At 42.6% G+C, this 72,089-nt stretch overlaps 4 protein-coding genes across 4 annotated transcripts; 1 reads left to right on the top strand and 3 right to left on the bottom strand.

Annotated features, from left to right (window-relative positions):
- Nucleotides 1-15,914: 15,914 nt before the first annotated feature.
- Nucleotides 15,915-17,090, bottom strand: LOC111375199 (myb-related protein A-like). Its single transcript, XM_022998001.1, has 5 exons — nt 17,016-17,090; nt 16,831-16,962; nt 16,625-16,764; nt 16,425-16,534; nt 15,915-16,330 (listed from the first exon to the last, which is right to left on the bottom strand). The coding sequence occupies exons 1-5, from the start codon at nt 17,088-17,090 to the stop codon at nt 15,915-15,917; spliced, it is 873 nt and encodes a 290-aa protein (XP_022853769.1).
- Nucleotides 17,091-32,554: 15,464 nt separating this feature from the next.
- On the bottom strand, nt 32,555-33,565 carry LOC111375198. The gene is made up of 2 exons (XM_022997999.1): nt 33,482-33,565; nt 32,555-33,175 (listed from the first exon to the last, which is right to left on the bottom strand). Exons 1-2 carry the CDS (start codon nt 33,563-33,565, stop codon nt 32,555-32,557), a joined length of 705 nt encoding a protein of 234 aa, XP_022853767.1.
- Nucleotides 33,566-33,666: 101 nt separating this feature from the next.
- Nucleotides 33,667-34,809, bottom strand: LOC111375197. Its single transcript, XM_022997998.1, has 2 exons — nt 34,663-34,809; nt 33,667-34,608 (listed from the first exon to the last, which is right to left on the bottom strand). The coding sequence occupies exons 1-2, from the start codon at nt 34,807-34,809 to the stop codon at nt 33,667-33,669; spliced, it is 1,089 nt and encodes a 362-aa protein (XP_022853766.1).
- Nucleotides 34,810-41,120: 6,311 nt separating this feature from the next.
- On the top strand, nt 41,121-41,759 carry LOC111375196 (early nodulin-like protein 3). Its single transcript, XM_022997997.1, has one exon. The coding sequence runs from the start codon at nt 41,121-41,123 to the stop codon at nt 41,757-41,759; it is 639 nt and encodes a 212-aa protein (XP_022853765.1).
- The last annotated feature ends 30,330 nt before the right edge of the window (nt 41,760-72,089 follow it).

The following is a 72,089-nucleotide window of genomic DNA, read 5'->3' as shown; positions in this document are numbered from 1 at the left end:
TGCGTCCCTACTGTGGCCATGACGCGTCCCGGACTTGACCTGCACACCAAGTCCCAGAAATTGCCTAGAAATGCCTGAAAATCAACCTGCGTCTCTGTCGCGGCCAGGATGCGTCGTGAACTTGGCCAACACACCATGTCCACAAACTGCCTAAAAATGCCCGAAAATCAGGCTGCATCCCTACCTGGCCAGGAGGCGTCCCGGACATAGCCTGTACACCGTCCCCAGAAACTACCCGAAATTACCTGAAAATCAAGCTCCGTCCCTGCCGTGGCCCTAATGCGTCCTTGACATGACCTGCACACCGTGACCCAGAAACTAACGAGAAATGCCTGAAAATCAGGCTATGTCTAGGACAAGGCTTGCACACCGTGCCCAAAAATTTCTCAAAAATGCTTGAAAATCGGGCTGCGACCCCGCCATGGTCCTGATGCATTCCGGACGTGGCCTGTACACCGTATCCCAAAAATTGCCTAGAAATGCTTGAAAATCAGGCTGCGTCCCTGCCACATCCTGGACATGACCTGCACATCGTGTCCTAGAAACTACCCACAAATGCCTGGAAATCAGGCTGCATCCCTGCAGTAGGCTTGACGCATCCTAAACATTGCCTGCACACCGTCTCCAAGAAAATTTGTAGAAATACGTGAAAATTAGGATGTGTCCCTGTAGCATCCTTGACATGGCTTGCACATCGTGCCCCCGAAATTGCCCAGAATTGCCTGGAAACCAGGTTGCATCCCTATCGCGGTCCAGACGTGGCCCTAACATGGACTGCATACCGAGTCCCAAAATTGCCTACAAATGCTTGAAAATTATGCTACGTCCCTATCGCATCTAGGACGCGTCCCTGACGTGGCTTGCACACCGTGCCCAAAAACTTCCCAGAAATGCCTGAAAATCAGGTTACATCCCTATCGCGACCCGTTCTGTCCTAATCATGGCCTTCACACCATGTCCCAAAAACTGCCTAGAAATACCTAAAAATCTAGTTGCGTCCCTGACTCATCCTAGACATGACCTGCACATCGTATCCCAAAAATAGCCTAGAAATGCTTGGAAATCAGGTTGCATCCCTACCGCGGCCCAGACGCGTCCCGGACATTGCCTGCACACCGTGTTAAAATTGCTTCACTCAAAAATATTTTCTCATTTTCGACCGTCATGTTTTTCCTATGTGTTCTTTCTAAAGCAAGAGAGTTCGTAGTGGGCTGTGAAAATAATTTATGGGCAGTTCCATCTTCTGTTGACGAGTTCAACAAATGGACTAAGAAAACTCATTTTCAAATTGGGGATTCTTTAGTTTTGAAGTATAATTCCAAGACTCATTTAGTGTTAGAAGTGAACGAGGAAGACTACAAAATCAGCAACAATGCCAATCTAATAAAATCACACAATGATAGAGAAAGTACAATTTCACTAGAAAAATCATGTCTATTTTTCTTCATCAGTGGAGCTGAAGAACATTGCCAAAAGGGTAAAAGGCTAGAGGTTATGGTTTTGTCCGAAAAAAATGGCTCCAGCCACCAACTATAGCGCAGGCTCCTTCTTCTCATCATCACCGTCACCACTACCATGCATCGACTCCAGCCCCGACTAACGGTAGTACTAGTTTGAAGGCGACGGTGGGGTTTATTTGTGGCACTACGATAGTGGAAATTCTGGTTTTATTGTGTAGAATAGTTTTATTACTCATGGGTTGTAACTTTGAGCTACATTTTATTTTTATTATTCTTTGTCACGTATATATTACTTGTTTTTCATTCAAAATTAATTAAAAAAGCCCTAAACCCCAAACCCTATGACCCAGAAACTATCTAGAATTGCCTGAAGATAAGGCTGCATCCTTGCCGTGGCTATGATGAGTCCCAAAAAATTGCCTAGAAATGCCTAAAAATCAGGCGATGTCCCTGCCACTATCAGGATGCATCCCGGACTTAGCCAGCACATCGTACCCACAAACTGCCTAGAAATGCCTGAAAATCAGGCTGCGTTCCTACCTGGCCAGGAGGCGTCCCGGACATGGCCGGTACATCGCGCCCAAAAATTGCCCGAAATTGCCTAAAAATCAGGCTCTGTCCTTGCCCTGGCTAGGATACGTCCCAAACATGGCCTGCATACCCTGACCCAAAAATTATTAAGAAATGCCTGAAAATAAGCTGCGTCTAGGACATGGTCTGCACACCATACCCAAAATCTCCCCAAAAATGCTTGAAAATCAGGTTGTATCCCTACTAGGCCAGGATGCGTCCCGAACATGGCCTTTTCACCATGCCCAGAAATTGCTCGAAATTACTTGAAAATCAGGCTCTGTCCCTGCCATGGCCCGGATGCGTCTTGAATATGACCTGCACACCATGACACAAAAACTAACGAGAAATGCATGAAAATCAAGCTACGTCTAGGACATGGCCTGCACACCGTGCCCAAAAACTTTCCAAAAATGCCTAAAAATCAGGCCCCATCCCTACCTGGCAAGGAGGCATCCTGGACATGGCCTGTAAACCGTGCCCAGAAACTGTCCAAAATTACCTGAAAGTAAGGCTTCGTCCCTACCGTGGCCCGAATGCATCTTGAACATGACCTACACACCGTGACCCAGAAACTGATAAGAAATACCTGAAAATTAGGCTGTGTCTAGGACATGGCCTGTACACTGTACCCAAAAACTTCCTAGAAATGCCTGAAAATCAGGCTGCGTCCCTATTGTGGCCCGAACGCGTCCAGAACTTGGCCTGCACATAGTGTCCCAGAAACTGCCTATAAATGCCTGAAAATCAGGCTACGTCCATGCCACTTCCTGGACATAGCCTACACACCGTGTCCCAAAAACTGCCTAGAAATGCCTGGAAACAAGGCCCTAGCCCTGTCGCTACCCAGACGCGACACGGACATTGCCTGCACACCGTGTTCCAGAAATTGTATAAAATAACTGAAAGTCAGGATACGTCCCTATCGTAACCTAGAGATGGCCTGCACACCATGTCCCAGAATTGCCAAAAATTGCCTAAAAATCAAGCTCCGTCCCTGTCGTGGTCATGACGTACACACCAAGTCCTAGAAATTGTCAAGAAATGCCAGAAAATCAGCCTGCATCTAGGACATGGCCTGCACACCGTGCCCAAAGACTTCCTAAAAATACCAAAAAATTAGGTCGCGTCCCTGCTGTGGCACGGCAGCGTCCCGAACATGGCCTGCACATCGTGTCCTAGAAACTGCCCAGAAATGCTAGAAAGTTAAGTTGCGTCCTTGTCGCATCCTGGACATGGCATGGACACCGTGTCCCAGAAACTACCTAGAAATGTCTCAAAATCAGGCTGCATCCCTGCAGTAGCCCTGTTACGTCCCAAACACTGCCTGCACATCGTGTCCAAGAAATTGTTTAGAAATGCGTGAAAATCAGGACGTATCCCTGTAGCATCCTAGACATGGCCTGGGGATTGTGTCCCGAAAATTGCCTAGAAATGCCTGGAAACCAGGCTGCATCCCTGCCGCCCTGTCGCATCCCGGACATTGCTTGCACATCGTGTTCTAGAAATTGCCAAAAAATACCTGAAATTTAGGATAAGTCCCTGTCGCATCCTGGAGATGGCTTGCACACCGTGTCTCAGAAACTGTAAAAAATGCCTGAAAATCAGTCTCCGTCCCTGTTGTGGCCATGACGCATCCCGAATATGGCCTGCAAATATAGTCCCAAAAATTGTCAAGAAATGCCTAAAAATCAGGTTGCGTCCCTACCGCGGCCAGGACACATCCCGAACATGGCCTGCACACCGTGTCCCAAAAACTACTTAGAAATGCCTGAAAATCAGGCTGCATCCCTGCAGCTGTCCCGACGCGTCCTGGACATTGCTTGTACAACGTGTCTAAGAAATTGACTAGAAAAACGTGAAAATCAGATGTGTCCCTGCAGCATCCTAGACATGGCCAGCACATAGTGTCCCAAAAACTGAATAGAAATGCCTGGAAACAAGGCCTTATCCCTATCGCAGCCCAGACGCAACCCAAACATTACTTACATACCGTGTTCTAGAAATTGCATAAAAATAACTGAAAGTCAGGATACGTCCCTATCGCAACCTAGAGAGGGCCTGCACACCGCGTCCCAGAATTGCCAAAAATTGCCTAAAAATCAGGCTTCGTCCCTGTCGTGGTCATGACGCATCTCGAACATGACCTGCACATCGAGTCCTAGAAATTGTCAAGAAATTCCAGAAAATCAGGCTGCGTCTAGGACATTGCCTGCACATCGTGCCCAAAAACTTCCTAGAAATGCCTGAAAATTAGGTTGCGTCCCTGCTGTGGCCCGGACGCGTCCCGAAATCCGGCTGCGTCTAGGACATTGCCTGCACATCGTGCCCAAAAACTTCCTAGAAATGCCTGAAAATTAGGTTGCGTCCCTGCTGTGGCCCGGACGCGTCCCGAAATCCGGCTGCGTCTAGGACATTGCCTGCACATCGTGCCCAAAAACTTCCTAGAAATGCCTGAAAATTAGGTTGCGTCCCTGCTGTGGCCCGGACGCGTCCCGGACATGGCCTACACATTGTGTTCGAGAAACAGCCCAGAAATGCTTGAAAATCAGGTTGCGTCCCTATCTCATCCTGGACATGGCATGCACATCGTGTCCCAAAAACTACCTAGAAATGTCTGAAAATCAAGCTGCATCCCTACAGTAGTCCTGATGCGTCTCGAACACTGCCTGTACATCTTGTCCAAGAAATTGACTAGAAATACGTGAAAATTAGGATGTATCCCTATAGCATCCTAGAAATGGCCTGCACATCGTGTCACGAAAATTGCCTAGAAATGCCTATAAACCAGGTTGCATCCCTGCCGCGGCCCTGATGCGTGCTGAACATTACTTGCACATCGTGTTCTAGAAATTGCCAAAAAATACCTAAAAGTCAGGATACGTCCCTGTCGCATCCTGGAGATGGCCTGCACACCGTGTCCCAGAAACTACAAAAATATGCCAGAAAATTAGTCTCCGTCCCTGTTGTGGCTTGCACATCAAGTCCCAGAAATTGTCAAGAAATACCAGAAAATCAAGCTGCATCCTTGCCACGGCCAGGACGCGTCCCGGACATGGCCTGCACACCGTACCCACAAATTGCCTACAAATGCCCGAAAATCAGGTTGTGCCCCCAACTACGACAAGGAGGCATCCGGGACGTGGCCTGCACACGGTGCCCAAAAACTTCCCAGAAATACCTGAAAATTAGGCTGCGTCCCTGCCGTAGGTCGGACGCGTCCCAGTCATGGCCTGCACACCGTGTCACAGAAACTGCCTAGAAATGCCTCAAAATCAAGCTGTGTCCCTTACGCTTCTAGACATGGCTTGCACACTATGCCCCAGAAAACTGCCTAGAAATGCCTGGAAATCAGGTTGCATCCCTGCCGCAGCCCAAATGCATCCTGGACAATGCCTGCACACCGTGCCCTAGAAAATTGCATAGAAATACATGAAAATAAGGATATATCCCTGCCGCATCCTGGTCATGGCTTGCACACTGTGACCCAGAAACTGCCAAAAAATGACTACAAATTAGGCTATGTCCCTGTCACAATCGGACGTGTCCGAGACATGGCGTGCACACAATGCCCAAAAACTGCCCATAAATGCCTGAAAATCAAGTAGCGTCCCTACCTTGGCCATGTCCCTTCCTGGACATGGCCTGCACACCGAGTCCTAGAAATTGCCTAGAAATGCCTAAAAATCAGGCTGCGTCCCTACCACGGCCAAGACACATCCCGGACATGGCCTGCACACTGTGCCCAAAAATTGCTATGAAATACCTGAAAATCAGGCTATGTCCCTACTGTGGCCAGGACGCATCCCTGACATGGCCTACACATCATGCCCAAAAGTACCTAAAAATTAGGCTACGTCCATGCTGTGTTTCGGACATGGCTTGTACAACGTGTCCCAGAAACTGCCTAGAAATGCCTGAAGATCAGGTTGGGTACTGTCGCAACCTGGACATGGCCTGCACACCGTGTCTCGTGAATTGCCTAGAAATGCCTGGAAATCAGGTTATGTCCCTGTCGTTACCCAGATGCATCCCGGACAGGGCCTACACACAACTTCCCAGAAACTACCTAGAAATACATGAAAATTAGGTGCTGTCCCAGCTGTATCGTGGACATTGCTTGCACAATGTGTCATAAAAACTGTCTAGACATGCTTAGAAATCAGGTTAGGCTCCTGCTGCTATCAGGATGCATCCCGAACATGGCCTATACACTGTGCCCAAAAACTTCCCTAAAATGCCTGAAAATCAGGCTCCATCCTTGCCATGGCTCGGACGCGTCCTGGACATGGCCTGCACACCATGACCCAGAAACTACCTTGAAATGCCTGAAAATCAGGCTGCGTCCCAGACATGGCCTGCACACAGTACCTAGAAACTGTTGAAAAATGCCTGAAAATCAGGCTGCGTCCCTATCGAGACCATGACTTATCCAGAATATGGCCTGCACACTGTGTCCCAAAAACTACCCAGAATACTTGGGAACGTGCATGCGCCCCTGACATGGCCTGCACACCGTGCTTCCTTCATTTGGTTGAAAATCTGCTTGCATCCCTAATGTGGCCAGGAAGCTTCCTGAACATTGCCTACATGCCGTGCCCACAAACTGCCTAGAAATGCTTGAAATTAAGGCTGCATCCCTATCACGACCAGGACGCATCCTGGACATGGCTTCCACACCGTGCCCACAAATTGCCTAGAAATGCCTGAAAATCAGGTCGTGTCCCTGCCGCAGCCAAGACAGGTCCCGAACATGGCCTGGACATTGTGTCCCAGAAACTGCCTAGGAATGCCTGAAAATAAGCCTACGTCCTGGACATGTCCTGTACACTGTGTACTAGAAACCCTAAACCCTAAACCCCAAATCTTAAGCCTTAAGTCCTAAGCCCTAAACCCTAAAATCAGGACCCTGGATCGTGAACCCTGAACCCTAGACCTGGGACCCTGAACCCTGGACCTAAAAATTCCTTTACAAAAAATGTTTTTTGGGGCCTTGGGGGACAACAGCCCAGCTCAGCCCCCCCAATCTACCCCTGCATGCACGGAGCGAGGTGGAGATTCTGTTGACGCATTTTTGTGGTCAACGGCTAGGTTTACTGGAGATGATGCTCCCAGGGCTGTATACCATTATTGGTCGGCCAAGTAACACAAGCATGATGGTTGTCATGGGGCAGAAATATGCATATGTTCAGGACGAGGCCCTGATATTTTATAGTACCCCATTGATCATGGTATTGTAAGTGGAATGAATGGAGAAGCTATGGCATCATACACTATAACGAACTCCTTGTTGCTCCAGAGAAACCTCTCTACTCAAAGCAAATCGTGATAAGATGACTCAAATTATGTTTGAAACCTTCAACTCCACTGCCATGGACGTTACTCTCCAGGTTGTTTAATCTCTGTAAGCCCGTGGTCGTACAACCGGTTAGTTTATTCAGTTAATGACTATTAGTTCTGACTTTCTAAGAAATTTTATAAGATTTCCATTAAATTGTTCAGTCACAAACAATTGATAAGATATGATGCAATTATATGTTAGCCATTTGTCATTTTAAGTTAGATTAATATATATGAAAAGAAAAATGACTGGTACCTTGAGATTAGTTTCTGACAGATGAAAACTAATTGTTTTTTCATTTGCATTCTTCATTAGAATTATGATATATTGATGGTTGGGAGATGAATATCGACCCTGAACCCTGGACCTTGAACTCGAAACCCTGAACCCAAAACCCTAATCCTTTCTACTCTATTGTCTACAAAATTACTCAAATTTTATTTAAAAATCTTTTGCTTTTTCGCTTAAAATGTCTACACTCAAAAATATTTTATTATTTTCGATCATCGTGTTTTTGCTGTGTGTTCTTTTTGAAGCAAGAGAGTTCGTAGTAGGTGGTGAAAATAATTTATGGGCAGTTCCATCTTCTGTTAACGAGTTCAACAAATGGGCTAAGAAAACTCGTTTTCAGATTGGGGATTCTTTAGTTCTGATGTATGATTTCAAGACTGATTTAGTGCCAGAAGTGACCCAGAAAGACTAAAAAATTTGTAACAACGCCAATCCAATAAAATAACACCATGATGGAGAAACTACAATTTCATTAGAAAAATTAGGTCCATTTTTCTTCATCAATGGAGCTAAAGAACATTGTCAGAAGGGTCAAAAGCTAGAGGTTATGGTTCTGTAAGATAAACATCGGTCCAGCCACCAATCTACAGCACTGGCATCTTCTCTTCATCATCACCATCACCACTACCATGCACCTGCGCCAACCCTGACTAATGACACCGTGCCCCAGAAACTACTTAGAAATGCCTGGAAACCAGGCTGCATCCGTGCCGTAGCCTAGATTTTCTCGAACATTGCCTGTACACCGTGTTATAGAAACTGCCTAAGAATACCTGAAAGTCAGTATGCATCCCTGTCGCATCTTGGACATGGCCTCCACACCAAGTCCTAGAAATTGCCAATAAATGCCTGAAAATCAGGCTCCATCCCTATCGTGTCCATGATGCATCCCGAACATGGCCTGCACATCGGGTGCCATAAATTGCCAATAAATACCTGAAAATCGGGCTACATCCCTTCAGCAGCTAGGACGCGTTCTGGACATAGCCCGCACACCGTGCCCACAAACTACCTACAAATGCTTGAAAACCAGGCAGCGTCCCCACCGTGATCAGGACACGTCCCAGACGTGGCCTGCACACCCTGTCCAAAAACTTCCCAAAAATACCTGAAAATCAGGCTGTCTCCCTGCTGTCGCCTAGAGGCGTCCCATTCATGGCCTACACATCGTGTCCCAGAAACTGCCAAGAAATACCTGAAAATCAGGCTATGTCCCTGATGCATCGTGGACGTGGCTTGCGAATTGTGTACCAAAAATTGCCTAGAAATGGTTGGAAATTAGGTTGCATCCCTGTCGCGGCCCAGACGCGTCCCGTAGATTGCCTGAGCACTGTGTACCAGAAAAGTATCTAGAAATACCCAAAAATCAGGATATGTCCCTGCCGTATCTTGGACATAGCTTACACACTGTGACCCAGAAACTATCTAGAAATGCCAGAAAATCAGGCAGTATCCCTACCGCGGTCAGGACATGGCTTGCACACTGTGTCCTAGAAACTACGTAGAAATGCCTAGAAATAAGGCTGCATCCCTATCGCGGCCTAAACAAGTCCCAAACATGGCCTGCACACCTCGTCATAGAAATTGCCTAGAATATCATGAAAATCAGGCTACGTCCCTGCCGCATCTTGGACATTGCCTGTACACCGTGTCTTAGAGATTCCCTAGAAATGCCTAGAAATTAGGTTGCATCCCTACCACGATCAGGATGCGTCCCGAACATGGTCTGCGCACTGTGCCCAAAAACTGCCCTGAAATAACTGAAAATCAGGCTCCATCCCTATCGTGGCTCGGTTACGTTTTGAACATGGCCTGCACACCATGACGTAGAAACTGCTTAGAAATGCCTGAAGATCAAGCTACATCCATGTCGCATCCGGGATGCGTCCCGGACATGGCCTGCACACAATGCCCAAAAACTGTCGAAAAATGCCTGAAAATGAGGCTGCATCCCTTCGGTGGCCATGACTTGTCCCGAATTTGGCCTACACACCATGTCCCAAAAACTACCCAAAATGCCCAGGAACATGCCTGCGCCCCTAACATTGCCTGCACACCGTGCTTCCTTCATTTGTTTAAAAATCTGATTGCACCCCGAACGTGGTCAAGACGCGTCCCGAACATTACCTGCACACCGTGCCCTCAAACTGCCTAGAAATGCCTAAAAATTAGATGACATCCATGGCCAGGACGCCTCTCGGACATGCCCTGCACATCGTGCCCATAAACTACCTAGAAATGCCTAAAAATCAAATTGTGTCCACGGCTAGGACGCATCTCGGACAAGGCCTGCACACCGTGTCCCATAAACTGATTAGAAATGCCTAAAAATAAGGCTACGTCCCGTACATGTCCTGCACACTGTGTCCCAGAAACCCTAAAGCCCAAGCCCTAAACCGTAAGCCCTAAGCCCTGGACCCTGAATCCTGGACCCTAAACCCTGAACCTTGGACCCTAAACCCTAGACCATTTTCCTTCTAATGAAGTAAATCAGTTTTCGAATTTTTCTTCAAATGGCACAACCAGTAATTACACGACCGGAGACCCAAGCTTCATGGAAGGACTTCAACATGAAAAACAAACTTCGAGTGAAATTCTTTCAGTAAATGTGATACCTACACCCATCAATCCTGATTGGAAGGAGAAGAGAGAGAATAGTTCTTCTTTCCAATATCAGATAAAAGGCCAGTGGATAGACGAAGAAAACAAGAGACTGATTAGCTTAGTATATCAATTTAGATTGAGGAAATGGGCTGTAATAGCTGAAGAAATGGTTGGTAGAGTGGGAAAATAGTGTCGCGAGCGATGGAATAATCATCTGCATCCTCATATCAAGAAGGACGTTTGGACTGAAGATGAAGAGAGGTGGTTAATTCAAGCACATGAAAGACTTGGAAATCGATGGCCAGAGATAGCTAAGTACATTCCTGGAAGAACTGAAAATTCAATAAAGAATCACTGGAATGCCACAAAAAGGAGGCAGATTTCGAGAAAGATAAAGAAAGAAAAAGGTGATAGAAGACAATTAACACTATTATAAGATTACATCATAAAAAAGTATTTCAGTAATGGTTCCACCTCTACTAACTCAAATTCTGGTACCACTACCACTGCAGCAAGTCCGTCTAACGTTGGCACACCACTCTCTAATGATGAAGACTCTACGCCATTTTTCAGTTTCGAATCATGCAATGACGAAATGGATTTCATGAAAACCCTATTTGAAAACAATCAGTCCATCGATTTAATTCCAGTCGATCATTGTCAACCAATGAATCCAGCTGAACGAACATCTGAGAATACTTATAGCTTCAACATTGATGAAAATTATGATCATCCTACCATTTTCTTCACTTCCCCAAAGATTTTACAGATAACTAATTCTCAACTGCCTGCTGTAGAATATGTGGAAAATGACTTATTCCATTCTACTCCAAACCCTGTGGGGAATAAATTTTTCCCTTTTGAGAATTCAGATTTAATCATGGAATTAAATTCTAACTTTCGAAGTGTGGAGACTGAAGCTTCACAGATTTATCCTGATGAGTTGTACTTTTCATATCAATGGGATGGAGGCAATGCTGGAAATGTAAATTTAATAACAAATCTGCCAACAATTGATCAAGGTACAACCTTTGGAAGCATAATGGATATAGATTATGCTTGTTGCTCCCAAGTCAAGGTACAACCTCAAGGACTGGGGAAAGTATTTGTCCATTACTTCCCCTTTGAATTGCTCCCAAGTCAATTATGCTTGTTGCTCAGGGGTCCTTGTCCTTGACATTGAGTCCCACCAATGACTTGCATCACCGGAGAACATGAACTCGGCACACTGGACTTTCTGAGAGTCCGTGCACCCTATCAATCGGAATATAGGCTCCAACTTGCGAAGCCACTCCTCGGCTGCAAGTGGATCAGATGCTCCGTTGAAGGTAGGGAGCTTGTGCCTTTGAAATTGCTCGACCACTGAAGCATGGTTTGGAATATTAAGAGGTAGTGGTAGGGGTTGAGCTTGGTTCGGGTTTTGCCTGCCCAGGTCTTGAACCACTTGAAGGAGGTCTCTTATCAAGTTTTGGTTTGCGCAGGCCATTTCAAGGATTTAAATCTAATCCCTATAAGTTCTACGGATCTTCTCTGGTAGAGCTTCATCTTCGAAGGAGTCTTCTGGCTCAGGTCCGGACTCTATGTCCATCTCAACCTGTGACTCAGGCTCAGAATCATTTTCTAAATCATCATCGGGTTCGTCTTCGGGATCTTCTTCCTCAGCCAAAGGTCCCTTCTCAGGCTCCTCATGGATTACATCATCCCACAAATCAATCAGGGCATGGCAATACCTCTGAAACTCGAACAGGTTTGGGTTGTCTTCTAACATTTCATCTCTAACCGTGACTCCCATATCTCTCCATTGAGGTGGGAAGGAATGTATGAGGTTATTTATGGCCTCAATATGCGTGATCTCCATTCTAGCATTAACCGTCGTCATGCATCTCTCATAGATGCCATACACATGTTCGCTAAGCGGTCGGGTTGGATCAGTTACATAGTTTTCATAGGAATGGATAGCAATTCTACGGTTCAATGCTTCTCTATATGCCCTAGCCGTTCTACGAGCCATATCTGTTGCATTTTCACATACATCATACTTTTTCTTTGCTTACAGAAAACATGCAAATATTTAAACTTTCATATCACGCAATTCCCTTTAAGCCCTTAGCTTTTGCCCAAGTTCATTACATATCTTTAAATAACACATCTCTAAATCATGTCAAAGCATCATAACATAAACATAATCATTAACTTTAAACATGAACATACCTGGGCCATAGGATGAGATTGATGGATGGATGCACGATGCCATGGAATACCTTAAACTTTTCATTTTCCTTTTGTTTTTAAAAAAAAACATACTTGGTCTACAAAATCGGCTAAACCTTGTTCTGATACCACGCTGTAACGCCCTGACCCCTAGTGGATCGGAATGCTACTTACTTTACTTAGCTTAACCGGTGGTTTAGTAACAATTGCATACGTTTTAGCGAAAGCTTACATCTTTGGATAATAATTTAAATAACAATACTTCAAATACTTTAAACAAAAATACTGAATCATTTTTCAAAACGAAAAATGTAATTTATTTGAAGAAAACATAACTTGTTCTCGCATTCTGCGTTATTCAAAACTTTAAAGAAATAACATTGGAAAACATTTCATAAAAATAAATCCAAATCACTTATTCATCGGATTTCCATGGGCTCGTTGCATGACTCTCCATCTTCTCCTCCATCTATGCCCGAGGTAGAATTCCTTCAATCTGTAGAGATGGGATTAAACCCGTGAGTTGAAAAACTCAATAGGTGTCATAGGTGCATTCGTGATCAAGCTATACATTTCAAAACATTAACTTTATAACTTTTCATACATGCCATACCCGGAGGCACCATTTGACATGAAGGGGTATGCCGTACCCGAGGGCACCATTTGACATACGAACATTTCTTCAACATAGAGGGGTATGCCGTACCGGAGTACCATTTGACATACAAACATTAACATGAATCAAAACCTATAACCTAACACGATTAAACACATTGTACCTCTGCCTACCTTGATTGATGCTTTTGAAACTTTGAAAACTTGGATTGAAAACTTTGATGAAATTTGGACGTTGAAAGAAATGCACTCCTTGGATGTTTGAAAACCGTTGAGAATTAATGTTTGAAAATACTTCTTAAACTTCTAGGAAAAATAGTTTTCCTCCCTCTCTTTTTCTCTCTTGGAAACTCTTTCTTTAGTATGTAAAAGCTCTTGCTTTTGGTGTGAGAAAAATGAGTGAAATGAGGTCTCTATTTATAGGTAAATATCCCATAACTTAAAGTAAATGAATAGTCAAATTTCATTTAAGGGAGAAAACATGAGTGCCATTTAAGTTTGAGGTTAAATGTTTCAATTTAGTGGGGTTTTTATTGCCAAAAATGTGGGTGGCCTTTTGAGAAAATAATTAATGAAAATAAATATTTAAATTCTAGAGAAAAACGAGAATTTTCATTTTAGGCAGTTTCGGTCGACCGGTTGTAGTCCGGTTGACACTACACAGCTTTCAGTGTTTCTATCATAACTTCTTGTCCCGATATCCGATTGAGGTAATTCAAAGTGCATTGGAAATCCAACTCAAAGAGCTACAACTTTTATTGAGATGTTATTTTCCAAATCGAATTTTTTCTATGTTGAAAATGGGTCTCAAATGAGACTAAAAATCTAAAGTATACTTTAGTCATCCAATATTCATGTCTTAGTGCCACTAAGGTGTCTAGAATTATTTGGGGTTCTACAAAATCTGTGTCCATTGTGTTTCCAAAGGTTGTACCTTGATTAATTGTTGGCAGATTTATTGTTAAATTTACGCTTTCAGCATTGCCTCCATCCCATTGATATGAAAAGTACAACTCATCAGGATAAATCTGTGAAGCTTCAGTCTCCACCCTTCGAAAGTTAGAATTAAATTCCATGATTAAATCTGAATTCTCAGAATGGAAAAATTTATTCCCCATATGGTTTGGAGCAGAATGGAATAAGTCATTTTCCACATATTCTATAGCATGCAGTTGAGAATCAGTTGTCTGTAAAATCTCCAGGGAAGTGAAGAAAATGGTGGGATGATTATGATTTTCATCAATGTTAAAGCTATAGGTATTCTCAGAGCTCCCTTCAGCTGGATTCATTGGTTGACAACGATCGACTGGAATTGAATTGATGGACTGATTGTTTTCAAACATTTCTTGGTAATTTCTGGGACTCGGTGTGCAAGCCATGTTCGGGACGCATCATGGCCATGACAAGGACGGAGCCTAATTTTCAGGCAATTTTGGGCAGTTTTTGGGATACGATGTGCAAGCCATGTCCAGGATGCGGCAAGGACGCATCTTGACTTTTAGGTATTTTTAGACAGTTTCTGAAACGCGGTATACAGGCAATGTCTGGGATACGTCTTTGCCGCGATAGGGATGCAGCCGGTTTCCAGGCATTTCTAGGCAGTTTCTGGGACATGGTGTGCTGGCCATGTCAAGGATGCTGTAGGGACACATCCTGATTTTCACGTATTTCTAGGTAATTTCTTTGACCTAGTTGCAGGCAATTTTTGGGATGCATTGGGTATGCTGTAGGGATGCAGCCTCATTTCCAGGCATTTCTCAGCAGTTTTGGGGACACGATGTGCAGGCCTTGTCTAGGACACGGTAGGGATGCAGCTTGATCTTCAGGCATTTATAGGCAGTTTCTGAAACACAATGTTCAAGCCATGATAGGACGCATCAGGGCAACGCAAGGATGCAGCCTGATTTTCAAGCATTCCTGGGATGTTTTTGGGTACGGTGTACAGGCTGCCTTCGGGACGCGTCCTGGCCGCTGTGGGGACGCAGCCTACTTTTCAAGCATTTCTTGGCAATTTCTAGGACTCGATGTGTAGGCCATGTCTGGGACGCGTCGTGGTCAAGGCAGCAACGGAGCCTGATTTTCAGGCAATTTTGGGCAGTTTCATGGACACGGTGTGCAGGCCATGTCCAGGATGCGGCAGGGATGTATCTAGAATTTCAGTTATTTTTAGGCAATTTCTGGAACACGATGTACAGGTAATGTCTGGGATGCATCTGGTGCATGGTAGGGATGCAGCCTCGTTTTCAAGCAATTTTCGGGACACGGTGTGTAGGCTATGTCTAGGATGCTATAGGGGCACATCTTGATTTTCACATTTTTCTATGTAGTTTCTTGGACACGGTGTCCAGGCAATGTTCGGGACTTGTCTTGGCTGCGACAGGGATGCAGCCTAAATAGGGGGATGCACAACAACTGTAGGGGAAGGAGAAGGAACCGTAGTACACTTATCATAAGAATGGCCCAAGTGTTTAGAAGAGAAGCAAAAAAATCGGCCGCTTCTATTAAATATTTGTCTACCAAAAGCCATGATTTTCGACGAGCCCAATCCAAACCCTCTCGAGCAACTTATGCCCCAAATTTACCTCAATACACAACCTTGCCTTACTAGGGCGTCTCAAGTGGGAGGTGGCCTCATCGAGGTTTAGGGCTTACGGTTTAGGGTTTAGGGTTTTTTGGGCCTGAATTTCCCTTTAATAACAAAGCAACGGAACTCAATTTTACAGATATTTGTAAAGTCATAGAGTGTTTAACTAAGGTAAAACACAATAATTATAGGATAATAAATAGTAACTAGATTAGAATAAGCCATTGTATGGACTTAATTAAGGAGGCAGCTGAGAAGATGATACCATATCCATCAAATCCGTGTCCATTGTGCTTCTAAAGGTTGTACCTTGATCAATTGTTGGCAGATTTGTTGTTAAATTTTCGTTTCCAGCATTGTCTCCGTCCCATTGATATGAAAAGTACAACTCATCAGGATAAATCTGTGAAGCTTCAGTCTCCAAGCTTTGAAAGTTAGAATTTAATTCCATGATTAATTCTGAATTCTCATAAGGGAAAAATTTATTTCCCATAGGGTTTGAAGCAGAATGGAATAAGTCATTTTCCACATATTCTACAGCAGGCAGTTGAGAATTAGTTGTCTGTAAAATCTCCAGGGAAGTGAAGAAAATGGTGGGATGATTATAATTTTCATCAATGTTGAAGCTATAAGTACTCTCAGATGTCCGTTGAGCTGGATTCATTGGTTGACAGAATTGAATCGATGGACTGATTGTTTTCAAACGGGGTTTTCATGAAATCCATTTCGTCATTGCATGATTCAAAACTGAAAAATGGTGTAGAGTCTTCATCATCAGAGAGTGGTGTGCTGACATTGGACGAATTTGCTGCAGTGGTAGTGGTACCAGAATTTGAGTTAGTGGAGGTGGAACCATTACTGAAATACTTTTTTATGATGTAATCTTATAATATTGTTAACTGTCTTCTATCTCCTTTTACTTTTTTTATCTTTCTCCTTGAAATCTACCTCCTTTTTGTGGCATTCCAATGATTCTTTATTGAATTTTTAGTTCTTCCAGGAATGTACTTAGCTATCTCTAGCCATCGATTTCCAAGTCTTTCATGTGCTTGAATTAACCGTCTCTCTTCATCTTCAGTCCAAACGTCCTTCTTGATAAGAAGATGCAAATGATTATTCCATCGCTCGCGACACTATTTTCCCACTCTACCAACCATTTCTTCAGCTATTACAACCCATTTCCTCAATCCAAATTGATATACTAAGCTAATCAGTCTCCTATTTTCTTCGTCTATCCACTGGCCTTTTATCTGATATCGAGAAGAAGAACTATTCTCTCTCTTCTCCTTCCGATCAGGATTGACAAGTTCAGGTATCACATTTATTGAAAGAATTTCACCCGAAGTTCATTTTTAATGTTGAAGTCCTTCCATGAAGCTTGGCTCTCTGGTCGTGTAATTACTGGTTGTGCCATTTGAAGAAAAATTCGAAAACTAATTTACTTCATTAGAAGGAAAATGGTCTAGGGTTTAGGGTCCAGGATTCAGGGTCCAAAGCTTAGGGCTTACAGTTTAGGGCTTGGGCTTTAGGTTTTCTGGGACACGGTGTGCAGGACATGTCCAGGACGCAGACTTATTTTTAGGCATTTCTAATCAGTTTCTAGGACATGGTGTTCAGGCCTTATCCGAGACGCGTCTGAGTCGCGGACATAATCTGATTTTTAGGCATTTCTAAGCAGTTTATGGGCACGATGTGTAGGCCATGTCTGAGAGGCATCTTGGCCACGAACGCAATCTGATTTTCAGGCATTTCTAGGCAGTCTAAGGGCACGATGTGCAGGCAATGTTCGGGATGCTTCCTGACCACGTTCGGGGCTCAATCAGATTTTTAAACAAATGAAGAAAGCATGGTGTGCAGGCCATGTTAGGGGCGTAGACATGTTCCCAGGCATTTTGGGTAGTTTTTGGGACATGGTGTGTAGGCCAAATTCGGGACAAGTCATGGCCACCGATGGGACGCAGCCTTATTTTCAGGCATTTTTTGATAGTTTTTGGGCATTGTGTGCAGGCCATGTTCGGGACGCATTCTAGATGTGACATGGACATAGCTTGATTTTCAGGTATTTCTAAGCAGTTTCTACGTCATCGTGTGCAGGCTATGTTCAGAACGCAACCGAGACACGATAGGGACGAAGCCTGATTTTTAGGTATTTTAGGGCAGTTTTTGGACACGGTGAGCAGACCATGTTCGAGATGCGTCCTAATTGTGGTAGGAACGCAACCTGATTTCCAGGCATTTTTAGGCAGTTTCTAGGACACGGTGTGCAGGTAATGTCGAAGATGCGGCAGGGACGCAGCCTGATTTTCATGCTATTCTAAGCGACTTCTAGGACGAGGTGTGCAGGCCATGTTCGGGACTCGTCTGGGCTATGATAGGGATGCAGCCTTATTTCCAGGTATTTCTACGCAGTTTCTGGGACACGGTGTGCAAGCCATGTCCTGGCCGCGGTAGGGACGCTGCTTGATTTTCTGGAATTTCTAGATAGTTTCTGGGTCACAGTGTGTAAGCCATGTCCAGGATACGGTAGGGATGTATCCATGTTTTCGGGTATTTCTAGACACTTTTCTGGTACACAGTGCTCAGGCAATGTACAGGACGCGTCTGGGCCGCGACAGGGATGCAACCTAATTTTCAACCATTTCTAGGCAATTTCTGGTACACAGTGTACAAGCCACGTCCACCATGCATCAAGGACGTAGCCTGATTTTTAGGTATTTCTAGGCAATCTCTGGAATACGGCAGGACACAGCTTGATTTTCAGGTATTTTTGGGAAGTTTTGGGCACGGTGTGCAAGCCACGTCTGGGACGTGTCCTGACCACGGTGGGAACGCCGCCTGATTTTTAGGCATTTGTACGTAGTTTGTGGGCACGGTGTGCAGGCCATGTCCAGAACGCGTCCTAGTCGCGGTAGGGACGCAACCCGATTTTTAGGCATTTATTGGCAATTTATGGGACCCGATGTATAGGCCATGTCTGGGACTCATCATGGCCATGGTAGGGATGGAGCCTGATTTTCAGGCATTTCTTAGCAATTTCTAGGACTCGGTGTGCAAGCTATGTCCAGGATGTGGTAGGGATGCATACTAACTTTCAGGTATTCTTAGGCAGTTTCTAGAACACGGTGTGCAGGCAATGTTCGAGACGCATCTAAGCCGCGGCAGGTATGCAGCCTGGTTTCCAGGCATTTCTAGGTAGTTTTTGGGGCACGGTGTGTAGACCATGTCCAGGATGCTACAGGGAAACATCCTGACTTTCACGTATTTCTAGGCAATTTCTTGGACATGGTGTCCAGGTAATTTTCGAGACGCGTTGGGGCTGCTGTAGGGATGCGCTTGATTTCCAGGCATTTCTAGGAGTTTTTGGGACACAATGTGTAGACCATGTCCAGGACGCGGCTGGGACGCAGCTTGATTTACAGGCATTTCTAGGCAGTTTCTGGGATATGGTGTGTAGGCATTGATCGAGAAGCATCCGGGCCACATCAGGGATGCAACTTGATTTTTAGGCATTTATGGAAAGTTTTGTGCATGGTGTGTAGGCCAAGTTCGAGATGCATCTTGGCCACAGTAGGGACGCATCCTGATTTTCAAGCATTTGTTGGCAGTTTGTGGACACGGTGTGCAGGCCATGTCCAGGATGCATCCTAGCCGCGGTAGGGACACAGCTCGATTTTCAGGCATTTCTTAGCATTTTTTGGGACTCGATGTGCAAGCCATGTTCAGGACGCGTCATGGCCATGGCAGGGACGGAGTCTGATTTTCAGGCAATTTATGTGCAGTTTTTGGGACACGGTGTGCAATCCATATCCAGGATGCGACAGGGACGCATCCTGACTTTCAGGTATTTTTAGGCAGCTTCTGGAGCATAGTGTACAGGCAATGTCTGGGACACGTCAGGGTCGCGGTAGGTATACAGCCTAGTTTCCAGGCATTTCTAGGCAGTTTCTGGGACATGGTGTGTGGGCCATGTCCAAGATGCTGTAGGGACACATTTTGATTTTCACATATTTCTACGCAATTTCTTCGATTTGTTGGGGCTGCTCCGATTTCCAAGCACTTTTAGGCAGTTTTTGGGACACGGTGTGCAGGCCATGTCCAAGACGCGGCAGGGATGTAGCCTGATTTTCAGGCATTTTTAGGCAATTTCTAGGACACGGTGTTTAGGCCATGACAAGGACGCGTCAGGGCCACGCTGGGATGCAACCTGATTTTCAGGCATTCCTAGGATGTTTTTGGGCATGGTGTGCAGGTCGTGTCCGGGACGCATCCTAGCCGCTATAGGGATGCAGCCTAATTTTCAAGCATTTGTAGGCAGTTTGTGGGCACGGTGTGCAGGCCATGTCCGGGACGCGTCTAGGCCGCGGCTGGGATGCCGCCTAATTTTTAGGCATTTCATTGCAATTTATAGAACTCGGTGTGCAGGCCATGTCTGAGACGCGTCATGGCCAAGGTAGGGACGGAGTCTGATTTTCAGTCAATTTTGGGCAGTTTCGTGGACACGATACGTCGGTTACGTCCAGGATGCGGCAGGGACGTATCCAGACTGTCAAGTATTTTTAGGTAGTTTCTGGAACACGATGTATAGGCAATGTCCGGGATGCGTCTGGTCCATGGCAGGGATGCAGCCTGGTTTTCAGGCAATTTTCAGGACACGGCGTGCAGGTCATGTCTAGGATACTGCAGGGACAGATCCTGGTTTTCACGTTTTTCTATGTAGTTTCTTAGACACGGTGTGCAAGCAATGTCCAGGACTCGTCTGGGCTGCGACAAGGATGCAGCCTGATTTCCAAGCATTTCTAGGTAGTTTTCAGGACATGGTGTGCAGGAGATGTCCAGGACGCAGCATGCAGGTCATGTCGGGACGCGTTCGGGCCACACAGGGACAGAGCCTAATTTTTAGGTAATTTCAGGCAGTTTTTGGGCACTATGTACACACCATGTCCGGGACGCGTCCTGGCTAGGTAGGGACATAGCCTAATTTTTAGGCATTTCTAGGCAGTTTGCGGGCACGGTGTGTAGGCCAAGTCTGAGACGCATCCTGGCTGCGGCAGAGAAGCTGCCAGATTTTTAGGCATTTATAGGTAATTTTTGGGAATCAATGTGGAGGCCCAGTCTGGGACGCGTCATTGTCACTACAGGACACAGCCTGCTTTTCAAGCATTTCTAGGCAATTTTTGGGTCATAAGGTTTAGGGTTTAGGGTTTTTTTAATTAATTTAGAATTAAAACCATGAAATATATACGTGACAAAGAATAATTAAAATAAAAATGTAGCTCAACGTTAGAACCCATGCTTTGACGCTAACACGAGACTTGCTCCATTTTACATCTCGAACATTGTTTCATCAACCTTTGCTTTGACGAGTAATCCCATCACCTCTTTCACATGCTTGCCGTCGATCGCATCATCGGCCCCTCGACTATCAACCGATCTTTTCTTGGGCTCGACTCTGGACTTGACTTTGGTACTTGTGCTTCCTGGATCACATCATCCCCTCCCTCTTTGAAAGGATTTGACCTCGAATCTGCACTTGCATCGAAAAGAGATAAGTCAAAAACATTGAAGGTTAAAGAAAACACTATACTCATCTGGAAGATCTATCTTATAATCATTGTTGTTGATCTTCTCAATCACTTGGAATGGTCCATCTCCTCGTGGCAATAACTTTGATTTTCTTTGCTCTAGGAATCGCTCTTTCCTGAAATGCACCCAAACCCAATCTCCGGGTTCGAAAGTGACATATTTTTGGCCTTTTTTTGCTTGTGTTGTGCATTAATTGTTCTTCCTCTCTATTTGCTCCCTTACCATTTAATGGAGTGTCTTTACCAATTCGGCTTTCTTTTTCCCGTCCAAGCTACCTTGTTCATTCACAGTCGAAGGTATTAAATCCATAGGTGTTAAAGAATTAAAACCATAATCGATTTCAAATAGTGAAAATGACGTAGTAGAATGTGTGGCCCTATTATATGCAAACTCAACGAAGGGAAATCATTCTTCCCAATTCTTTATATTTTTATTAACCACAGTACACAATAGTTGTGTAATTGTTCTATTCACTACTTCAGTTTGACCATCGATTTGTGGGTGACAAGTTGTAGAAAACAATAATTTCTTGCCTAACTTATTCCACAAGACCCGCCAAAAGTGACTAAGAAACTTAACATCCCTATCGAACACAATACTTTTGGGAACACCATGCAAATGTACTACTTATTTGAAAAACAAGTCCACAATGTTAGTGGCATCATTGGTTTTGTGACATGGTATAAAGTGTGCCATTTTACTAAACCTATCCACCACAACAAAAACTGAATCACGCCCCTTTTTAGTCCTAGGCAAACCTAACACAAAATCCATTGAAATGTCAACCCAAGGTTCGCTAGGTACCAATAAAGGTGTATAATGTCCATGGGGTAAAACCTTTGATTTAGCCTTTTTATAAGTTATGCAACGACTACAACTTCATTCTACGTCAATCTTCATTTTAGGCCAATAAAAGTGTTCATTTAACATGTCTAAAGTCTTTGCTACCCCAAAATGACCTGTTAAACCCCCACTATGTGCCTCCCTAACCAACAATTCACGCATTGAGCAATTAGGAACACAAAATTTATTTTCTCGAAACAAATACCCCTCATGCTTAAATAACTTGTTAATAGCCCCCTTATTACATGAATTGTAGATGCTAGAAAAATCAAGATCGTTTTCATACATGTCCTTAACTTACTCAAAACCAAGTAATTTCACACTTAAAGAAGTGAGAAGCACATACCTTCGTGACAAGGCATGGGTTACTATGTTTTCCTTACCTTGTTTATATCGAATGACATATGGAAAAGTCTCTATGAATTCCATCCAATGTGTATGTCGTTTGTTCAACTTACTTCGACCATGCAAATGTTTCAATGATTCATGGTCGATGTGAATAACAAACTAGAGAATAAAGCTCGAACTAGTAAATTACCTCTTTGGCCAAGGCTCGAACTAGAGCTGCCCAATTTAGTTTCTCGCTAAAATATGCTATAGGCCTCTTTTCCTGCATTCCGGAAATACATCCTCAAATTCCTGCAATAAAGAAGTAACTAAACTAGGGAGGGATGTGTTAGACACCTCAAAATTGAGGATTGATTCCTTATATACCAAAAGAATCATTGGTTGTCTCTCCACTATCGCCTTTTTCAATTCACTCCCTTTTGCAAAGAAATTCACATTCGGCTTTTCTCTCCTCTCGAAAGACTCTCTTTCTTTTCTCTCATGTGGCCCCACTCTTTTTCTTCCTTACCAGCTGCCCCATTATTCTCTTTTTCTCTAACTTTCTCACGCTCTTTTCTTCCTCATTTTTCAATTTGATTTGGTCCTCATACACTTGTGCCGGTGTTAATGGCACAAGAGTGATTACTTTCCCTCTTTCACAAAACTATATTTATTTTTATACCCATCATGCATTGTTTTCCTATCATATTGCCAAGGTTGCCCCAACAAAATATGCCCAACATGCATAGGTATAACATCACATAACACCTCATCATGATAATTCCCAACGAAAAAATTAATCAACACCCTTTTTGTCACCTTAATCTCTTGTAACCTATACGGTCCAGGATGTTTTAATAGTGTTAATCCCAATTTTTCTACTGCATTAGTGCTAGCTACGTTTGTACAACTTTCACCATCAATTATTGCACTGCATACCTTCCTGTTGACATGACACCATGTGTGGAATATATTTTCCCGCTTCTGCTCCAAGTCATCCGCCGTGATTTGAGCGCTAAGTGCTCACCTCATGACCAACAACTCCCCAACTGCATAATCCATGGTGTTTTCCTCATCAATGTCCTCCAACTCCAGCATGTCTTCATAATAACCTTTACTCTCGGTCTCCACTTCCCCGTTATCTCGCAAAATCATGGTTCTTTTATTTGGACATTGTGAAGCAATGCGTCCAACTCCCAAGCAACGAAAACACTTGATGTCTCGATTCCTTGATGGCTAGGATTCTACCTTTGGTGTAGTCTTGCTAGCTCCTTCGTCCTTTCCTCTCGGTACCTCTGGTCTTGCTCTTGCATGAGCTCCATCTCCTTTATTATTTTCCCACCTTGGCTTCTAAGAAGGATTAGAAACCGAAGATCCAGCTTGATACCTTACTGTCCCCTTTCGCTTCAATTACTTTTCCAACTTCATGGCCACATGTAGCATGTCTTCAATCTCCACATAATGTTACAATTCCACTACATTGGCAATGTCCTTATTCAACCCCCTCAAAAACTGAGCCATAGTGGCTTCCCTATCATCTTCCACGTTCGCCCTAATCATAAGCATCTCCATCTCCTTATGATAATTCTCTATGCTCCTAGTGTCTTGATATAGATTTTGTAACCGTTGATGAAGCTCTGGGTAATAGTGATTAGGTACAAGCCGTTTCTGCATTAAGATCTTCAACTCCTCCCAAGTAGTTATAAGTTGTGCCCCAATCCTCTGCCTCATCATCACCACTTGATTCCACCAAGTTATTGCATAGTCGGAGAACTCAAGAATTGCAATTTTCACCCTTTTCTCCCCCGAGTAATTGTGGCAGTCGAATATCAACTCAATCTTCTTCTCCCACTCTAAGTATGCCTCCGGATCACTCCTCCCTTTGAAAGAATGAATGGTTATTTTAATATTTCCCAAATTACCATCCAACTCATCTCCACCAATATTCCTACCTCTCACACCTTGCCTAACGCCTCTATTCCTTACCCTTCCAACCTCTGCATCCACAAGTGCATCCTTATCGAATCCACTATCAGTCTCAAAGTTATCCTGATCATCTATCCTAACTTTCCGCCTTCCATTCCGTCGTGCATTATTGGCTCCCCATCGAGGATTAGCAGGCATTGGATTAAGCCTATCTAACCGCACATCCTGTCTATCCAACCGATCCCTCATGTCCCCCATCATCCTTCCCATCCGCAGTATCGATTCCGCCATCATGTTAAGTTGATCATTGTCCCTGCCAGAATGTATTCCATCCATGTCAAACATCCTATAATCCAACTTTTTCTGCATAACCAGGTTCACTCGAGATTCACTCAATTTGGCTTTTACCCTCAAATGATCTTACCACTCTGCCTTTTACCGCTCATTGCTTTCACTACGTGCTTCAAAAATCAAATTGGAACTCAACAAAGGAATTAGTCTTGTGAAACCTAAACCGGATGCAAGTGAGATTACAAAACAAAGAAGGACTCAAATTTGGAAGTTTTGAAATTCAAGAAAGTTGTTCTTGAATTGATTTGGATTAAGAAAGACAATTTAAGAAAACAAGGGACTAATTTGGAAATAAATTTCCAAAATTTGAACAGTAGATGTGAACGGTACTTTTTTTGACTTTTTTTTTACATTTTTTTTTCTTTTTTTCCTTTTCTGCTACTGTACGATGAACAGTACGAATTATTTTTTTTTTGGGACCTGAACTTTAATTACGACACCAACATAAGAAACGGAAGTTGTTTTGGATTCTAAATGAGCCCAAAAACAACTTTTGAAGTTTTAGACAAAAAGAATTCGGATCAAGCACTCAAGAATTTTACTAGACAGAAGAACATGAAAAATGAAGAAAAACTAGAAACAAAGACTCGATAAGAATTTAAAAGGGATATAACCTTGAATTGGAGCCTAAGCTCTGATACCAACTGATGTGAACTCGCGTAGCGCTATCATTACCAAACCCACAACAAATTGAGAATCAAACCCAAGAAAGCCAAAGGCAAGGTTTTGGATTAAACCCAATAAACTAGTACCAAGCAACCTGAATCACCAACAATATGTGGACCTCTTGATTACACAATTTAAATGAATCTCTCCCGGTTGATTTGAATGCCACAAGATTAATCTTGATAAGTTCACAAGTTGTTCAACGAAGAACAAGAGAAAGCAATTAATGCCTCACGAATAATATTTAATAATATCAGAGTTGTAATGTTTTACAATAAGGAATAAAGTATTTATACTATCCTAGATATCCTAAGTAAACTAGGAAAAATATCTAAGAATAATGCAAAAATCGTTCACAATAGCCTAATTATGGTAAAAAAAAACTAATAATAATGAAATTCTATTAAAATAAGGAAAAAGACGCAAAATTTGGAAAAATTCGCCTTGGACTTGGCCTATGCGGCCGCATAGCTTTAGAGCATGTGCTCACATAGTGCAATTGGTCTACGACTTTGGGACTTCTACTGGGTGTATGCGACCGCAGGACTTTAGACCTGTGCGACAGTATGGTTTAATGCTCCAGCTCCATTTTCTTCAGCTTTAAACACGTTGATCCAATATTCTTCGACCTTTGTACCCAACACAAAACTTGCTTCATTTTGCATCCCGAACATTGATTCATCAACCGTTGCTTTGACGATCAGTCCCATCGCCTTTTTCCAGTGCTTGGCCCTCGATCGCGCCATCGGCCCTTCGACTATCAACGGATCTTTCCTCGAGCTCGACTCTGGACTTGACTTTGGTACTTATGCTTCCTTGATCACATCACATTTCTAGGCAGTTTTTAGGACATGATATGTAGGCCATGTTCCTGCACGTCCTGGCTGCGGTAGGGACGTAACCTGATTTTCAGGCATTTCTAGGCAGTTTGTGGGCACAATGTGCAGGCCATGTCAGGGATTTTTAGGTGTATCTAGGCAATTTGTGGGCACGGTGTGCAAGCAATGTTTGGGATGCTTCTCGACCACGTTAGGGATGTAAGCAGATTTTCAACCAAACAAAGGAAGCACGGTGTGCAGGACATGTTAGGGACGCGGGCACGTTCCCAAGCATTCTGGGCAGTTTTCTAGGACATGGTGTGCAGGCCACATTCGGGATAAGTCATGGTCATGGCAGGGATGCAGCTTGATTTTCAGGCATTTTTTTACAGTTTCTGAACACTATGTATAGGCCATGTCAGGGACGTAACTTGGCTGCAGCAAGGATGCAACCCAATTTTTAGGTACTTCTAGTTAGTTTTTGGGTCACGGTGTACAGGCCAGGTCCAGGACACGTCTGAGCCACGGCAGGGATGGAGCCTAATTCTCAAGCATTTCAGGGCAATTTTTGGGCACGGTGTGCAGGCCATCTCCAAGATGCGTCCTGAATGCAATAGGAACCCAACCTGATTTTTAGGCTTTTTTAGGCAGTTTCTGGGACACTGTGTGAAGGTAATGTCCAGGATGCGGTAGGGACACATCCTGATTTTCATATATTTCTAGGCAGTTTCTAGGAAGCGATGTGCGGGCCATGTTCGGGACACGTCTGGACCGCGTCAAGGACGCAACTTGATTTCTAGGCATATCTGGGTAGTTTATAGGACATAATGTGCAGACCATGTCCCGAATGTGGCAGGGACACAGCCTGATGTTCAGGCATTTCTGGGCAGTTTCTGGGACACGATGTACAGGCCATGTTCAGGACATGACAGGGATGCAGGATATTTTTAGACCCCTCTAGGAACGGTGTGTAGGCCATCTCCAGGACGTGTCCCGGCCATGGCAGAGACACAACCTGATTTCTAGGCATTTCAAGAAAATTTGTAGGCACAGTGTGTAGGCAATGTTCGGGACGCTTCCCGACCACGTTAGGGATGCAAACAGATTTTCAACCAAATGAAGGAAGCACGGTTTACAGGCTATGTCAGGGGTACAGGTACGTTCCCAAGCATTCTAGGCAGTTTCTGGGACACAGTGTGCAGGCCATATTCGGGACAAGTCAAGGCCACGATAGGTACGCAGCCTGATTTTCAGGCATTTTTTGACAGTTTCTAGGCACTGTGTGTAGGCCATGTCTAGGATACATCTGGGCCACGACAAGGGTGGAGCCTGATATTCAGGCATTTCTAGGTAGATTTTAGGTTACGGTGTGTAGGCCATATCTAGGATGCGTCCGAACACGACAGGGGTGCAGCCTGATTTTCAGGCATTTAAGGACAGTTTTTGGCACGGTGTGTAGCCATGATCGGGACCGTCTTGATTGCAGCAGGAATGCAACTTGATTTCCAAACATCTCTAGGCAGTTTTTGGGACACTGTGTGCAGGCAATATCCAGGATATGATAGGGAGGCAACCTGATTTTCATTTATTTCATGCATTTCAAGGTAGTTTCTGGGAAGCGGTGTGCAGCCAAGTTTGGGACGTGTCTAGGCCATCGTAGGGATGTAGCCTAACTTCCAGGCATTTCTAGGTAGTTTTTGGGACACGGTGTACAGGCCATGTCCAGGACGCAGTAGGGACGCAACCTAATTTTCAGGCATTTCTAGGCAGTTTCTGGATCACGGAGTACAGGCCATGTCTGGGACACGACAGGGATGTAGCCTGATTTCCAGGCATTTCTAGGCAGTTTCTGGGACACTATGTATAGGCCATGTCCGGGACGCATCCAGACCACGACAGGGACGCAGCCTAATTTTCAAGCATTTCTGGAAGTTTTTGGGCATGGTGTGTAGGTCATGTCCTAGAAGTAGCCTAATTTTTCGATATTTCTCGTCAGTTTCTGGGTCTGGTCATTTTTAGGACACTTTCATGCCACGACAGGGACAGAGCATGATTTTCAAGTAATTTCAGGCAGTTTTTGGGCACGGTGTACATGCCATGTCCGGGACGCGTCCTGGCCAGGTAGGGACGTACCCTGATTTTCAGGCATCTCTAAGTAGTTTGTGGGCACGGTGTGCAGGCCAAGTCTAGGACGCATCCTGGCCGCGATAGAGATGCAGCCTAATTTTTAGGCATTTCTATGCAATTTTTGGGACTCGGTGTGTAGGCCAAGTTTGGGACATGTCATGACCACAGTAAGGATGCAGCCTGATTTCCAGGCAATTTCTATGTCAGAGGGTTTTGGGTTTTTTTAATTAATTTAGAATTAAAACCAAGAAATATATACGTGACAAAGAATAATGAAAATAAAATGTAGCTCAACGTTACAACCCATGAATAATAAAACTAGTCTACACAATAAAACTAAACTTCCCACCGTCGCAGTGCGACAAATAAACCCCTCGCGCAGGTGCATGGTAGTGGTGATGGTGATGATGAAGAGAAGGTGCCCGTGCTGTAGATTGGTGGTCGAACTGATGTTTATCGGACACAACCATAACCTCTAGCTTTTGACCCTTCTGACAATGTTCTTCAGCTCCACTGATGAAGAAAAATGGACCTAATTTTTCTAGTGAAATTGTAGTCTCTCCATCATGGTGTTATTTTATTAGATTGGCGTTGTTGCAGATTTTTTAGTCTTTCTCAATCACTTCCAGCACTGAATTAGTCTTGAAATCATACTTCAGAACTAAAGAATCTCCAATCTGAAAATGAGTTTTCTTAGCCCATTTGTTGAACTTGTCAACAAAAGATGGAACTGCCCATAAATTATTTTCACCGCCTACTACGAACTCACTTGCTTCAAAAAGAACACACAGCAAAAACACGATGATCGAAAATAAGAAAATATTTTTGAGTGCAGCCATTTTAAGCGAAAAACCAAAAGATTTTTAAATAAAATTTGACTAATTTTGTAAACAATAGAGTAGAAAGGATTAGGGTTTTGGGTTTTTTTTTTTTGTTTGGTAAAGGCATCCACACATCCTTAATGACTTTTTAGGGTCCACCAAGGAAGGTCGATGGGGATTAAGGGTTCCCCAACCATATTTATTTCATAAAAATCAAGAATACACGGAAGGAGGGGGGCATGAACCTGACCTCCAAAAAGTAGTGATGCCACAACTGAATATAATAAAATGAAAGCAATAAACGAGGAAGTATTACTTCCCTATAAAATAAAAATAGTTTAATAATCATAGCCTAAATTACGAACCTCTAAAACTGGGCAATCCATGTCTGTCGATCTGCACTAGTGCCCTAATATGTCGAGGCAGTTCTAGTGGTCCATACTCTAGATAGCGCCGATGATTCCAGCCTTCTGTAGTAAGAGAGTCAGCAACCTGGTTGCCTTCTCTATAGATATGCGAAACTGTGTCTCTATCGAAGTAGATGAGGTCTCTGATCTGTCTAAGAATACCCTGAATCGACCATGGTCCTCCACCTTTGGTGATGTAATGAATAGCCAATGTTGAATCTGCCTCAAGCCAGATAGCTGAAATCCCAAGTCCTCTGGCCAATAGAAGCCCATCTAGTATGGCTCTGAGCTCAGCCTCCAAAATGAAACATGGGCCATACGATGCTGAGAGTGCCCTGATACAGTATCCTTCGTGGTCCCTAATGATGCCTCCACCACTTGCAAATCCATCTTTGATGCATCCATCAGTGTTGATCTTGTAGGATCCAACTGGTGGAGTGCACCAAACAACCATAATAGGTGGTGGTGAGAGAAGATGGGTCAAAGAAATGCCAAAAAAGGGTACAAGTGTCACATCTCCTCGCCAATGCTCAACTCGAAATAGTCCTCCCATATGAAGAAAGGAGATCATGCGGTAGACCCTCCAAATAATATGTCTGGCCACCATACGAATACCTCTATGCTTCACGTCATTCCTCTCAGTCCATAGAAACCAAAATATTAGTAGAGGAATGATAATACGAATGTGTCCACGGCAAACGTGCTGTCCAGAATACTGCCATCTCTGGAACCTCTGTCTGATCCCTTCTCCTGAAGTCATAGGTATCTGAAAGATGTCTCCAAAGTGAGGACATACCTAGTCGGAGATGCTGCTGCTCGTGAAAATATGATTGATGGTCTCAATCTCGGAACAACACTGACAATGAGAAGCCAACTGACATCCAATTCTCCTATGAATAACAACATCTACTGGAATGAGATCCTGCCATAGTCTCCAGCAGAAGAATGAAATAGTGGCAGGCAAAATAAAGCTCCACAGCAGTCGATATGAGTCTTGAGGCTAGCGAACCGAATGGACTAGTTGCCATGCTGATTTGGTTGTAAAGTCACCATCCGAAGTAATTTTCTAAATAATTCAGTCTAGGGCATCTGCATATATAGGTATCGCCCCTATCTGTTCCACCATGTGAGAAGGAAGGGCCTGTAATAACCGTCCAAAATCCCACCCAGTGTCATCAAAAAAATCCTGTACCCTCACAGATGTGTGCTGTCTGTGGGGGGAATAGGGATGCCAACGTGGACTCGCCCATCCAACAATCATGCCAGAAGAAAATCTGACTGGCTCCAAGGTGCCAAGCAATGTATGGATCCGTCCATGGCCCAACTGATTTCAGCCTCTTCCAGGTAGGGGAAGCTGAACTGGGAACTGCTGCAAGTAAAGGATGCGTCCCCTTACAATACTTGCCCAGTAAAAACTGAGCCCAAAGTGACCTCTGAGATCGGAACAACCACCAGAGCTTCATGGAGAAGGTGTCCACCACATCATGTAATCTCCTAAAGCCGAGGCCTCCCTCATCAGTAGGAAGGCAGATCTCCTTCCAACTCCTCCAATGTAGACGTCGTGCTTGATCCTTAGAATCCCATAGGAATCGGGCAAAGATGCTCTCAAGTTTCTTCAGCACTGCCTTAGACAGCTGTATAATCTGAAGAAGATGTAAAGGTATGGAAGAAAGTACTGACCTCAGTAATGTAATACGACCCCAGGCGATAGTAATCGTGAGGCCCAACCTGATATCCTATCCCTTATCTTCTGGATAAGGTCATCATAAAGGAAGCTCCTCTTAGTCCCCTTGAATAAGGGGACACCCAAGTAGCCAGTCAAAATCTCTAGTCGTCTAATCTGACTAGTGGATGCCTGCTTGGATAGTATAATATCACTCTTGTCTCTATTCACCAATTGGCCAGAAACTCCTTCATAGTGCTCCAAGCAGTTTAAGACCCTCCTGATAGACTGTTTCTGACCATTGGCAAAGATGATCATATCTTCAGCAAATGAGAGATGTGAGACAAGAGCACTACCTCCATGTCGATAACACATACTGGGATACTCCTGAAACCTCTGAGTGAGCAAGCGTGAGAAGTAGTCTGCTGCAATAATGAACAAGGATGGGGAGATAGGATCACCCTGTCTGAGTCCTCGTAAGGAGTGGAAGAAACCACATGGGCGGCCATTTAGGAGTACGGAGAAACGACACTCCGAAACGCACCACCTGATTCTGTCAATCCAGATCTGATCAAATCCAAATACCTCAAATACAGAATAAATCAAGCCCCAGTCCATGCAGTCATATGCTTTAGCCATGTCTAACTTCAGATGGTGTTTCCCCCTCACACTCTATCATCCAAAGTGTAGAGAAGCTCCTGAGCCAATAAAACATTATCTCCAATCAGACGGCCTGGGATGAAACCACTCTGTGGAGGGAAAATAATGCGCGGTAGCAGTGTACTCAACCGAGTGTTCAAAAGCTTAGTAATAATCTTATTGAACACTGTGCATAAGCTAATTGGTCTGAATTCAGTCCATCTGCAAGCACCAACCTTCTTAGGTAGCAAGACAATAGAAGTAGCAGCAAAACCCCGTGGAAGATGACCACCATCAAAGAAGTCCAATACCGCCCTGTAAACATCCTCCTGAATGATATCCCAGCAATGCTAGAAAAATAGGGATGAGAAGCCATCCGGGCCAACAACACTGTCAGCATCAATACTGAAAACTGCCTCCCGTACCTCATGAATCAAAGGGGAGCGGTTTAGTGCCAAATTATCGTCCTCCGTCAATAGCCTCAGAATGACATCAGAACGGATGTGGTCCAAAGGTTATGGAGGAGTAGATAAGAGATCCTGGTAGAAAGCAATAGTCGAGGTCTGAATATCAGCAGGAGTAGCTAAGACTTCCCCTGCCTGTGTCCCGATGGACCTAATACGCGATCTAATACGGCGTCCTTGAACCATCGCATGGAAGTATCGAGTATTGTGATCTCCTTCACATACCCAACGTGAGCCAGCCCTTTACTTCCAAAAGCCCTCCTCAATAGATAAAGTCTGCTTCAAAGCTGCCTGAACCTGATCTAGTATGTCACGATGTTCCGGTGTAGGGTCACTGTCAAATACAATCTCTGACTCATCAACCCTATCCTCAGCATCCCTCACTCGTAGGAAAATGTCTTCAAACACATGTCGATTCCACCAGTTCAGTCCCTGTTTCATCCTGAAGAATTTCTCCCAAAGAGCAGCCATCTCCGTAAGATGAGTAGGGAGTGACCACTTCTGAGAGACAAATGCTAAAAAGTCATGATGCTTAGTCCAAACGTTGAGGAATCTGAAAGGCCTAGGCCCCAAGTCATCATCAGAAGTCCACTGAAGTAATAAAGGTGAGTGATCAGATGAAGTCTTGTTCAAGTGCTTCACTGTAAACTGTCGACAAAGTGCTGGAGCTGAAGAATTAATGAGTACTCTATCCAATCTCTTCCTGACCCGACCATTGGTCCAAGTGTATAGATTCCCAAGGAAACCTGCATTCTCTAAACCACTGTCCAACATCATATCAGAAAAAGCTGTAGTGCCTCGATCACGGGTATTATAACCTGTGCGCTCTCCATCATGAGTAATAACGTAAAAGTCTCCCCCCAACTATCCAAGGGTCATCCATATCAAGAGAGATGTGGTGAAGACCCGCCCACAAATCCCTCCTGACAGAAGCATCACAAGAAGCATAAACTGGAGTAAAATAGATGGGACGAGCTAGTCTGGGGTAATCAACTTTAACGTGAAGAAACTGGGGTGATCAACAATAATAGTAACATTAGTCCCCGAGTTCCAGAAAAACTAAATCTTATTCGATTCATTCTGAGCTCCCGTATCGAAGCACAAATAGCGTCGAATATATGCAACGCTGTGCTGAAGAACAAAGGGCTCCAGTATAACCAAAAGATAAACCTGATGAAGCTCTATAAGTTTCTTCAGGCGCCGACGAGTAGCTACACTAGCTACACCTCTCACATTCCAAATGATGGTACTCATAGGGAAGGAGAATGTGAAGAGGTATCATGTGACTGACTCCTGGTGATCCTTCTGCTATGATGTGGAGTATCAGTAGCCCGTGGGTGTTTCTTTCTTGTGACTCAGACAAAATCGTCATCCTCTGATCTACCAGCCATACCCACCAAATCCTCAACAGAAGACCTACGGAACACACCCTGCTGATGGACCTCAATCTGTGATGTAGCTTCAGTATCTGATTGATCAGACTCTACTGAAGGAATAGAAGCTTCAATGTTCTGTTGACAAACAAGTGGAGAGCTAGAGGCAGGATTACCAATACGACCAGGTGTAGGGCCGGGAAGCTGTCTGACAACTGTATCTATAGCCTCTGAATCATGTGTTCGTCGAGACATGTCGTGAACCAAGGGGTCAGTGTAATCACTATCAATATTAATAACAGGCTGTGATAGAGCCAAGGCTGGTGTAATGGCACTCGAAGGAGCAATAGTGTCTGGAGCTACTGACTGCACTATTGGAGGATTAACTAAAGCAGTGGCTACTATGGATGCAATTGATTGGGCTACAGTAGGTGGATCCGCTTGGGAAACATGTGCACCTGATGTGCTAGCCTGCTGTCTCTTCTGCTCTCTATGAACTGGGGTCCACCTCTGACGTGGCTCACCCTGAATTGCCTTTCCCTTGTCCTTATCCTTAGCAGGGATAACAAGTTTAGGGATAGGCTCAACAACAGGAGGTGGTGCTGATCTTATGCCAAGTTTACACTGAACTTCTAAGTACCCAAAATGTCTACATTTATAATAAAATTCTGGCTTCTGGTCATATATAACTTGTTGCCAATAGCCACCAATCTTTTCCCTCTCAATCCAAACTCTGTCAGGGAGATCGTAGTCCAAATTAACCTCCACACGTACTCTAGCATCACTGGGGCGACGAAGATCAGATGTTGCCTCATCGATACGCAACGGAAGGCCAATAGCTTTAGTAATAGCATATAAACTGCTCTTAGCCCGAAAGTGAATAGGTAGCAGTGGAAAGGATACCCAGACTGGAGCAATTGGGGTCTATTGCAGTGGACTAAAGCTTGGAGTCCATTTGAAGACTCTCATAGGAGAAACATCAATATACCACAGTGGTTTGAGGAATAACCGTGCATAGTCATTCTCGTGCACCAAGTGAATCAAAATGTGTGTGGCATCAATTAGACCAATAGTATAATCACCACAAAAACCAAAGCGAGAAAAGTTTTCATGTACCTTAAGCATAGATGGCCTCCAGTGCACAAATTTGCCAACAAGTGTAAACTTGTATGGTTCAGCCAAGACTTCTTCATCTGCCTCTGTGAATAGAACTGCAGGTTCACCATGATGGATGAAAGGGTCCCTAGAAATGAGCTTGTGGTCGATGGATTCTTGTGATGCTTGAAGGATTTGAGAAAAGGACTTCTTTTGACTCCTCTCTGCTTGAGAAACTACTGGCACATTACCAACTGCTGCAGCATAAGATTTTGGACCAGAATGAGCAGTTGTGGAAGTTGCAGTGGCTCGTGGTGTTGCACGTGGTGGTGGGGGTTGCTTGCGTGCAGGAGGGACTCGCGCATTGATGGTACGCACAGTTTGGGATATACTGGGTGGTAATGTGTTGATCCTTGGAGTTTTCCATGATTTGGAGCCAGTGGTGTAGTTCCTGGGATCAAAGGAGGTCCAAAAACATTAGAAGGATTTGCCTCGATATGTGTGCCACTTTGGCACGTTTCCCAATGCAGATTTCCCGTCATTTTCAGCCGGAACAACGGTCTCCCCAAAGGTTTTCATATGCTCTGGAGATGATGGCAGTGTCAAAAATACAAAATTCTACCCAAAAACAACGGTACCAACTGCCTCGGTTTGTGTGCATTTTGGCACGTTTGATTCCAAGATTCGGCAAATTAATGATGTAATCTCAGCAATAAGAACATTACTCAGAGTATTTGGGGCTTGAATTTCATTTACCCCACATTTAATTGCAGAATCGAACACATTTGTGGGGTCAATTAAGAGAGAATCGGACTTTTGACCTTGAGGGATTGGATCCGTTCGATTTGCGAGATTGGGATGAAATTGGTGAAGACCCATATGATGTGGATGTTTCCCATGATGAGAGGAGTAGATATTGCGTGGTTTGCCATTGTGGGTCCCACTGGTGGCGTCGAAAAATTGAAAGAGAGGCAGCGATTCGGCAGGCAGCATAGCCGGGAATTTCAGATGCAATTCCAATTGATTGGAGGCTCCATATGTTGAACGGAAACCATGGTTGTGATCGTCTAGAGGAGAGATATCGATCGGCAGTGGTGCGCCGGCATGGGTATCACCGGAACAGTGATTTTCGGTAGAAAAGGATTGCGGCAAATCCAGGTTTTGGGCTCCATTTTCATCAGATTTCGGCGAGTTTATTGCCGGTGGTTGGGTGTAGGTTATAGAGAGAAGTGAGGTGGTTCTATTGGTGGTCGGATCCAGTGGCCATGGTGGCCGGAATGCAGCCGGATGGGGTTCCATTTTGGGTGACTAGAAATCTCCAAAAATCACCTATCTCTAGATTTGGTAGTGACGTATTAGATTCCATTTTCATCAGATTCCATTTTGAGCTCACGATTTGGTGGATTATGGTTTTGGGTTTCGAGTTCAGGGTCTAGGGTTCAGCATCCAAAGTTCTAGGTTCACGATCCAGGGTCCAGGTTTCAGAGTTTAGGCTTAGGGCTTATGGTTTAGGGTTTAGGGTTTCTGGTACACGGTGTGCAGGACAAGTCCAGGACGTAGGCTTATTTTCAAGCATTCCTAGGTAGTTTTTGGGACACAATGTGCAGGCCATGTCCAGGACCCGTCCTGGCTGCGGCAGGGACTCAACCTAATTTTCAGGCATTTCTAGGCAGTTTGTGGGCACGGTGTGCATGCCATGTCTGAGACGCGTCCTGATCGCAATAGGGATGAAGCCTTATTTTCAAGCATTTCTAGGCGGTTTGTGGGCATGGTATGCAGGTAATGTTCAGGATGCTTTCCGGCCACATTAGGGATGCAAGCAGATTTTCAACCAAATAAAGGAAGCACGGTGTGCAGGCCATGTCAGGGGCGCATGCACGTTCCTAAGTATTCTGGGCAGTTTTTGGGACACGGTGTACAAGCCATATTCTTGATAAGTCATGGTCACGATAGGGACACAGCCTGATTTTCAGGCATTTTTCAACAGTTTTTGGGTACTGTGTGCAGGCCATGTCCGGGACGCAACCTAATTTTCAGGCATTCAAGGTAGTTTCTGGGTCAAGGTGTGTAGGCCATGTCCAGGACGCATCCGACCCATGGTAGGGATGGAGTCTGATTTTCAGGCATTTCAGGGCAGTTTTTGGGCACAGTATACAGGCCATGTCTGGGACGCGTCCTGATCACAGCAAGAACACAACCTGATTTCTAAGCATGTCTAGACAGTTTTTAGGACATTGTGCAGGCAATGTCCAGGATACGGTCGGGACGCCGCCCGATTTTCATGTATTTCTAGGCAGTTTCTGGGAAACTGTGTGTAGCCCTGTCCGGGATGCATCTAGGTCGCGGCAGGGACGTAACCTAATTTCCAAGCATTTCTAGGTTGTTTACGAGACACGGTGTGCAGGCCATGTCCAGGTTACGGCAGGCACCCAACCTAATTTTCAGGCATTTCTAAGTAGTTTCTGGGACACGTTGTACGGGCTATGTCCGGAACACGGCATGGACGTAGCTTGATTTTCAGGCACTTTTGGGCATGATGTGTAGGCCATGTCAGGGATGCGTCCTGGCCGCGATAGGGACATAGCCTGATTTTTAGTTATTTCATGGCAATTTTTGGGCACAGTGTGCATGCTATTTCCAGGCCATGTCTTGTACAGGCCATGTCCAGGAAGCGACATGGCCAAGGTGGGGACGCTACTTGATTTTCAGGCATTTATGGGCGATTTTTGGGCATTGTGTGCAGGCCATGTCTCGGACACGTCCTATCTCTGCAGGGACGTAGCCTGATTTTTAGTCATTTCTAGGCAGTTTCTAGGTCACAGTGTGCAAGCCATGACCAGGATGCGGCAGGGACGTATCCTTATTTTCATGTATTTCTATGCAGTTTTCTAGGGCACGATGTGCAGGCATTGTCCAAGATGCGTCTGGGCCACGGTAAGGATGCAACCTGATTTCCAGGCATTTCTAGGTAGTTTCTGCGACATGGTGTGCAAGCCATGACCGGGATGCGTCCGAGCCACAGCAAGGACGCAGCCTAATTTTCAGGCATTTTGGGAAGTTTTTGGGCACCGTGTGCAGGCCACGTTCGGGACGCCTCCTTGTCGTAGTAGGGGGCTTAGCCTGATTTTCAGGCATTTGTAGGCAATTTGTGGGTACGGTGTGCAGGCCACGTCCGGGACACGTCTTGGCCGCGACAGGGACGCAGCCTGATTTTCTGGCATTTCTTGACAATTCCTGGGACTTGATGTGCAGGCCATGTCCGGGTCGTGTCATGGCCACAACAGGGATGGAGACTAATTTTCAGGCATATTTTTGCAGTTTCTGGGACACGGTGTGCAGGCCATGTCCAGGATGCGACAGGGACGTATCCTGACTTTCAGGTATTTTTTGGCAGTTTCTGGAACATGATGTGCAAGCAATGTTCGGGACGCGTCAGGGCCGCGGCAGGGATGCAGCCTGGTTTTTAGGCATTTCAAGGCAATTTTCGTGACACGATGTGCAGGCCATGTCTAGGATGCTACAGGGATACATCCTGATTTTCATGTATTTCTAGTCAATTTCTTGGACACGATATGTAGGCAGTGTCCGGGATGCATCAGGGCTGCTGTAGGGATGCAGCCTGATTTTCAGACATTTCTAGGTAGTTTTTGGGACACGATGTGCATGCCATGTCCAGGATGCGATAGGGATGCAACCTGATTTTCAAGCATTTTTGGGCAGTTTCTGGGACACGATGTGCAGGCCATGTTCGGGACGCGGCTTAATTTTTTGGCATTTCTAGGAAGTTTTTGGGCACGGTGTGTAGGCCATGTCCTAGACGCAGCCTGATTTTCTGGTATTTCTTGACAATTTCTAGGACTCGATGTGCAAGTCATGTCCGAGACGCGTCATGACCACGACAGGGACGGAGCCAAATTTTTAGGCAATTTTTGGCAATTCTGGGATACGGTGTGGAGGCCATCTCTAGGTTGCGACATGGACGTATCTTGACTTTCAATTATTTTTATGTAATTTCTGGAACATGGTGTGCAGGCAATGTTCGGGTCGCGCCTGGGCCGCGACAGGGATAGGGTCTGGTTTCCAGACATTTCTAGGTAGTTTTTGGGACACGATGTGCTGGCCATGTCTAGGATGCTGCAGGGACACATCTGATTTTCACGTTCTTCTAGTCAATTTCTTAGACACGTTGTGCAGGCAATGTCCAAGACATGTTGGGACTGCTGCAGGGATGCAGCCTGATTTTCAGGCATTTCTAGGCAGTTTTTGGGACACGATATGCAGGCCATAATTGGGACGCATCCTGGCCGTGGTAGGGACACAGCCTGATTTTTTGGCATTTCTTGACAATTTCTGGGACTTTATGTGCAGGCCATGTCCGAGACGCATCATGGCCACAACAGGGACGGAGACTGATTTTCAGGCATTTTTTTGCAGTTTCTGGGACACGGTGTGCAGGCTATCTCCAGGATGCAACAGGAACGTATCCTAACTTTCAGGTATTTTTTGACAATTTCTGGAACACGATGTGCAAGCAATGTCCGGGACGCGACAGGGCGGCAGGGATGCAACCTGGTTTCCAGGCATTTTTAGGCAATTTTCGGGACACGATGTGTAGGCCATGTCTAGGATGCTACAAGGATACATCCTGATTTTCACGTATTTCTAGACAATTTCTTGGACACGATGTGCAGGCAGTGTTTGGGATGCACAGGGCTGCTGCATGGATGCAGCCTGATTTTCAAACATTTCTAGGCAATTTCTGGGACACGGTGTGCATGCCATGTCCAGGATGCGATAGGGACGCAACCTAATTTTCAAGCATTTCTGAGCAGTTTCTGGGACACGATGTGTAGGCCATGTCCGGGACGCTTCAGGGCCACAGCAGGGACGCAACCTAATTTTTTGGCATTTCTGGGAAGTTTTTGGGCACGGTGTGCAGGCCTTTTCCTAGACGCAGTCTGATTTTCTAGCATTTCTTGACAATTTCTAGGACTCGGTGTGCAGGTCATGTTCGGGACGCGTCATGGCCACGACAGGGACGGAGCCTAATTTTTAGGTAATTTTTGGCAATTCTGGGACACGGTGTGCAGGCAATGTCCAGGTTGCGTCTGGGATACGGTGAGCAGGCCACGTCCGAGATGCATCCGGGCCACGGCGGGGTCGCAGCCTGATTTTCAAGCATTTTTGAGAAATTTTTGTGCATGGTATGCAAGCCTTGTCCTAGATGCAGCCTGATTTTCAGGTAATTCTCTTTAGTTTCTGGGTCACGGTGTGCAGGTCATACCAAGGATGCGTTAGGGCCACGGCAAGGATGGAGCTTGATTTTTAGGTAATTCCAAGTAGTTTCTGGGGACGGTGTACAGGCTATGTCCGGGACGCCTCCTGGCCAGGTAGGGACGCAGCCTGATTTTCAGGCATTTTTAGACAGTTTGTGGACACGGTGTGTTGGCCAAGTTTGGGACGCATCCTGGCAGTGACAGAGACGCAGCCTAATTTTCAGGCATTTCTAGGAAATTTCTAGGACTTGGTGTGCAGGCTAAGTCCAAGGCTCGTCATGGCCACGGCAGGGACGTAGTCTAATTTTGAGGCATTTCTAGGTAGATTCTGGGTCGTAGGGTTTAGTGTTTAGGGTTTAGGGTTTTTCTTCAATTAATTTTGAATTAAATGCAGGAAATATATACATGACAAAGAATAATAAAAATACAATGTAGCTCCACATTACAACCCATGAATAATAAAATTAGTCTACACAACGAAACCAAACTTCCCACCGTCGCAGTGCCACAAATAAACCCCACCACCGCTTTTAGACCAATACCATCATTAGTCGGGGCTAGCGTTAGTGCATGGTAGTGGCGACGGTGATGATGAGGAGAAGGTGGCTACGCTATAGATTAGTCACTGGAGCCATGTTTATCGGACAGAACCATAACCTCTAGCTTTTGACCCTTCTGGCAATGTTCTTCAGCTCCAATGATGAAGAAAAATAGACCTAATTTTTCTAGTGAAATTGTAGTTTCTCCATCATGGTGTGATTTTATTGGATTGTCATTGTTGCAGATTTTGTTGTCTTCCTCGGTCACTTCCAGCACTGAATCAGTCTTGGAATCATACTTCAGAACTAAAGAATCCCCAATCTGAAAATGATTTTCTCAACCCATTTGTTGAACTCGTCAACAGAAGATGGAACTGGCCATAAATTATTTTCACCGTCTATTACAAACTCTCTTGCTTCAGAACGAACACACAACAAAAACACGACAGTCGAAAATAAAAAAAATAATTTTGAGTGAAGCCATTTAAACACGGTGTGCAGGCAATGTCCGGGACGCGATGTTAAAATGGCTTCACTCAAAATTATTTTTTTATTTTCGACCGTCGTGTTTTTGTTGTGTGTTCGTTCTGAAGCAAGAGAGTTTGTAATAGACGGTGAAAATAATTTATGGGCTGTTCCATTTTCTGTTGACGAGTTCAACAAATGGGCTGAGAAAACTCATTTTCAGTTTGGGGATTCTTTAGTTCTAAAGTATGATTCCAAGACTGAGTCGGTGCTGGAAGTGACCGAGGAAGACTACAAAATCTGTAACAACGCCAATCCAATAAAATCACACCATGATGGAGAAACTACAAATTCACTAGAAAAATCAGGTCTATTTTTCTTCATCAGTGGAGTTGAAGAACATTGCTATAATGATCAAAAGCTTGAGGTTATGGTTCTGTCCGATAAACATGGCTCCAGCCACCAATCTACAATGCAGGCACCTTCTCCTCATCATCACCGTCACCACTACCATGCAGCGGTGCCAGCCCCGACTAATGGTGGTACTGGTCTAAAGGCGACGGTGGGATTTATTTGTGTCACTGCGGCGGTGGGAAGTTTTGTTTCGTTGTGTAGACTAATTTTATTATTCATGGGTTGTAACATTGAGCTATATTTTATTTTTATTATTCTTTTTCACGTCTATATTTCCTGCTTTTAATTCAAAATTAATTGAAGAAAAACCCTAAACCCAAAACCCTATGACCTAGAATCTGCCTAGAAATGCCTGAAAATTAGACTGCGTCCCTGTCATTGCCATGACGCGTCCCGAACTTGGCCTGCACACCAAGTCCCAGAAATTACCTAGAAATGCCTGAAAATCAGGCTGTGTCTCTATCGCGGCCAGGATACGTCCTGAACTTGGCCAACACACCGTGTCCACAAACTGCCTAGAAATACCTGAAAATCAGGCTGTGTCCCCACCTGGCCAGGAGGCGTCCCGGACATGGCCTGTACACCGTCTCCAGAAACTATCCAGAATCACCTGAAAATTAAGCTTCATCCCTGCCGTGGCCCTAACGCGTCCTTGACATGACCTGCACACCATGACCCAGAAACTAACAAGAAATGCCTGAAAATCAGGCTACGTCTAGAACAAGGCTTGCACGCCACTCCCAAAAACTTCTAAAAATGCTTGAAAATCAGGTTGCGACTCCGCCATGGCCCGATTGCATCCCGGACGTGGCCTTCACATTGTATCCCAGAAACTGCCTAGAAGTGCTTGAAAATCAGGTTGCATCCCTGCCACATCCTTGACATGGCCTACACATCGTGTCCCAGAAACTACCACAAATGCCTGGAAATCAGGCTACATCCCTGCAGTAGCCCCGACGCCTCCCGACCATTGCCTACACACCATGTCCAAGAAAATACATAGAAATACGTGAAAGTTAGGATGTGTCCCTGTAGCATCCTGGACATGGCCTGCACACTGTGACCCAGAAACTGCCTAGAAATGACTGAAAATTAGGCTACGTCCCTGTCGCGACAGGAAGTGTCCCGGACATGGCCAACACATAGTGCCCAAAAACTGCCCATAAATGCCTGAAAATCAAGCGGTGTCCCTACCGTATCCTGGATATTGCTTGGACAACATGCCCGAAAAACTGTCTAGACGTGTCTGGAAATCAGGTTGCATTTCTGCCGCGATTAGGACGCTTCCCAGGCATGGCTTGTACATCGTGCGAAAAAACTGCCCTGAAATGCTTGAAAATCAGGCTCCATCCCTCCTGTGGCTCGAATGCATCCTGGACATGGCCTGCACACCATAACCTAGAAACTACCTTAAATTGCCGGAAAATCAGGCTACATCCCGGACATGGCCTGAACACAGCGCCCAGAATCTATCGAAAAATGCCTGAAAATCAGGTTGCGTCCCTGTTGTGGCCATGACTTATCCCGAATATGGCATGTACACCGTGTCCCAGAAACTGCCTAGAATGCTTGGGAACGTGCTTGCGCCCCTGACATGGCCTGCACACCGTGCTTCCGTCATTTGGTTGAAAATCTGCTTGCGTCCGTAACGTGGTCGGGAAGCATTGCTTGCATCCCGAACATTGCTTGCATACTGTGCCCACAAATTGCCTAGAAATGCCTGAAAACAAGGTAGTGTCCCTACCACAGCCAGGACGAGTCTCGGACGTGGCCTGTACACGATGCCCACAAACTGCCTAGAAATTCCTAAAAATCAGGTTGTGTCTCTGCCGCATCTAAGATGTGTCCTCGACATGGCCTGCACACTGTGTCCCAGAAACTGCAAACCAGACGCATGACATGATCGATGTCTATGTACTATCACCCAAAGATTTATCCTCGGGAATACCCTTGAGTATTATTCACTAGTTTTTTAGACACCTTTTGTTTAATATCATTTGCGCTTCATTTGAGACATTTGTAATTTTTTTCACTTACAGGAGGTCAGGTTTATGTCGCCCTCCTTTATGTGTATTCTCATTTCCTATATTATAAAATAAGCCACACTAGTGGTATTTGCCAAAAAAAACCCTAAAAAACCCTAAAAAACCCTAAACCCATAACCCTAAAGACTAGATAGAAAAATTCACAGAATTCTCAAAAAATATTTGTATTCCATGGCTTGGCTTTATAAAATGTCTCAAAGGCCTTTTATAGGTACAAAGGATCCCAAATACATTTTATGAACTTAATAGACTAATTAATGATTTTTCCTACATACTATGAATAATATGATACAAAGAATCATTTGGATACATGATTTAAATGAATGCATGAATATTAAATAAACTAATTCATGTATCAAATTTAATTTTTTTTCATTATTCATGAATCATGTTTAATTTCCAACATTCAGAAACTGAGAACGAAGCATGGGCTAATTCGGTTTCCTCTTTGAATTTTCAATTTTAAGTTTAAAATAGAAAATGATTTTGGTTTTTCATTCTAACATACTATTTCTTAAAATAGAAGATTACATTTGATTTAAAATTATGAAAAATTATTTCATGGATTTTTTTATTCAGTAAAATATATTCGCATTCTATTTTTTTAAATGTTGTATAAATTATAACATTCAAATTAACTTGAAATGATAGTATATTTCCAGCTCAAGAAGAAGCGTTGATTCACCAGCCACTGGGTAAGAAATGAGGACACATTTCCTACTGGGATTTCAACTATTGTAATTGCTTTTCAACATAGTAAGTATCTATTTTACATTATATGTTTTAGTTAAAAAAAAAATTTATTGTTTGGCTAGACTTTATTTTTGCAACCAGAAGAAGTTAGTTTTAAGTAATTTTTTAGCTAAAAATTTAAAAAAAAAAAGAAAGAAAGAAAAAAGAAAAAAACTATAAATAGTCATGGGAATGCTAATTCATTTCTTGAATTTGTTGAGGGTTCATTCTATGTTTTAGCGATGATGTTGTTAATTATTATGACTTTTTTGCTATCATCCAATAATATATTAATAATCTATTATATTTTTATGTTCAGGTTTCTCAGCAGCTGAGTCAAAACGGTATGTAACACTCTTCTACAAGAAAAGTATTTTTGTTAACAGTAGCTTTGAAATTAAGTGTTCTCTCACAAATTGGCAATTATAACAAGAATTCTTATAATTGCTTTAAGACATAATTGCTAGATGTCTTGCACACAATTATTCAAAACCACAGCTATGCACTATGCATATATTCCTTGATCATAATATAAAGTGATTTCCTTTCCTTCAATACTTCCCTAAAGTTGGAGCGTGAATGTCAAGAACTCAAATTTTCTAAGTTGTCAGTGAAAAACAACTTATTCCAGTGATTTAGTAAATAACCACCTATTTGTTGTCCCATTTCATTGTAGATTATCTCAATTTCCCCAATTTAATTTTTTTTCTTGTACTGTGTGGTAATCCAACTCAATGTATTTTATTCATTCGTGGTACATTGGGTTAACAGCAACATGCAGACTCTAGCACCAATACTTCAATTATAGACATTCATATGATGAAGTCCTCAATTTCAATCCCTCCGCTTTGTATAAATCCTTTAGCAATAAGTCAAGCCTCACAAACTTGTAAGGTGCTATAAGAATGGTATTTAATGGTATTTAATTTTGAAGACCCATTGCCTGCACACCGTGTCCATGACGCATCCTGGACATGGCATGTATCCCTGCCACGTCCTTGACATGGCCTACACACCGTGTCCCAGAAACTACCTACAAATGCCTGGAAATCAGGTTGCATCCATGAAGTAGCCTCGATGTGTCCCGAACATTACCTGTACATCGTATCTAAGATATTGCATAGAAATACGTGAAAATCAGGTGTGTCTCTGCAGCATTCTGGACATGGCCTGCACACTGTGTCCCAAAAATTGCCTAGAAATGCCTGAAAACCAGGCTGCATCCTTGTCGCGGCCTAGACGCGTCCTAGACATCGCCTGCACACCATTTTCCAGAAATTGCCCAGAAATACCTAAAAGTCAAGATACATCCCTGTCGCATCCTGGACAAGACCTGCACACAGTGTCCCAGAAACTGCCTAAAATTGCTTGAAGATCAGGCTTCGTCCCTACCATGGCCATGACGCATCCCGAACATGGACTGCACACCGAGTCCCAAAATTTGCCAAGAAATACCTGAAAATCAAGCTGTGTCCCTATCGCAGCCAGGACGCGTCGTAGACATGGCCGGCACACCGTGCCCACAAATGCTTGAAAATCAGGCCGTGTCCCTACCGCGGCTAGGAGGCATCCGGAACGTGGCTTGCATACCGTGGCCCAAAATGCCTGAAATCAGGCTGCGTCCCTGCCGTGGCCCTGACGCATCCCGATCATGGCCTGCACATCGTGTCCCAAAAATTGCCTAGAAATGCCTTAAAATCAAGCTGCGTCCTTGATGCGTCCTGGACATGGCCTACACACTGTGTCCAAGAAACTGCCTAGAAATGCCTGGAAATCAGGTTGCATCCCTGTCGTTGCCCTGACGCGTCCCGTACATTGCCTACACACCCCGTTAAAATTGCTTCACTTAAAATTATTTTTTCATTTTCGGCGATCGTGTTTTTTTTTGTGTGTTCATTCTGAAGCAAGAGAGTTTGTAATAGACGGTGAAAATTATTTATGGGCAGTTCCATCTTCTGTTGACGAGTTCAACAAATGGGCTGAGAAAACTCATTTTCAGATTGGGGATTCTTTAGTTTTGAAGTATGATTCCAAGACTGATTCAGTGCTGGAAGTGACCGAGGAAGACTACAAAATCTGCAACAACGCCAATCCAATAAAATCACACCATAATAGAGAAACTACAATTTCACTAGAGAAATCAGGTCTATTTTTCTTCATCAGTGGAGCTGAAGAACATTGCTAGAAAGGTCAAAAGCTTGAGGTTATGGTTATGTCCGATAAACATGGCTCCAACCACCAATCTACAGCGTAAGCACCTTCTCCTCATCATCACGGTCACCACTACCATGCACCCGCGCCAGCCCCGACTAACGGTAGTACTGGTCTAAAGGCGACGGTGGGATTTATTTGAGTCACTGCGATGGTGGGAAGTTTTGTTTCGTTGTGTAGACTAATTTTATTATTCATGGGATGTAACATTGAGCTACATTTTATTTTTATTATTCTTTGTCACGTCTATATTTCCTACTTTTAATTCAAAATTAATTGAAGAAAAACCCTAAACCCTATGACCTAGAATCTGCCTAGAAATGGTTGAAAATTAGACTAGATCCCTGTCGTAGCCATGACGCGTCCCGAACTTGGCCTGCACACCAAGTCCCAGAAAATGCCTAAAATGTCTGAAAATCAGGCTGCGTCTCTGTTGTGGCCAGGATGTGTCCTGAACTTGGCCAACACACCGTGTCCACAAACTGCTTAGAAATACCTAAAAATCAGGCTGCATCCCTACCTGGCCAGGAGGCCTCCCGAACATGGCCTGTACACCGTCCCTAGAAACTACTCGAAATTACCTGAAAATCAAGTTCCATCCCTGCGGTGGCCCTAACGCGTCCTTGACATGACCTGCACACTATGAACTAGAAACTAACGAGAAATACCTAAAAATCAGGCTGCATCTAGGACAAGGCTTGCACACCATGCCCAAAAACTTCTCAAAAATGCTTGAAAATCAGGCTGCGACCCTGCCGTGGCCCGATTGCATCCCGGACGTGGCCTTCACACCATATGCCAGAAACTACCTAGAAATGCTTGAAAATCAGGCTGTGTCCCTGCCACATCCTGGACATGGCCTGCACACCGTGTCCCAGAAACTACCCACAAATGCCTAGAAATCAGGCTACATCTCTACAGTAGCCCCGACGCCTCCCGAACATTGCCTGCACACCGTGTCCAAGAAAATGCATAAAAATACGTGAAAATTAGGATGTGTCCCTATAGCATCTTGGACATGGCCTGCACACTGTGACCCAAAAACTGCCTAGAAATGACTGAAAATCAGGCTGCATCCCAGCCGCGACAGGAATCGTCCCGGACATGGCCAGCACAAAGTGCCCAAAAACTGCACATAAATGCCTAAAAATCAGGTGGCGTCCCTATCGTATCCTAGACATTGCCTGCATAACATGTCCCAAAAATTGTCTAGACATGCCTGGAAATCAGGTTGCATTTCTGACGCAATTAGGACGCTTCCTGGACATGGCTTGTACATCGTGCCAAAAAACTGCCTGAAATGCTTGAAAATCAGGCTCCATCCTTCCTGTGGGTCGGACGCGTCCTGGACATGGCCTGCACACCGTAAACTAGAAACTACCTTAAAATGCCTAAAAATCAGGCTGCGTCCCTATCGTGGCCATGACTTAACCCGAATATGGCATGCACACACCGTGTCCAAGAAACTGCCCAGAATGCTTGGGAACGTGCTTGCGCCCCTGATATGGCCTGCACACCATGCTTCCTTAATTTAGTTGAAAATCTGCTAGCGTCCCTAACGTGGCTAGGAAGCGTCCCGAACATTGCTTGCATACTGTGACCACAAACTGCCTAGAAATGCCTCAAAATAAGGTTGTGTCCCTACCGCGGCCAAGACGAGTCCCGGACGTGGCCTGCACACGGTGCCCACAAACTGCCTAGAAATTCCTGAAAATCAGGTTGCGTCCCTGTCGCAACCAAGACGTGTCCTAGACATGGCCTGCACACTGTGTCCCGAAAACTGCAAACCAGACGCATGACACGATCGATGTCTATGTACTATCACCCAAAGATTTATCCTCAGGAATACCCTTGAGTATTATTCACTAGTTTTTTTAGACACATTTTGTTTAATATCATTTGCGCTTCATTTGAGACATTTGTACTTTTTTTCACTTATAGGAGGTCAGGTTTATGTAGCCCTCCTTTATGTGTATTCTCATTTCCTATATTATAAAATAAGCCACACTAGTGGTATTTGCTAAAAAAAAAAAAGAAAAAAGAAAAAAAAACCGAACCCTGAAAAACCCTAAAGACTAGATAGAAAAATTCACAGAATTCTCAAAAAATATTTGTATTCCATGGCTTGGCTTTATAAAATGTCTCAAACACAAGGCTTTTTATAGCTACAAAGGATCCCAAATACATTGTATGAACTTAATAGACTAATTAATGACTTTTCCTACATACTATGAATAATATGATACAAATAATCATTTGGATACATGATTTAAATAAATGCATGAATATTAAATAAACTAATTCATGTATCAAATTTGATTTTTTTTTCATTATTCATGAATCATGTTTAATTTCCAACATTCAGAAACTGAGAACTAAGCATGGGCTAATTCGGTTTCCTCTTTGAATTTTCAACTTTAAGTTTAAAATAGAAAACGATTTTGGTTTTTCATTCTAAAATACTATTTCTTAAAATAGAAGATTACATTTGATTTAAAATTATGAAAAACTATTTCATGGATTTTTTTATTCAGTAAAATATATTCGCATTCTATTTTTTAAATGTTGTATAAAATACAACATTCAAATTAACTTGAAATGATATTATATTTCCAGCTCAAGAAGAAGCATTGATTCACCAGCTACTGGGTAAGAAATGAGGACACATTTCCTACTGGGATTTCAACTATTGTCATTGCTTTTCAACACAGTAAGTATCTATTTTCCATTTTATGTTTTAGTTAAAAAAAAAATTTATTGTTTGGCTAGACTTTATTTTTGCAAGCAGAAGAAGTTAGTTTTAAGTAATTTTTTAGATAAATATTAAAAAAAAAAAAAGAAAAAAGAAAAAAACTATAAATAGTCATGGGAATGCTAATTCATTTCTTGAATTTGTTGAGGGTTCATTGTATGTCTCAGCGATGATGTTGTTAATTATTATGACTTCTTCGCTATCATCCAATGATATATTAATAATCTATTATATTTTTTCGTTCAGGTTTCTCAGCAGCTGAGTCAAAACGGTATGTAACACTCTTCTACTCGAAAAGTATTTTTGTTAATAGTAGCTTTGAAAGTAAGTGTACTCTCACAAATTGGCAATTATAACAGGATTTCTTATAATTGCTTTAAGACATAATTGCTAGATGTCTTGCACACAATTATTCAAAACCACAGCTATGCACTATGCATATATTCCTTGATCATAATATAAAGTGATTTCCTTTCCTTCAATACTTCCCTAAAGTTGGAGCGTGAATGTCAAGAACTCAAATTTTCTAAGTTGTCAGTGAAAAACAACTTATTCCAGTGATTTAGTAAATAACCACCTATTTGTTGTCCCATTTCATTGTAGATTATCTCAATTTCCCCAATTTAATTTTTTTCTTGTACTACGTGGTAATCCAACTCAATTTATTTTATTCATTCGTGGTACATTAGGTTAACAGCAACATGTAGACTCTAGCACCAATACTTCAATTATAGACATTCATATGATGAAGTCCTCAATTTCGATCCCTCCCCTTTGTATAAATCCTTTAGCAATAAGTCAAGCCTCACAAACTTATAAGGTGCTATAAGAATGGTATTTAATTTTGAAGACCCATTGCCTGCACACCGTGTCCATGACGAGTCCTGGACATGGCCTGTGTCCCTACCACGTCCTGGACCTAGCCTACACACTGTGTCCCAGAAACTACCTACAAATGATTGGAAATCAGGCTGCATCCATGCAGTAGCCCCGATGTGTCCCGGACATTACCTGTACACCATATCTAAGATATTGCATAGAAATACGTGAAAATCAGGATGTGTCCCTGCAGCATTCTGGAAATGGCCTGCACACCGTGTCCCAGAAATTGCCTAGAAATGCCTGAAAACCAGGCTGCATCCCTGCCGCGGCCTAGACGCGTCCCCAACATCGCCTGCACACTGTGTTCCAAAAACTGCCTAGAAATACCTGAAAGTCAAGATATGTCCCTGTCGCATCCTGGACAAGGCCTACACACGGTGTCCCAAAAACTGCCTAAAAGTGCTTGAAAATTAGGCTTCGTCCTTGTCGTGGCCATGACACATCCCGGACATGGACTGCACACCGAGTCCCAAAATTTGCCAAGAAATGCCAAAAAATCAGGTTGCGTCCATATCGCATCCAGGACGCGTCGTAGACATGGCCGGAACACATGCCCACAAATTGCCTACAAATGCCTGAAAATCAGGCCGTGTCCCTATCGTGGCTAAGAGGTGTCTCGAACGTGGCCTGCACACCGTGGCCAAAAACTTGCCAGAAATGCCTGAAAATCACACTGCATCCTTGCCGTGGCCCGGACGCATCCCGGTCATGGCCTGCACACCGTGTCCCAAAAACTGCCTAGAAATGCCTTAAAATCAGGCTGCGTCCCCGATGAGTCCTGGACATGGCCTGCACACTGTGTCCAAGAAACTACTTAGAAATGCCTGGAAATCAGGTTGCATCCTTGTCGCTGCCCTGACGCGTCCCGTGCATTGCCTACACACCCTGTTAAAATGGCTACACTTAAAATTATTTTTTCATTTTCGACCGTCGTGTTTTTGTTGTGTGTTCGTTCTGAAGCAAGAGAGTTTGTAATAGACGGTGAAAATAATTTATGGCCAGTTCCATCTTCTATTGACGAGTTCAACAAATGAGCTGAGAAAACTCGTTTTTAGATTGGGGATTCTTTAGTTCTGAAGTTTGATTCCAAGACTGATTCAGTGCTGGAAGTGACCGAGGAAGACTACAAAATCTGCAACAACGCCAATCCAATAAAATCACACCATGATGGAGAAACTACAATTTCACTAGAAAAATCAGGTTTATTTTTCTTCATCAGTGGAGCTGAAGAACATTGCTAGAAGGGTTAAAAGCTAGAGGTTATGGTTATGTCCGATAAACATAGCTCCAGCAACCAATCTACAGCGCAGGAACCTTCTCCTCATCATCACCGTCACCACTACCATGCACCGGCGCCAGCCCCGACTAACGGTGGTACTAGTCTGAAGCCGGCGGAGGGGTTTATTTGTGGCACTGCGACGGTGGGAAGTTTGGTTTTGTTGTGTAGACTAGTTTTATTATTCATGTGTTGTAACGTTGAGCTACATTTTATTTTCATTATTCTTTGTCATGTATATGCTTCTTGCTTTTAATTCTAAATTAATTAAAAAACCTCAAAACCCTAAACCCTATGACCCAGAAATTACCTAGAAATGCCTGAAAATCAGGCTGCGTCCCTACCGTTGCCTGGACATAGCATGCACACCGTGCCCACAAACTGCCTGAAAATCAGGCTGCGTCCCTACCTGGCCAAGACGCATCCTTAACGTGGCATGTGCACCATGCCCAAAAACTGCCTAGAAGTACTTGAAAATTAGGCTATGTCCCCGACGTGTCCCGAACATGACCTGCCTAGAAATGCCTAAAAATTAGGCTGCGGCCTGGATGCATCCCAGACATGGCCTGCACACTGTGCCCAAAAACTTTCCAGAAATGTCTAAAAATCAGGCTGCATCCCTACCGTGGCTAGGATGCGTCCTGAACATGGACTAGACACAATGCCCAGAAATTGTCCGAAAATGCTTGAAAATTAGGCTACATCCCTGCCGTGTCCTGAACATAGCCTGTACACCATGTCTTAGAAACTGCCTACAAATGCCTGAAAATCGGGTTGCGTCCCTGTCGCGTCCTGGACATGGCCTGCACACCATGTCCCAGAAACTGCCTAGAAATGCCTGGAAATCAGGCTGCTTCCCTGTCGTGGCCTAGACGCGTCCTGGACATGGCTTGCACACTGCTTCCCAGAAACTGCCTAGAATTACATGAAAATCAGGTTGCATCCCTACTGTATCCTAGACATTCACTGAACATCATATCCCAAAAACTGCCTAAAAATCAGGCTGCATCCCTGCAACAATCAGGACGCGTCCCGAACATGGCCTACACACCGTTTCCCAGAAATCGCCTAGAAATACTTGAAAATTAGGTTGCATCCCTGTCGTATCCTGGACATTGCCTGCACACCGTGCCCAGAAACTGCCTAGAAATGCCTGGAAATTAGGTTCTATACCTACTGCGATCAGGATGTGTCCCAAACATGGCCTACACACCGTGCTCCAAAAACTACCTAGTAATGTCTGGAAATCAGGTTGCGTACCTACCGCGATCAAGATGTGTCCTGGACATGGCCTGCACATCATGCCCAAAAATAGCCCTAAAATGCTTGAAAATCAGGCTCCGTCCCTGTCGTGGCTCGGACGCGTCCTAGACATAGCCTTCACACCGTGACCCAGAGACTGCCTAGAAATGCCTGAAAATCAGTTGCATCCCTTCCGCGACCAGGATGCGTCCTGGACATGGCCGGCACACAATGCCCAGAAACTGTCGAAAAATTCCAGAAAATCATGTTATGTCCCTGACGTGGCCATGACTTGTCCAAAATATGTCCTGCACACCGTGTCCCAAAAACTACCCAGAATGCTTGGGACGTGCCTACACCCCAGATATCGCCTGCACACCATGCTTCCTTCGTTTGGTTGAAAATCTGCTTACGTCCCTAATGTGGTCGGGAACCGTCCCAAACATGGCCTGCACACTGTGCCCACAAACTGTCGAGAAATGCCTGAAAATCAGGTTACGTCCTTGTCGTAACGAGGACGCGTCTTAGACATGGCCTACACACCTCATCCCAGTGGAGCTGAAGAACATTGCCAGAAGGGTCAAAAGCTAGAGGTTATGGTTCTGTCCGATAAACATGGCTCTAGCCACCAATCTACAGTGCAGGCACCTTCTCCTCATAATCACCATCACCACTACCATGCACCGATGCAAGCCTAGACTAACGATGGTACTGGTCTGAAGGTAGCGGAGGGGTTTGTTTGTGGCACTGGGCGGTGGGAAGTTTGGTTTTTTTGTGTATACTAGTTTTATTATTTATGAGTTGTAGCGTTGAGCTATATTTTATTTTCATTATTCTTTGCCGTGGCTCGGACATGTCCCGGACATGACCTGCACACCGTGACCTAGAAACTGAAAAGAAATTCTTGAAAATCAGGCTTCTTCTAGGACATGGCCTGCACACCGTACCCAAAAACTTCTCAAAAAAGCCTGAAAATCAGACTGCGTCCCTGCTGTAGCCTGGACGCATCCCGGACAACGCATGCACATCGTGTCCAAAAAATTGCCTAGAAATACGTGAAAATCTTTTTGTGTCCCTAAAGCATCTTCGACATGGCCTGCACACCATGTCCCAAAAACTAACTGGAAACTAGGCTGCATCCCTGCCGTGGCCTAGACGTATCCCGAACGTTGCCTGAACACCGTGTTCCAGAAACTACCAAAAAATACGTGAAAGTTTAGATGCGTCCGTGGCATCCTGGACATGGCCTGCACACCGTGTCCTAGAAACTGCCCAGAATTGCCTGAAAATCAAGCTCCATCCCTGCCTTGGCCACGACACATCCTGGACGTGGCTTGCATACCGTGCCCAAAACCTTCCCAGAAAAGCCTGAAAATCAAGCTGCGTCCCTACCATGGCCCGGATGCGTCCCCATCATGGCCTGTACACCATGTCCTAGAAACTGCCTATAAATGCCTAAAAATCAGGCTACATCCCTGCAACAGCATCAACACATCTCGAAAATTGCATGCACATCTAGTCCAAGAAATTGCCTAGAAATACGTGAAAATCTGGATGTGTGCCTACAGCATCCTGGACATGGCCTGCACACCGTGTCCCAAAAATTACCTAGAAATGCCTAGAAACCAGGCTGCATCCTTGCCACAGCCCAGATGCGTCCCAAACATTGCCTGCACACCATGTTCCAAAAACTACCTAAAAATACCTAAAATTCAGGATGCGTTCTTGCCACATCTTGGACATGGCTAGCACACTGCATCCCAAAAACTGCCCAGAATCGCCTAAAATTTAGGCTCCGTCCCTACCGTGGTCATGAGACGTTCCGAACATGGCCTGCACTCCGAGTCCTAGAAATTGCCAAGAAATGCCTAAAAATCAGGCTGCGTCCCAGCCGAGACCAGGATGCGTCCTGGACATGGTTTGCACACCCTGCCCACAAACTGCATACAAATACCTAAAAATCAGGATGCATCCCTACTGCGGTCAGGACGCGCCCCGGACGTGGCCTACACACCGTGCCCAAAAACTTCCCAGAATGCCTGAAAATCAAGCTGCGTCCCTGACCTGGCCCGGACGCGTCTTTAGATATCATTTTTCTTAATTCCCTTAATGGAAACTAAAGCACCCTTGATCATTTTTAGCATACCATTTCCAATTTTACCAGTAAAGTCATCCTTCTCAAGTCTCCCTACTGAAATCAGATTCCTAGATAATTCAGGAATATATCTAACATCCTTTAACGTATACACAAAACCTATGTCAAATTTTACGTTTATGTCACCAATTCCAGCAATAGTATAGGCAAAGTTATCACACATACAACATGCCCAACGTTAGATTCATGCAACTTATAAAACCAATTCTTTTCAGACGTCACATGAAAAGATGCACCAGAATCAAGTATCCACTCATGGATGCAGGAATTAGCAGTTTGATTTAATTTAGCAGTGTATGCAACTGGACTTGTAATCATATAGACCTCACCACCATTTATATCGGAAGTAGATGCTAACACATTTACCTCATCTCTCTCCTTAGCCTTTAGCTTACCTTTTTCTTTATGACAATCTTTTATAAAATGCCCTGTGTTTCCACAACCATAACATTTTCTCACCTTAGTCCTAGATTTTGATCTAGACCTACCTTTGCTCTTCTTTTTCCATCCATTACCACTTGACTCGCCACTAGTTTGATATCCCTCATGACTATTTTGCCTAAATTGAGTTCTACCCCGAATCATATGTACCTCATCGTTCCTTTTATCATGTTTTTCAGCCCTAATTTCCATTTCTTTACTTCTAAGGGAATCTATGACAATTTCAGGTGTTAACGTGTCTCTACCATACTTAATGGCGTTCTTAACTTCCTTATAGGAATCAGGGATTGCATTGAGCAAAATTATAGCCTTAAAAGTTTCGGACACAGTCTCATCACAATTAACTATATCTTGTACCAATTTGTTAAACATGTCTAGATTGTCATCAAGATCCTTTGAAGAATCCATTTTGAAACTAAAAAAATGTTCAAGTAGGTAAAGTTTATTCGGTGTACACTTAAGCAAATATAAGTCTTCTAATTTCTTCCAAAGTTCTTTAGTGGTTTTCAGTTTACCCACCTTTCTTAAAACGGCGTCAGACAAATGTAAAATAACTGAGGTATAAGCAAGCTCATCGACTTCTTCTCTTTGTTCTTGTAAAAAATCAGTTGAAAAATTGCCTTCAATGGCTTTTGAAACCTTTTGTTGGACTAAAATACCCTTCATTTTTTGTTGCCAAATAGCAAAGTCACACTTTTCATTAAAAATTCCCAAATCAAAACTGTGAGTTGTCATCTTCACACAATAGTCAAAAATGTACAAACCACAATCAAACCACACAAAGTAGTCCTAGGGTCACAGACAATATACACCGTTCTAGATTCCCAGGATTTCGTAAGACTCGCGGTCTTAGATCAAGGAAATGTTCAAATAGGTAAGGTCACGGTATTTCTAACGGAATAGGTAAGTAGCAAAAATAACAATGCAGTAAAAATACGTCTAACAGATAACTAGTCCCAATCAAAAATATCAATCAAGAGTACGTAACTCTAATTCTAGCACAAGCAATGGTTGCCAAGCAATGACAACCCCCAACCTATTGTCACCCCACACGGTGACGCGCTAATGCTGAAAAATTAAAGGGTTAAGCCAATTTACCAGAGCGGACGTGTCTGAGTCCGTATAATCGAGAGAGATGTGAATCTACTATTTTAGGGCCGCAATCTTGGCCTAAAGTAATTCAGTAGATATATGCAATTTCAACCGTCGATCCACAGGGGGCAAAATTGTCCAACTTTTTCTGTGTAACCTGAAACAAAAAATAAACAGTGTTAGTGCGTTCAGGGGATTAAAATGAGCAAACTGTCCGAAGGAAGTTCGCCCAAAATCGCCACCACGCGCCACACACGAAGGGGCGTCTCAGCCTGTTGGTTCCGGATATGGGATTGGTTTCGCCGAAAAGTAACTGAATTGGCCGGAAAAGGGGATTGCATGTTCGGTTTTACACTAAAATTGCGACTCCACCGCCATTTTTTGGTGATTTTCTGGCCGGGGAAGATTACTCCAGCTCTGATACCAGATGTAGGGATGATTTCCACCGAACTCCAAGTACAAAATCGGGTTCAGTTTACCAATTCATCGACACCACCAAGGTTGAGACAACTCCAAGAAACCACCACTGCCGCCGCCCTACTCCAGTTGCTATAGGTTGGGAAAGTGAAGTCCAATGATGTGCCCATAAAGAATTAACCACAAATGTCACAGAGAAGTAAAGCAAGAAGTCGAGAAGAGAATCTCACAAAGAGAAGGGAAAATAGGCACACTCCATGGAAGCCGAGAGGAAGGTAGGATTATATGCCAAGTAAATGTCCAAAATAGGTAAGTTAGGTTAAGGTTAAATTGTGGACCAAAATAAGGTTCGACTCAATTAAAGTAGGCTTCAAAATAATAATATAGACTTCCAAGGAAATGGGGCGAACCATGAGCAACACTATTTAAAATAGGTTGCTTCGAACGGTCCATAAAAATGTGGATTGTGTTATCTCGATAATTGTGTCGATGTACTAGTCAATCATATGGCAAAGGCCGATTGATAAAAAACCCGATGTTACATCATAGCCCAGGCAGGTCGTTTGACAACAAATTGCCTAACACTTTTGTTTTTAATAACCAAGATATTCTCGTCCTGACATTATAAATATGTCCCATGTTGTCTCCTATTCTTACTTCAACTGATTGCAAAAGATGTGTCCTAACACTATATTCGTTATTGATTCTTGGAAAAAACCTCTTATTTTCCCTAACATCCTTTTAAATGTTGTTACTGGTTCTCCATCTTGGTTATTAATTCCACTATATTTTCCTGATTAACCCCCTTTAGTTATTGTGCAGTATGTTATGCTATCAGACAAGATCTTCGACTTGTCCTCATTTCTTTATGAATATGATATGGTTGCATATCTATGATTCTAATTGCGAAGTGTATAATCCAGCTGATGGAAAAGAATAGGTCAGAAGTTAGAAATTTTTCTGTGCTCCTGTTTTTTCACATATATGCATCTACGATGCCCTTCTCCTTCCCAACAAATGTCTGGACAACTTCTAGAGACCGATTGAGGCAAATGGATTACCCACATCTTTTGATCCAAGAAATTCCTAGGGTGAACAACAGACGTAGGATAGTTTATTTTGTAAGGTATGCCTTTTGATTATGTGATAGATTTGGTTCACAAATGCTACTTGTCATGTAACCTTTCTTTATATCTGAAAATTTCCATTTTATTTTGCTTCACAATAGTTATATAGCTTTATCGAATTTGTACCATTTTAGTAATCAATCAATTTTGTTAGCTTCATACAACAAGAATTCATAAGATCAATGATAGATTCAAATCTGGTTCACTTCGTTGCTGCCACGTCATTATTAGTCTAGAAGGTTTAATAGTTAGTAGGGTAAAAATGTAATAAATCAAGTAGTTATGGTCAAGGGACTACTTATAAATGTGATGGGGAAGGGACTAGAAGGGCATGAGAAAAAAGTTGAGTATTGTGAGGAGTCAGGCCTCTCGAAGTGCCTAGGAGTGTTCTTCATTTAGCCAATTCATTTACAGCAGTCTTATGTAGCAACAACACCAACCTTCAGATGCATAGAAGTTTCACCAGAAGTAGCCATATTTACCTAACATCTTCAGCAATAGTCCATATTCCTATTAAAATGGTATCAGAGCTTGGTTCTATCTCTTATGGTCTCAATTACCACCAAGGGTGTACGGGCACTTGCTCAACATGGACGTCGAGTTGGAAGCATGGTGGTTTGTTATGGTTTTCATTGGGGGTGTATAGACACCTGAATCCCACATCAAAAGTATGAGCTTCCTTTTTGCGGTTTATATAGGCTTAGGTTCTCCAACCTCAAGACTAGCTTTTGGGGTTTAGCTCTTCCAAGTTCTATGACAATGGTATCAGAGCAACCATTACATTTGATAAAGAAAAGAAATTAGAAGATCGGGTTAATAATTTGGAAAAAAGGATGAATGGACTGCAATTAGAGTTACAGGAAGATATGGAGTTCATGAAATATGAATTTCATAGGACCAAGGCATCAATGATGGAGAAGTTGATTGGATTTAATGATGAAGAAGACAAGAAGAGGAAATGAAGAAAAAGGAACTCACAATCAATCTGGTTGAGAGCGCAGCTAATTTTGAGATTCCATTAAAATCCAAATTGGAATTGTCCACGTTTCTTTCCGAATATGATACGGTTGCATATCTATGATTCTAATTGCGATGTGTATAATCCAGTTGATGGAAGAGAATGGGTCAGAAGTTAGAAATTTTTCTATACATTTGTTTTTTCACGTATATGCATCTACAATGGCTCTCCTTCCCAACAAATGTCTGGACAACTTCTAGAGAGTAATTGAGGCAAATGGATTACCCAACTTCTGATCCAAGAAATTCCTAGGGTGAACAACGGACGTAGGATAGTTTATTTTGTAAGGTATGCCTTTTGATTATGTGATAGATTTGGTTCACAAATGCTACTTGTCTTGTAACTTTTCTTTATATTATTGAAAATTTCCATTTTATTTTGCTTCACAATAGTTTGTACCATTTTACTAATCAATCAATTTTGTTAGCTTCATACAGTAGGAATTCATAAGATCAATGATAGATTCCAATCCAGTTCACTTGGTTGCTGCCGCGTCATTGTTAATTTAGAAGGTTCAATAGTTAGTTAATAGGGTAAAAATGTAATAAATCAAGTAGTTACGGTCAAGGGATTGCTTATAAATGTGATGGGGAGGGGACTAGAAGGGCATGAGAAAAAAGTTGAGAAGTGTGAAGAGAGTCAGGCTCTCGAAGTGCCTAGGAGTGTTCTTCATTTAGTCAATTCATTTATAGCAGTGCAACAACAATACCAACCTTTAGATCCATAGAAGTTTCACCAGAGGCAGCCATATTTACCTAGCATCTTCTAATCTTCTGGTCTCAATTACCACTTAGGGTGTACGAGCACCTGCTCGACGTGGATGTCGAGTCGGAAGCTTGGTGGTTTGTCATAGTTTCCATTAGGGTGTATGGGCAACTGAATCCCATATCGAAAGTATGGGCTTCCTTTGTGCGGTTTATGTAGGCTTGGGTTCTCCAGCCTCAATGACTAACTTTTGGGGTCTGGCTCTTCCAAGTTTCATGACAATGGTATCAGAGCAACCATTCTGGCCTTGGGTAATACTACTGAAAAACAGCTTTTCACCTATGAAAAATTACCAACGGATGAACCAACCATTTTGGCCTTGGGGTATACTACTAAAAAATAGATTTTCACCTATGAAAAATTACCAACGGACTGCATCCGTTGGTGATTAGAAACGGATTAGTCATTGGTAAAAGTAATTCACTTTTAGCTACAATAATTAGCGGCGGATTTTCCGTTGGTAAAGATGATATCTTTTTACCAACCGATATTCCGTGCCTAATGTAACCGTTTAAAATTTGGATCTTCCTCCAACGGATATTCCGTAGGTGATGTACCGAATATTACCAACGGATGCAAACAGATTATCTGTTAATAAAACTAATTCACTTTTAACTACAATAATCAGCAACAGATTTTTCGTTGGTAAAGATGATGTCTCTTTACTAACAGATATTCCGTGCCTAATATAACTGTTTAACATTTTGATCTTTTACCTATGGATATTCCGTTGGTAATTAGAAACGGATTATCCGTTAATAAAAATGATATCTCTTTATCAACCGATATTCCGTGCAGTATATAACCGTCTAATATTTTGATATTTCAGCAACGGATATTCCATTGGTAATTAGAAACGGATTATCCATTGGTAAAAATAATTCACTTATCCCACATCGGAAGTTTACAAAAATATTTTTTTAGTTGTCCTCTATAAATTTACGGTCCAATAAGGAGTTAAACAAAATTTTAGACTTCCAATTCAGTTGGCTAAAAATTTTTAAAAAATTATAATTATTAAATTAATTAATAAATAATAATAATAATAATAATAATAATAATAATAATAATAATAATAAATAATAAATAATTTTTTTACCATACGATTATTTACAACATTGATTTTTACCAATTGTAATGGTAAATATTTACCAACGGAAAGTCGGTTGATATTGGTTAAGACTTTTACCAACGGAAATTCCCTTGGTAAAAGATTCACATTTTACCAATGTATTTTTTCGTTGGTAAAATGTTTACTCTTTACCTACGGCACGATCCATTGGTAACTATCAGTGAGCCTCAAATTACCAACGGATTTGTGGTTGCAAATATTCCGTTGGTGAAGGTTATTAACAATGGATATTGAAGCTTTAGGAACGAAAAATCCGTGTCTGAAGCTCTGTTTTTTAGTAGTGGTATTACATTTGATCAAGAAAAAAAATTAGAAGATGGAGTTAATAATTTGGAAATAAGGATGAATGGACTGCAATCAGAGTTTCAGGAAGATATGGAGTTCATGAAATCTGAACTTCATAGGACCATGGCATCAATGATGGAGAAGTTGGATTTAATGATGAAGAAATTAGATGGACAAGAAGAGGAAAGGAAAAAAATAAAGGAACTCACAATCAATTCGGTTGAAAGCGCTACTGATTCTGAGATTCCATTAAAATCCAAATTTTCAGGAGAAATTGAAGCTGTAAGGATTCACTGTAAAAAGTCTGAGGAAGTAGAAAATTGAGATCGACAAATGAAAACTTCGGTGCTTACTGGAGCTAATATGGCCGACTGTTCTTGTGGAATCTGGACTGCTGCTGAAGATGCTAGGTAAATATGGTTGCCCCTGGTGAAACTTCTATGGATCTGAAAGTTGGTGTCATTGCTGCATAAGACTGCAGTAAATGAATTGGCTAAATGAAGAACACTCCTAGGTACTTCGAGAGGCCTGACTTTCCTCACAATACTCAACTATTTTCTCATGCCATTCTATCCCCTCCCCATCACATTTATAAGCAATCCCTTGACAATAGCTACTTGATTTATTACATTTTTTACCCTACTAACTAACTATTGAACCTTCTAGACTAACAATAATGTGAAAGCAACCAAGTGAACCGGATTGAAATCTACCAATCAACTTGGCTAAGTTTGGATTATAAATGGAGCAACTTTTATTGAGGTCACTCAATGGAATTTGTTTCTCATTTCATTATAATATTTTCTCCAGAGTCTAGAGATGTTTAAGTGGCTTTTCATCCCTTCATGTGAGCTTGTGTTCCTAATCTAATAATTCCAGTTAATATATATAGTCATTTCCACTTCAGTCTCAGTAAGCTAGAACTCATTTCCTTTTCTACGACAAATACTTTCTTTAGGATTAAGTCCCCTACTTCGAAATTCTTATTACAAACCTTTGAATTAAAATACCGTTACATTCTCTTCTGGAATTTAGCTAGCTTAATTTGAGATTCATCTTGCTTTTCTTTTAAGAGGTAGATTTGCATTAATAGCTTCTTCATTATATCCCATTTTCCTTTCCAAACTTACTCCGATCTCAACCGGTACCATGGCTTCTATTCTATAGGCTAAGGGAAAAAAGGGCTTCCTCTTGTAGCAGTTTATTTGGTAGTTCGATACGACCATAGGATCTGTGATAGCTCATCAGCCTATAGCCGCTTTGCCATATCTACCTTCATTTTTAGGATGCTTTTCATCATCTTATTTACTGCTTCCACTTGTTTGTCAGCCGTGGATAATATAAAGTGGAGAAGTGTATTCGGATACCCAACTCATCACACATTGCTTTCAGCTTTTTCCTTTGCAAGTGCTCTCCTATATAAATTAGAGTAAAAAAAATTTATACGGTAAATAAAGGGAACACATTATTATACTAGTGTGCGGATAAAATGTTTTTCTTGCAACAACGAACACTAATATAGAACACTTGTGAATTTTCTTAACACTAAAAAAATAATAATAATAATAAAATACAACCTTGAAATCCTCCTAAAAAAGAGTAGTACAGCAACATCAAAATGACTTTTTCTCACCCCCATTAAAATCCTCGTTATCCTCCTACCCAACACATCATGAGGTGTAGTCCTCCCTCTCTCCTCTCAATTTACAAACCCTAAATTATTGCCCCTTGTAACAATTTCTTCTTGCTTTGGATATTTTATTTGTTGTTTCTTGTGATTTATAAAGGTTGGTAAATCGTCGCCTTCATTATCTCGTGATTATGTTTTCTAATATAGTTGGGGACGCGTCCACAAACTTAATTTGATACTTATCTTGGAGAAGATCTTGTTTTTCATTATTATCTGAAAAAATTTCTACCATCCATAAAGTGTCATAACGTTTAGATTGATAATATCACTACATGATTTAAATCAATTAAAGAAGGAATAAAGGATTAGTTTCAATTGAAGTCCTATTGAATTCAAAATCCATGGATTCTCTTGGTGATCAACTTCTTTGTTTGAATTGGAAACTCAACTACATTGTAACACTTTTATTGGTGAGTAAACTAAATTTCATACACCCAATTTCGTGCACAAATTTCAATGCAACAAGAAAAAAATCAAATCGCATGTCATCGATGAAGTGATGTCAGCTAGTATTTGAAGATTCATAAAAAAAAAATACATGTAAAAGGAGAAAGTATTATATTGGGAAAGTGACACAGAGGGGCCTGGAAATTGTCTATAGATATAAAGAAAAACAGTCTGTGGAATGTGTGTAACCATGTGTTTTATTGATATAGGTAGTGATTGTAACGGAGAGAGGTAATAAAGAAATATTTTTAAAAAATTACGTAAAGTGATTAAAAATTTCTTGATATTTTCCCCACTTTTTCATCGGTGGATGATGTTGTTTGGTTGTTGGGTATGCTGGGAAGTCTAAATGAATCACAAATGTGATTAGTGCAAGATTCTCGTTGTTTAGGTTGTTTACACGAATGATCAGATGAGAAAGAAGCCTTCAGATCCTCTATAAACCAAGCATGTGGCACCCAATGTTTTGTTGTAAGCTTCAGCATTTCTTGTCTGGTTAAGGTTTCATGGTTGTCATATGAAAATATCGTTTCCTTTTAGGAAAATCCCTAGAAGCCAAAAGTAAAAAACAATAGGGCATGGCATACAATATGCAGAAAAGGTGTTTTCTTACTATTGAGGGATGGGCATAATATAGTCTCTGTACTAAATACTTATAGAAGGAAAGAAAAACCTATACTAGCAAACTAATTAAATACGTCAATCCTAGTGTGATAGGTACAATCAGGAATGGAAAAAATAATAAAGTCTAGGAATGGAAAAACAATCAAGACAATCTTCAACACTCTTCCTCAAGTTAGTACATAGATATCACACATGCTCAACTTATCGAGAATACTATTAAATGCTTGGCTTGGTAATGCTTTAGTAAGCACATCTGCAAGCTAATCTCGTGATCGGACATGGGGCACTTCAATAATCTTTGCCTCGAGTTTTTCCTTGATAAAGTGCCGATCAACTTCAACATGTGTGGTTCGATCATGTTGAATCGAATTGTGAGCAATAATACATGCTGCCTTGTTAATAACATAACTTTATGCAATGAATTTGCTCAATAGATAAATCGTGCATCAAATTTTGTACCCATAGTAACTCACATATTATTTTTGGCATTCCTCTATATTCGGATTCAGCACTAGATTAGGCAACTATATACTGTTTCTTGCTACGCCAAGTAACTAGGTTTCCACCTACGAATGTGATATACAAAGATATAGAGCGTCTTTTTTCAATTCAACCGGCCCAGTCTACATCGGTGTACCCTTCAATACTTAATGCGTAAGCTAAGTCAGGACATGTATGTGCAAGATACGTTAACCTCCCAACTAATCTCTAATAGCGTCCCTTATTGGTAGGAATTTTATTTGGATGTATTCCTAGTTTCAAATTCTCCTCCACAGGCATATAAACTAGGCTACATGCTGTGATACCTGTTTCCTTCAACAAATCTAAGGTATATTTTCCTTGGGATAGAAAGATACCTTTCTTCAGTCTGGACACTTCAATCCCAAGAAACTATTTTAGTTGGCCTAGATTTTTCATTTCAAACTCATGGGAGAGGTAACTCTGTGGTGCCTTCTTTTCTTTTAAGTCATTTCCTGTTACTATCACATCATCAACGTACACGATCAGAGCAATGATCTTCCCTTTTCTATGTTTCAAGAATAGAGTATGATCTGAATTGCTTTATTGTATCCATAAGCCTTCATAGACCCCATAAATCTTCTAAACCATGCCCTAGGAGACTGCTTCAAGCCATATAAGGTCTTTTTTAGTTTATAGACTTGTCTACAAGCTTTAATATGTATTTTACATCCAGGGGCAACTCTTGTAGTTCTCCTTGCAGAAAAGCATTTTTTATATCAAATTGGTGTAAGGGCCAATCCAGATTCGCAACAAGGAAGAGAAGGATATGGACGATGTTGATCTTGGACATTGGTGGAAATATCTCCATATATTCAATCTCGTAGGTTTGTGTGTATCCTTTGACGACAAATTTTCCCTTGAAGCATTCAACTGTGCCATCTACTTTATGTTTAATGGTGAAGAAAAATCAGCATTCAACTGGGTTCTTTCTTTCAAGTAGGTCAACAACTTCCCATGTTAAATTCTTTTGGAGGGGCCTCATTTCTTCATTCATTTCTTCCTTCCTTCCAAGATCGTCTAATGCCTCCTGCACACTATTAGGAATAGATACAACAGATAATTTATTTACAAAGTATTCATTTTCCTTTGACAACCCTAGTAAGATAGAGAGTTACTGATAGGATATTTAGCCTTGGAATTAAAGATGGGTTAGTAGTTAACCCTCAATTTACCTCTTATTACTCAATCAGGTAGTCTTTTAGGACAAAGTACAGGAGGAGGTTCAAAAATTACCTGAGTTATAATAAGAGGATCAATATAAGAAGATAATTGGTTAAGAAGTACAGCACAGAGAAGAGAGCCTGATCGATGTGACCATGGTTCCAAATTTGTGTGATTACATATATCACCACTACTACTTGTATCTAATGTGTCTAGAGAAAGTGGACTTAGTTGGACTTTCGCCACTTACATCCAATGTGTCCAAAGAGTCAATTAGAGGCTGCAATTCATTGTGATTCTCCCCCTGAAGTAGAGCCTCAAGGATAGAATAATACATATCTTTTTCATAAAATACAATATAAAGCATAACATATAATTATTAAGAAGGGGTTTGATAACACCGATACTCTTTTTGGTACAAGTCATAGCCAACAAAAAACAACGAAGAGCTCAAGGTTCCAATATATTTCTCAAGATTTGGGCAAATCACATAGGCAACACAACCAAAGATTCTAGGTGGCAGATTTGGCACAATTGGAGCACTTATGGCTGTATGAAGAACATGAAATGAAGTTTGAAACTAAAGGGAGTTGGAGGGTATCTAATTAATGAGATAAGTAGCGGTGGTGATAGCCTCACCCCAATACGGAATTGGCATGTAGGTTCCAAATAAGTAAGCACAGACAACTTCTAGGAAATGATGATTTTTGCGCTCTGTGACTCCATTTTGCTAAGGGGTGTAGGGACACGTGGTTTGATGGACAATACCATTGGAATTCAAAAACTATTTCAAATCATTATTAACAAATTCGCCACCATTGTCAATGCGATGTACCTGTATATGAGACTGATATTGTACGGTTATCATCCAGTAAAATTGTCAAAATAATGAACTAACTTCATTCTTGTTTTCATTAGGCAAATCCAAGTCATGCAAGTATGATCATCAACAAACGAAACAAACCAACGGGCACACTTAGAAAAGTCGTATTAGCATGACCCCATACATCAAAATGAATAACCATAAAAGAAACTGGTCTTTTATTCATACTTCGTGGAAATGAAACACAATGGCTCTTATCCAACTCACAAATATCAAACTTAAAATCCGAAACATTCAAGTTTACAAATAGCTGTGGAAATAATTTATGTAAATATCCAAAAGACGCATGATCTAATCGCCTATGCTAGAGCCAGATTCCAAAACTCAGAGGTGTATCACATGCGTTAGATGGGTGGGCTTGGACCACAAGATTTGAGCTTTGCAGTATTAGATCCAAGTAGTAGAGCTTTCCCCATCTAGTACCATAACCAATTGTCTTTTTAGTCTGGATATCCTTGAAAACACCAAGATTAGGACCAAAAGTTACAATACAATTTAAAGCAGTAGTTATTTGAGCAACAGACAACAAATTATGATTGAGGAAGGAAACAACTAGGACAAAATCTAAATTCAAATTGGGAGTTAGAGTGATGGAACTTTCACTAATCACAGGAGCAGAGGCACCATTAGCAGTGGCCACAATTGATTGGGTGGAGGGTTTAAGAGATTGACGGCCACTAATGTCAAAGGTCATTTGATCCGTTGCACCCCAATCAATTATCTATGTATTATTACCACTAGTATCAGAGGTATTAAAGACCATACCAATATTACTTGTAACAACAACCAAAGAAGTGGCATTGGCAAGTTCAGGTGTGACACCAATCAGATTGGAATTTAGCTTAACCACGGCTATAGAGGCATGTGATTTAGAAGACAATTTATGAGTGGCTTTGGTGGGATCCCACCACTCCAGATAGCTAATCAATTCATGGCAACAAGACTTGTTGGGCCCAGTTTTCACCGCAATGAGTGCAGAGACACTCCTGGGATGTAGTATTACGAGTTTGAGATCCAGAGGTGTGATGCTGGGTATAGTGTAGTTTAGGCCCATAAGCCACCATAACAGAGGGTTCTGAAAGGACAGCGTCACCAAGAATGGTCAGGCGATAAGCTACATTGCGGTGAACATAGGCATAAGTTTCTTCAAAATCAAGGGCAGGTTCCTTGCGGAGTATTTCTTCACTAAGTGACTCATATTGGACATAAAACCCGTTCAAGAAAATATGAACACGAAGCCGTAAAACAAATTTCTTATACGTAACCACATCAACCGAGTCTTTCATGAAAATTTTATCACGGTGGTCCAACTCTTCGAAGATTTCAATCAACTTACCATAATAAGTAAATACAGGGCAACCAACCTATTTTGATAGAGAAGGCACGATAGTTCAACCCAAAATTTTGATATTCATCCGAGCCATCAAAGAACACTTTGGCGAGGGCAGTCCAGATATTCCGCCCCGTCCGCAAGCGAAGATAAAATTTCATAATATCAGGTGACATAGACATAAGTAATAAGCCCTTAACCTTTTGATTTGCTGCATACTACTTGCTATGATTAGCATCAGTAGGTTCTGGGATAGGTACATTTCCCATAATGTAGTTAAGCTTCTCACGTCCAGCAATCTGCATCTCTAAAATTTGATACCACACGTCATAATTTGTTTCAGTGAGGACAACTCCAGCTGTAAAACTTGAATTTTCGAATTGGAAATGGATAATAAGGGTGATGGGTATAGAAGTTTCTTTCTGGAGAGGATTTTCTGGAGTGGGAGTTTTGGGACTGTATTTCAGCCATAGGTCAGAGATGAAGAGTATTGAAAAAATTCTGAAGGAAATCAGATTGTGCAGATGTAGCTTCCCATATGACAGTTTTGACTTTGCTTGGAATGGAAACAAGACTTTGATGTATAAAGAAAATGAAGCAGGCTTGCCATATTTGAAGTCTATGATAAGGACTACACATGGGATGCTGCAGGCTATTATTTTTATTTGTGCTGTACAGATTTGTTTTTTTTTGCTTTACTACCGTGTATAAATCAGGGGCAATGTCTTGTACAATTACAATTCAAAAATCAATATGAATTCCTTCCTATTTATCACAAAATGCTCTTCTTTTATTATGGTATCAGAGCCTGAGCTTTGAACCTCTTTATCTTACTGATCCTAACACATCTTCTTCACACCAGAACCTTCTTCCTTGTCAAACTCCATTATGGCTGAACCTGAGCAACCTGCAGATGATCTTTCCAATCCCTATTTCCTGCACCATGGGGAGAGCCCTGGACTTGTTTTAGTCTCACAGCCATTAACTCCTCATAACTACCATTCTTGGAGTAGAGCTATGTATGTAGCTCTTTCAGCCAAAAACAAATTAGGCTTCATTGATGGCACCATCAAGAAACCTGTTGAAACTGATGCCAAATACTCACAGTGGCAGAGGTGCAACCACATGATCCTATCTTGGATCACCAACAGTCTCTCACCTGAGATTGGTAGCTATATTATGTTCTCCGATTCTGCATCAGAAGTGTGGGGTGAGCTCAAGAAAAGATTTGCAAGATCAAGCAATAATAGGATCTTCATGCTTGAACAGCAACTGTCAGCAATTAAACAAGACAAAAATCCAGTAAGTAAACACTTTTCCAAGTTGAAACTTATCTGGGAAGAGATATCAAGATATGAGGAACCTTTCAAATGTTCAGCAGCAGATTGTGGTGCTATTTCGGTGCTAAACAAAAGGCTAGAGAAAAGACAAATTATGTAATTCCTTATGGGATTGGATGAAGCTTATGCTGGCCTGAGGAATCAGATTCTGATGAGGGATCCACTCCCTACATTAGATAGTGTATTCAACCTTGTTTTGCAAGGGGAGGCCAATCATGAGCTCACTAACCCCGTCCAACATGTTATGGAACCTGCAGCAATGGCAGTCAACAGTGGCAAAACACTAAACCAAAGGGGAAATGCCAAGCAAACAAAAGGAAACTCCAAGGGATTGAGTTCTAAGGAGAAAGTGGCATGCACTGAATGTGGGAGAACAAACCATACCGTGGATACTTGTTGGGAGATTCATGGATACCCTCCAAACCACAAATTACATAAACCTAAACCTGGAAGTAGAACCCAGCAGAAGCTGGCCAACAATGCATCTTCAAATGGGGGGTCAGGAGTTCCAGATTTGAATATCTCACCAGATCAAATACGCCAGCTCATAGCCCTTTTGCAATGCCAAAATCCTACCCCACCTAGCAGCAACTCAGAAAATCAAGGTATAAATATATCAAACAATAATGATAAATTTTTTGCTACTTTACCTGTATCCTTCAGGCATTTTTTGAGCTGCACAAATACCATAACCAGTAGAAGCACATGGATTCTCGACAGTGGGGCAACTGATCACATCACAGGATCATTTGACCTACTTGTACAGAGAAAGTCTCTACAAAATGTCTCAATCAACTTGCCTAATGGCACTACGGTACCGGTTTCACATATAGGGACTGTTGTTATTTCTCCTGTTCTTACTTTAAAAAATGTCCTATACGTACCTAATTTCCATTACAACCTTATATCTACAAGTCAGATTAGTCGAGATCTAAATGCTTGTTTTATTTTCTTGGCTAAAAAATGTTTTATTCAGGAGCTGAACAGTTGGAGGACGATTGGAGTTGCTAGAGAAAAACAAGGGCTCTATTTTTTGGAGAAAAACCAGCTCGGGGACAAGCTACCATCTCACCAACCCGTAGCCAACTCTTCATCTATTTTGACACCAGAATTGTGGCATTTACGATTAGTACACCCCTTTGATCAACATCTCAGTTTGTTGCATAGTATAAAGCCTAATATTCCTCCTTTTGTAGTCAAGCATCAATGTGAAACTTGCCATATGGCAAAACAAACCCGTTTGTCGTTTAAAAAGAGTCAAAAATTTGTTGATGCACCTTTTGATCTAATACACATGGATATTTGGGGCCCTTTCTCTGTTAGTTCACTCAATGGTGCTCATTACTTTCTCACAATTGTTGATGACCATAGTCGAATGACATGGACTTACCTCATGCATTCTAAGAGCCAAACAAGGAAAATCATAGAGAGTTTCTTCAATTTTGTTGAAAATCAATTTAAGTGTAAGATTAAGGGAGTTAGATCTGATCAAGGAAAAGAATTTCACATGACAGATTTCTTTGCTTCAAAAGGTGTAGTTCATCAACAAAGTTGCATTTATACCCCTCAACAAAACTCCATTGTTGAAAGAAAGCACTTACACTTGCTAAATGTAGCTAGAGCTCTTAGATTTCAAGCCAATTTGCCCTTGAAGTTCTGGGGAGAATGTGTTGTCACAGCAGCATATTTAATAAACAGAATCCCTTCTCCGAATCTTCAAAACCGATCCCCATACCAAATCATTTTTTCCACAATTCCTTCATATTTTCACCTAAGGACTTTAGGATGTTTGTGGTATGCATCAAATCTCAATCCCCATCGATCCAAATTTGACCCAAGAGCTCGTAGGTGTTTATTCATAGGATACCCGAATGGCATTAAAGGTTACAAACTCTTTGACTTAAAGACTCAAGAAACCTTCATTAGCCGTGATGTAATCTTCTATGAAAATACCTTCCCGTTTCAAAATACAAATCAGCTACCACCACTATTACAAACACATCATCTCTCAAGATTTGATGACCTGCCTGTGATCCCTAATCCTATATCGGATTATTCTGATCATATACCGATAGCACCTGCTCATACCAACAGTGACACCATCCCTGAAAACAACCCACCCGCAGAGCACTACAACCAAAATGACACGCCCCAACCCGGGATAAGTTTTCCAGCACCAGAACACAATGTCCCTGAGTTGAGAAGATCCACTAGACAACGACAGCAACCTAGCTATCTCCAAGATTTCCATTGTCGACTTGTAACTTCTCTAGCAAATCCACATAGTTCTCCTACTGCACAGCAAATGGATGAAGGTAAACCTCATTCTCTTTCTTCTGTTCTAAATTATGATAACATGTCCCCTGCTAACCGTAGTTTCAGCTTAGCCATCACCATGGAGCCCGAACCCACTTCTTTTGTCACTACCAACCAGTACCCTCATTGGAGAACAGCTATGGAAAATGAATTAACCGCTCTTGAAGCAAACAATACTTGGGAATTGGCTGTACCACCAAAAGGCAAAAGGCTCGTGGGATGTAAATGGGTGTTTAAAACAAAGTATAGGGCGGATGGTACCATTGAAAGGTACAAAGCACGCCTTGTAGCCAAGGGATATACACAGAAGGAGGGAGAGGATTATTTCGAGACTTTTTCCCCGGTTGCCAAAATGCCCACAATCCGCTGTCTATTAGCCATTGCAGCCTCTAAAGGTTGGTCTCTCTACCATCTTGATGTCAATAATGCATTTCTCTATGGTGATTTGGAAGAGGAAGTTTATATGTCACTACCACCGGGATATGGTAGCGAGGGGGAGAATCGTGTATGCAAGCTGAAAAAGTCCCTCTATGGTTTGAAACAAGCTTCAAGGCAATGGAATCATAAGCTAACTTCTATCATCACCAAAATTGGGTTGACACAATCCAAAGCTGACTACTCGCTTTTCTTCAAAAGGACGAACACCTCTTTCACTGTCATGCTTGTTTATGTTGATGATATGGTGATAGGGGGAGACAATGATACCGAAATTCAAAACTTGAAAGAGTATC

The sequence above is a fragment of the Olea europaea genome, unplaced genomic scaffold (assembly GCF_002742605.1).
Source record: "Olea europaea var. sylvestris unplaced genomic scaffold, O_europaea_v1 scaffold1348, whole genome shotgun sequence".
NCBI lineage: Eukaryota > Viridiplantae > Streptophyta > Magnoliopsida > Lamiales > Oleaceae > Olea > Olea europaea.
This window is presented reverse-complemented; position numbering and strand designations above follow the sequence as displayed.

Coding starts and splice junctions, on each gene's coding strand:
- LOC111375199 (XM_022998001.1), bottom strand. CDS start 17,090: ATGGCACAACCAGTAATTACACGACCAGAGAGCCAAGCTTCATGGAAG. Junction 16,765..16,830: donor TTGTAATAGCTGAAGAAATG/GTTGGTAGAGTG, acceptor CTTATCAAGAAG/GACGTTTGGACTGAAGATGA. Junction 16,535..16,624: donor TGGAATGCCACAAAAAGGAG/GTAGATTTCAAG, acceptor AAAGTATTTCAG/TAATGGTTCCACCTCCACTA.
- LOC111375198 (XM_022997999.1), bottom strand. CDS start 33,565: ATGAGTACCATCATTTGGAATGTGAGAGGTGTAGCTAGTGTAGCTACT. Junction 33,176..33,481: donor AACTTATAGAGCTTCATCAG/GTTTATCTTTTG, acceptor ACCCTTGGATAG/TTGGGGGGAGACTTTTACGT.
- LOC111375197 (XM_022997998.1), bottom strand. CDS start 34,809: ATGCTTAAGGTACATGAAAACTTTTCTCGCTTTGGTTTTTGTGGTGAT. Junction 34,609..34,662: donor AACCACTGTGGTATATTGAT/GTTTCTCCTATG, acceptor CCACTGCAATAG/ACCCCAATTGCTCCAGTCTG.
- LOC111375196 (XM_022997997.1), top strand. CDS start 41,121: ATGGCTTCACTCAAAATTATTTTTTTATTTTCGACCGTCGTGTTTTTG.